The sequence below is a fragment of the Carya illinoinensis genome, chromosome 7, assembly GCF_018687715.1.
Source record: "Carya illinoinensis cultivar Pawnee chromosome 7, C.illinoinensisPawnee_v1, whole genome shotgun sequence".
Taxonomy (NCBI): Eukaryota; Viridiplantae; Streptophyta; class Magnoliopsida; order Fagales; family Juglandaceae; genus Carya; species Carya illinoinensis.
Genome location: NC_056758.1, coordinates 27,344,626 through 27,401,468, shown reverse-complemented (window position 1 = coordinate 27,401,468; position 56,843 = coordinate 27,344,626). Strand labels below are relative to the sequence as shown.

General features: G+C 38.3%; 6 protein-coding genes and 2 long non-coding RNA genes across 12 annotated transcripts in view; 5 read left to right on the top strand and 3 right to left on the bottom strand.

Annotated features, from left to right (window-relative positions):
* Positions 1-4,163: 4,163 nt before the first annotated feature.
* Positions 4,164-6,670, top strand: LOC122316281 (protein FAR1-RELATED SEQUENCE 5-like). The gene is made up of 6 exons (XM_043132813.1): positions 4,164-4,722; positions 4,833-5,250; positions 5,416-6,151; positions 6,247-6,360; positions 6,436-6,516; positions 6,602-6,670. The coding sequence occupies exons 1-6, from the start codon at positions 4,164-4,166 to the stop codon at positions 6,668-6,670; spliced, it is 1,977 nt and encodes a 658-aa protein (XP_042988747.1).
* Positions 6,671-7,551: 881 nt separating this feature from the next.
* Positions 7,552-10,171, bottom strand: LOC122317237. The gene is made up of 3 exons (XR_006244402.1): positions 9,522-10,171; positions 8,173-8,345; positions 7,552-8,066 (listed from the first exon to the last, which is right to left on the bottom strand). It is a non-coding gene; the product is annotated as an uncharacterized LOC122317237 (long non-coding RNA).
* A 1,244-nt stretch (positions 10,172-11,415) lies between these two features.
* LOC122317000 (probable LRR receptor-like serine/threonine-protein kinase RKF3) lies at positions 11,416-13,711 on the top strand. The gene has a single exon (XM_043133880.1). It carries the CDS (start codon positions 11,636-11,638, stop codon positions 13,529-13,531), a length of 1,896 nt encoding a protein of 631 aa, XP_042989814.1. The 5' UTR covers positions 11,416-11,635; the 3' UTR covers positions 13,532-13,711.
* Positions 13,712-14,832: 1,121 nt separating this feature from the next.
* LOC122316779 (probable indole-3-acetic acid-amido synthetase GH3.6) lies at positions 14,833-17,605 on the bottom strand. Of its 5 annotated transcripts, none has more exons than XM_043133561.1 (4): positions 17,462-17,605; positions 16,946-17,336; positions 16,565-16,672; positions 14,833-16,455 (listed from the first exon to the last, which is right to left on the bottom strand). In XM_043133561.1, exons 2-4 carry the CDS (start codon positions 17,233-17,235, stop codon positions 15,117-15,119), a joined length of 1,737 nt encoding a protein of 578 aa, XP_042989495.1. In that variant the 5' UTR covers positions 17,236-17,336; positions 17,462-17,605; the 3' UTR covers positions 14,833-15,116. The 5 variants fall into 5 exon arrangements, with proteins under 5 accessions (XP_042989495.1, XP_042989494.1, XP_042989496.1 ...); XM_043133560.1 differs by having other exon boundaries at positions 16,946-17,345; positions 17,462-17,603; XM_043133562.1 differs by having other exon boundaries at positions 16,946-17,364; positions 17,457-17,601.
* Positions 17,456-18,256, top strand: LOC122316780. Its single transcript, XM_043133564.1, has one exon. The coding sequence runs from the start codon at positions 17,696-17,698 to the stop codon at positions 18,254-18,256; it is 561 nt and encodes a 186-aa protein (XP_042989498.1). The 5' UTR covers positions 17,456-17,695.
* Positions 18,257-29,601: 11,345 nt separating this feature from the next.
* On the bottom strand, positions 29,602-34,212 carry LOC122315132. Its single transcript, XM_043130903.1, has 4 exons — positions 32,687-34,212; positions 30,643-30,850; positions 30,227-30,356; positions 29,602-30,090 (listed from the first exon to the last, which is right to left on the bottom strand). The coding sequence occupies exons 1-4, from the start codon at positions 33,577-33,579 to the stop codon at positions 29,792-29,794; spliced, it is 1,530 nt and encodes a 509-aa protein (XP_042986837.1). The 5' UTR covers positions 33,580-34,212; the 3' UTR covers positions 29,602-29,791.
* A 13,628-nt stretch (positions 34,213-47,840) lies between these two features.
* On the top strand, positions 47,841-51,788 carry LOC122316280. The gene is made up of 3 exons (XM_043132812.1): positions 47,841-50,297; positions 50,807-51,626; positions 51,763-51,788. The coding sequence occupies exons 1-3, from the start codon at positions 47,841-47,843 to the stop codon at positions 51,786-51,788; spliced, it is 3,303 nt and encodes a 1,100-aa protein (XP_042988746.1).
* Positions 51,789-56,619: 4,831 nt separating this feature from the next.
* Positions 56,620-56,843, top strand: part of LOC122317183 — a 1,959-nt gene continuing 1,735 nt past the window's right edge. Inside the window, exons 1-2 of the long non-coding RNA XR_006244387.1 lie at positions 56,620-56,729; positions 56,833-56,843. The exon at positions 56,833-56,843 is cut by the window's right edge and continues 604 nt beyond it. This is a non-coding gene — a long non-coding RNA (uncharacterized LOC122317183). The remainder of the gene's footprint in view (positions 56,730-56,832) is intronic.

The following is a 56,843-nucleotide window of genomic DNA, read 5'->3' as shown; positions in this document are numbered from 1 at the left end:
TTCGGAAAGTTTCTCTCTCTTAAGCGTTGGTTGCTAGAATTTTCAATTGAAAGTTTCAGATTGTGATGATTTCCTATTCTCTCATCTAGTTATTTCCTTTTCGTTGAGGGAAGATTGTTGTTTAATAAACTCAAGTTTTAAGAAAACTTGCTTCTGAAACAGTTTCCTCGAAAGAATATGCCAATAATATTGGGCAACTGATTGATTGTTTCTAAAGTATATTACTACCATATGAGTTGTATTTAAAAATAAATAAATAAACCTAATGTCAGGACAACCCATTATTCTATCTATGCACTAATTTACTCTTTTTTTGGGTAATTCAAGTGTTACTAACTACATTTGGAGATTGCATAAGCAAATCTTTAAGTTTTGCCAAATTATTTATCATAAGGACGAGACTATTGAAAGGGTATTCGACTTAGAATTAAAAGAGTGGATGATTGATAAGATTTTGACCATCGCTGTTGGCAATAAAGACATTTGAGAAAAAAGTTATCTCAAGGTTGAGATAGAGAGTATTGTGATATATGTTGTATACTGTAGGTTGCAAAATGTAGGTTAAAATTGCAAGCCTATAATTACGTGACAGAGTAAATCATAGATATTATTTGAGCTGTCAAATTTTCCTTTAATTCCTAAGATCATGTTGTTCCTTGATTTGTTCTTCCTTGATTTCTCAGGATAAATCATAGATAGACCGTACAAAAGAACTAATTCTACAAGACTCTATTACAGATGACATGAATGAGTCAACACAGCCTACACAGGGGCAAGGTATTCCTCTACTCACACCCAATGTAAGTATTAAACCCATTGTTAGTGGACCACTTAGTGGTAGAGTTAGGTCAATAGAAACCCTCCAAGCATTGGTAATTAATGCTTACACTTTCTAAGTTTAAACATTGAAAATGGGAACTTCTAATTAGATAAAGTACAAATAAATAAAATAAAATAATGCATTTAGAAAAGTTAAAAGATGTATATTGGAGAAATCAAAAGACATTATTAAAACTATGGGAACTTCAAAACTCGTTGTAGTTTGCTAGCCCAACACCATGTACAAGAAAAATTAATTACCTTAAGTGCTATTTCTAGTACTTGGGAATTTTAACTTTAATATTTAATGCAGTGATATCTATATGTTTAGGTTAGAAAATGTTCAGAAATCCTTATCCATGCCAATGATGAGTTGACTTGGTGTAAGTTATTACATTGGTCGTGAGTGGAATCCGCCCTTGGATCTTGGTTTTGATGACTTGCATATGCCAATATTGTTAATCTATCACACATTGGCAAGAATAGTAATTACAAGAGATATACTGATCTGTTTTTTGTTGAAGTAAATCGCCTTCTAAAGAGAAAATTCTCAAATAAAGGAACTTGTGCTCGAAATGGAAGCATCATGAAAGTTCCAATCCTCTCTTTTGCTACATCTGCGATCTTACAGACAGAAAATGTTTGTTTTTATTTAATTTTAATCCATGGTCATTTACAAGTTTTTCACATGTAAATGTCCTTTGGAATGTCATCCCAAGTGTTTAGCTTGTAAAGTCATTTTCTTTGTTATCATGATGCATAATTGAAGATTCCATTAATGACTTTTTGGAAAAGAGAAAAATGTTTTACTTGGGAAGTCATGAGCTGTTTTGCAATATGCAATGTATCATGTAGAAGAATGTCGCAGATCTTCTTGCACTCTTAAATTGAGAGATTCGGCCAAAGGGCCAGTAGTTGTTGCTCATTTGTAAAATAGAGGATTTATTTATACAACTAGACAGTTAAGAGAACTAACTCTCAACATACAAACCCTGGTGTTTTCTTCTATTTTATATATTTAGACTAACAAGCCTTTGCGTGATCTCTCTATATATATCTTCTTATCTTCTTTAACATTTTATTCAACTGAATTGTTCAATGCATAGAGATAAATAAGTCATGACACTCCATCTTTTGGAGAGTTATCAAATATAGGACTAGATCATGTGTGTAAGTTTACATACTAATGTCACAAAATTAAATTCATTAATTGATATGATTAGATCTAATATATTAAATTTATTTTAAAATAAAAATAATTTTAAAATTTAATGCATCACATTGAGTCATATCGGTTTATAATCTTTTTTAATTTTGTTTATTTTGAAAACTAAATATTTATAAAGGAAAATTATGTGTACTGTAAGGAAAATGATAAATTTATTTTTTATTAACAATTTGTGTACAACTGTATAATAGAATTATATTATTTTAAATTTTAATTTAATTTTATTGATAATTTGATGTATTTAAATATAATAAAAAAATATTATTATATTTAAAATTGTTTATAAATAGCAGATAAATTGATGGTGTATCATTATTGCAACAGTTCTGCTATATACCCCCGGGAAGTAACCCCGGCGCGGCAGTTGCCACGCCAGCCGGCATTAAAAAAAAAAAAAACTTACAGCGGGATTTTGGGGGGGGGGGGGGAAGCATTTCACGTGATTTGAACTATAGCCCCATTCCCGTCTTCCAGTCCTCCCACCTTGCCGACGAGCTGCATTTCACATTTTTACAGCTGATTTGAGCTGCCCTGAGCGTGGGAAAGAGAAGAAGTCGAGCGCCATTCCCGTCTTCCAGTCCTCCCACCTCGCCGACGAGCTGCATTTCACCATCTGCAGCTGATTTGAGCTGGCCTGAGCGTGGGAAAGAGAAGAACCCGAGCGCCATTCCCGTCTTCCAGTCCTCCGACCTCGCCGACGAGCTGCATGTCACATTTTTGCAGATGATTTGAGCTGCCCTGAGCGTGGGAAAGAGAAGAACCCGAGCGACGAAACGGAGGAAGCCGAGCGACGAAAGCTGCGCAAGAGCCCATCTCGGAACCAGAGACCAGAACCGACGAGCTTTAACTGGGTAGGCAACTTATTCTTTCATCTACATTTTCTTTCATTTGCATTTGTGGGTAAAGATTAGAACGGTTTTTCTCTGGGTTTTTGCTTTGCCGTTGTCGTTCTTTGTTCGTTTTGCAGACATTTTTTTTTTTTACAGAATTTTTTTTTCTATTGCTTTGTATTCATTTGACAAAACAAAGCATGAAATGTGTTTTTTTTTTTTGTTTTATAAGTACAGAAAGCGTGAAATGTACAGAATAAAAATATTTGATTGCTTTTTTTTTGAACAATTATTTGATTGTTTATTTCATTATTTCTTCATTAACAATAGTTGATTATAAATTATTTGCATGTTTATTAGCATGCACAATCTGTTGTTAATATATAAATGTGGCACCAGTTAATGAAGATACAATCTGGCACCAGTTGATGAATATAAATGTTAATATATTCATGTGTCAAGAGACTTGAGGTTGCAATTAATACTATGTGGTCATATGATTAAATGGAATTAGAAAGTATTTACGATTGTAGATTTATTGGTTTTACTTAATTGTTGACAGTTCTAGAATATTTACCCAGCATGGGAAACGAGAACGAACAACCAACTATGATGACATCTAGTAGCTCAAATCGCTCATCTAAGGTATGTATGTTATATAATTGGTAAAATATTTAACATTTGTACTGTTGATATTTTGTTTTGCAAAATACATTTTGAACTTTATCTAATAACATGTTAGGCCATACCATCAACTAGTCAAAACATGCCAAATTATATGTCTGGTTACTTTGGACCTGTGCCTACGTGGTCACCAACTTTTCTACCATATTCGGCTAGTAACCAATATCCAGGAAACATACAGGTAGTGATAACTTATCCTAATTTATTAGCCATAAGTTGGCTTTGTTGCAACTATTAAAAGAATCAGGTGGCTTAATTGCAATAAATTAATTGATGACCTTTTATAATTTATTGCAGAATGCTGGTTACTCATTTCAACATATCATGGAACCTCCGAGTCACCTCAGCAATACAAGGTCTGCCACGAGCAAAATAGTTGGTTCAGGGCTGGATAATACTACTGATGGTGAGGAATCTGAAGCGCCATGTGGATCTCCTATAGTTGATGACTCGAATAATGGCAGTGGCGAGAAATCCCAGAATGTCCAAATGGTTGATGGTGATACGATTGATGAGCCAAAGTCGGGAATGGAGTTTAATTCCCTTGAAGAGCTATTAAGTTATTATAAGGAATATGGAAAAAAAAATGCGGGTTTGGGGTGATGATAAAACGGACTGAGAGGGAAGAAGATGACTCTGTTAGATACGTCACTCTTTCTTGTGCCCGTGGTGGGAAGGCACGGAATAGGACGCTGAATGTCGCAAACCCACGTCCGACAGGAAAGACGGAATGTAAGGCAAAGATTAATGCCTTAAGGCAAGATGGAGTGCTTCGGTTGACAACAGTACATAATATCCATAACCATGGCCTAAGTCCAAAGAAATCTCGCTTCTTCCAATGTAATAGAGAAGTTAGTGATGCCGTAAAAAGGGTTCTAGATACAAATGACTTGGCTGGCATCCGAGCCAATAAGAGTTATGGATCTCTCGTTGTTGGTGCGGGTGGATTTGAGAATCTCCCATTCTTGAAAAAGGATTGTCGTAATTATATTGATAAGGCAAGACATCTGCGACTTGGCGCGGGTGGTGCTGGAGCGCTCCAACAGTATTTTTTACGGATGCAATACAAAAATCCTGGGTTTTTTTACATGATAGATATAGATGATGATGGGAGGTTAAAGAACGTCTTCTGGGCAACCCCCGCAGTAGACTGGCATACCAGTATTTTGGCGATGTGGTCACATTCGACACCACGTACCTAACGAATCAATATGGTATGCCATTTGCACCATTTGTTGGTGTAAACCACCATGGGCAGTCAATTCTGTTAGGAGCAGGCTTGATTTCTAGTGAGGATACAGAGACATTTGTCTGGTTATTCAAGACATGGTTGCAATGCATGGATGGTAATGCTCCAAAAGCTATTATCACTGATCAAGATAGAGCGATGAAAAATGCTATCGCAATTGTCTTCCCAAATACCCGGCATAGATTTTGTCTTTGGCATATACTGAAGAAAGTTCCTGAGAAGCTTGGCTCATATGGTTCGTACAAAACTGGGATGAAGAGTGCATTGATGAAATGTGTATATGACTCCCAATGTGTTGATGAGTTTGAGAAATGTTGGGATCAGTTGCTTACCACTTACAACTTGGGAGATAATGCGTGGTTGCAGAGCCTATACGTTGAGCTTGAGCATTGGGTACCGGCATTTTTGAAAAACTGTTTTTGGGCTGGAATGAGTACAACGTAACGAAGCGAGAGCATGAATGCATTCTTTGACGGTTATGTACATTCTAGGACAAACTTAAAAGAGTTTGTCGACCAATTTGATAATGCATTGAAGAAAAAGATTGAGAATGAAAATCTCGCTGACTTCCAATCATTTAATGTGACAATCCCCTGTATATCTAGATCTCCGATTGAGAAGAGGTTCCAAGAGTTGTACACGATAGCTAAGTTCAAAGAAGTTCAACATCAAGTCAACGGGATCATTGACTTGAATCCAAAGTTACATAATTCTGTTGGGTCAATAAAGACATATATGGTTGAGGATGAAATCTGTCTGGAAGAGTTCACTAAGTTCGTTAAACATTTTGTGGACTTTAGTGAGGAAGACGCAGTGGCAAAGTGCTCATGTGGATTATTTGAGATGAGGGGGATACTGTGTCGTCACATTTTGGCCGTATTCAGGTGTAATGATATTAAATTTTTGCCTGAAATGTATATTTTAGATCGATGGAGGAAGGATATTAGAAGGCGATACACATTAATCCACAGTAGCTTCGATGCAGGGGAACAGCACGCAGATTCGAATAGATATACCTGTCTCTTAAATATCTGTTATCAGATGATTACTTATGCATCAGACTCGAGAGAGAATACTGAGGATGCGAGAAATAAGTTAAATGCAATGATTGAGTTGTATCGTTCTAATCAAGAAGGCCCATCGATGACTCAAATTGGTTCTAATGTTGATTGTACGGCGAATGACACTATAGTCGGTGCTTCTGGGGAAGTACGTAGTCCACGTGTTGTACGAGGCAAAGGCAGACCTCCATCTTTAAAGAGAGCATCTAGGATGGAGATAGACATGCGGAAAGCTAAAGTAAAGACGAAGAAAGCACCAGCAAAGGGGAAGCGTAAAGAGGTGATTTCCGAGTAATAAGTTTCCGCACATTTATTTGCTTTAGATATTAATGATTGAGATATTTAATGTATATTTTTTGTGTATTTGATGGTTAGCGGGATGGAGGAGATACCCAGGTCGTGGATAAAGGAGATACACCTGTGACGGAAGTATACAGAAATTTATTTGGCCCTTCTGAGATGGTAGTCTCTAATGTTGGACACATGCAGGTATAGTAATAAGTTTAATTTTATTAAACTTTGTTTCAAAAAATGGCTGTATAACTTACCTTTCATTTCCAGTAGGCTATTCCCGAAAGAGAAAGCGTGGCGATACACATTACTGGACCCCAGTCTCGAGAAATTCCAATTCAGAGTCAAGAAAGCGTAAGTGGTCATCAAACTTTTTCTGCGAGTTTAATACAATTAATTTATGTGGCTATCAATTAATATTTTGGGTTAATATTTACAGATGGAAATTGGGTTGGAAAAATCACAATTGGTGCAATTTGGGTTGGATGGATTACAACCTTTGCAATGATGTGACGGAAGTGCTTTTGATGGTTGATTTTGTTACACCATATCGGGTCTGGATATGAATGTATTCCTAGGATGATATATTTTGTGTAATCTCTGATTTAGGGACTTTCTGCTGCACATGGATTATGGGAAGAATATTTTGTGTATTTGATGAAATGATGGAGTGCACTTTGTTGTGCACTTGGATAAGATGCTGGGAATTTTTTGTGTATTTGATGGATTTGGATGGATTTAGCACATTTTGGAGACAGTGGTTCTTAGCGGGGTTGTTGCACTTTGTTGTGTTTGATTTACTGATGGAGTGCACTTTGTTGAAGTTCCTGATAATTTGTCTGGTTTTTTTTTGTGTTTTTGAAGCACTTGGATGGATTTTGTGTATTTGAGGTATTTGTCAAAGGAGATACACTTGGATTCTGTACTTGGATAAACAAATTACTTATTATAGAATGTATTTGAGACTTGACAGGAATTTATAGCTTGATTTCCGTGACTTTCAACTACATGTGTTTGTGCACTTTGTGTAGATATTTATTGGACAACCAGCAGGATCATTGACTGGAATGGAGTGGGACAAAATTAATTATTGTGGTTTGAGAACCTGGGTCCCGTTGTGAGTGAATTACTAAATGCAGCCGGTTGTATCAATTTTGTTAAACGAATACTAGCCACTCGGCTTTTGATGGTTATATATGCGCCATGTGGAATTGAAGTGTTTTGGCAATTGGTTCAGTTAATGAGGCTGTCATTATTAGCCTAATCTGCATGTAAAAATACCAGAATACTGGTCATGATCAACAACTGCCGTAAAAATTCATACATATATTGTCTTCCCAAAAAATTCCAATCTCGAATTTGAACCTGGATAATAGCAGAATCTGTGTATTAATGATTAAAAAAGTTCCTTCAACCTATCTTTCACATCCATATCCACATATAAAACAGTACATAAAGTGCAAACAGTCACATATTTAACACATTGATCAACAACTTCCACAATTCCACTTTGTATAAACATCAAAATAATTCCCAAAATACCTAAACACATGACTACTAACAACAATCCCAAATTACTTATATAAAACTAGGTAAAAAGCATGTAAAAATACTGCACAACAATAAATCCAAAGCAGCGTGCTCCAACGCCTTCTTTTAGCTTCTTGTGCGTTAAGCACCAACTCCTTTTGCATAACCTCGTCGCTTTTATTGGACAGCACCATCTGCACCCTCTCGAGGCGTTCCACTATCTTACGGAGCTCGATCTCCCTCTTTCCGAGCAGCTCAAGTAGCTTCTCGACATCTCTCTCTTTCTTTAACAATTCATCAATCCTTTCTCTATATTGTAACTCAGTCACTTCATTACCATCTAACCACTTGAAAAACTTACAGTATGGTAAGCCCTGCTAATTTCATTTAATGCATATATTAGACAATGATTGGAGTGCACAGTATATTAATCATCAGAATCACCAAAAAATGTTTTAGGCAACAACCACATGTAGTTACCTGCGTATTATACTTTGAACACCCTAAGAAGGCCCGTCTAGGATTTTTTGTAGTAGTTGACCATTTTAATGTGGCTTCTAGCTCGCAGAAGCACAATTCTTTTCCCAAAGTACGTTTGGGAAAAGATGACGAAGATATTGATGAAGATGATTTTGACATTCTAAGATGAACCCCTATAAAAAAATTGAATAACAGTTGAATAATGATGCTGTTATTAATGAAGATAGCAACTTTTGACAAATGTCTATAGTTGGTACAATATTGTGGAACCTTGAGCTCTTAATCAACACATTTTATTTTATCAACCAATAGACAGAAATTTTTTAGAGGTGCTGGCCGGCCTCCAAGTTTAGCAGAATTAGCTAGCTACCAATTACGCCATCATGTGGCCCATACACCATGCATGCATGCTGCTTCTGATCGATCTAGCTTATAAGTACTATGCAACTACATTTAGAAGATGACATTTTGAACAACTGACAATTTGTGTAGTATATATTATAGCAGCTAACATTTTGAACATATATATATATATATATATGTCCAAGAGATTATGTAGCTAGATAAGTGGATATGGACCCAGGAAAAGAATGGCAAGTATATGGTTAAAAGTGCATATCGATTCTTTAGAGAGAGACAGATCATAAGCCCAAATAAAAGCACAAATACAAGCAGAATAACAGCTAATTGACATGCTTTATCGAAGCTAAGAATTCCACACCAAGTTTCTCAACAATTCAAAAACAAATCACCAGAATCAACAAAGGGCCTTTCATCCAAACAGTGAATCCTGTATTCAAAAGACAATTATTTTTACAAACTAGACTATTAAAATGTTACACATTTGTTTTATGCATGTACAAAGAATATTCGATAAATTTACACATTAAAATAGAAGAAGTTCTCTCAACTTATTTTGGAAGGAAATCTGCTAATTTATAAGGAGTATTTTTCAAATTAATAACGGGTTTAATCCAACTCTTGATCACAAAACGTGAATCTAGAATTTCATGCCATATATACACTTAAACAATTAAAGTCACACATCTTAATCCTTCAAAGAAATATAATACATACACGTCTTAATCCTAACTCAGAGAAGCTGAGACGATATGTTCAATAATGAGTGATGAATCCCCTCTAATTTGGTGTTATAATGGCAAATCATAATCATAATCACAACTTGCATTCATAAAGAAAAATTCAAAAATTCAAATATGGGAATAAACTGAATGGCCGATGATCCAAAATCAACTACTCAACTAATTAACACTTTAAAAATCATAATCAAAATCACAATTTTTTGTTTCATTCATAAAACTAAAATCAACAAAAAAAATAAATAAAACCTGGGTTCTCCGAGAAGATTCCTGCTTCTCGGGTTCGTGTCCCGTCGCGGCCTCAAGGGGGTGAAGACAATTGGATGGAGGTTTGGGGGAGGACACGGGAGAAGACTGAGTGGGTTCACGGCTCTCTGGGAGGACGAAGGGAGAGGGAGGCCGAGTGGCTTGGGTTAGGGTTCGTGTCGCCGTCAAATGGGTTCTCTGGGTTAGGGCTCCTCAAAGCTAGCGTCGGGTGACCTTTTATGATGAGAAAGGAGAGATGAGAGGGAGCCGACAGGGGTTAGGGTTAGGGTTCGTGGGGGATGTCTGGGGGGGGGGGGATACCCATCGAGCCAAAGTCATAATGTAAACGGCGTCATTTACATTATGACTGCCACGTAGGAGCCGAGGACGCACCGGAGATATACCCCGGTTGCAGAGTTTTTCTTATTGCAAAGGAATGTGAAAAGAGTAGAAACACTACTGTCACTGACAATTGGGTCTCCGATTGGGTCCTGAAGGGATGCATGCATTAATAATGCCGTTGCGCTGAAAAAATCCCCACCACATTTGGAGATGCTGAGTTTCTAGTGTCAGAAAAAGTTGCCCTCTTTTTTCTCAACTATTTTTATCTCTCTATATGTATGGGCCGCAGTAGCAGCAGTGGTGGGTCAATGTTACAGTATAGCAAAGATGCTGTAACATTTTGTTTTGTTTCACACGAACCTTAAAAGGCAGGCTACCTGAAACAGAGAAATGATTTCATGATTGATTGATGGATCTTTATAGATTCAGTCTCTATCATTTAGGCATTCTTATTCCAGTAAAAATATTCCTGATTCTTGTCTAATCACCCCCCTTTACCATACATACTGCGCTTATACGTACTTTTTATTCAGAAGAAAAATATGGTCTGCCTATTTTTTCTTTGACAAACAATTGTTTAATTTAAACGGACATTTGAGTTAGAAATCAAGCAAAGGAATGTCATCCTTGAATGTCGCAGCTAGCGCTGGAATTTGCCAGAAGGCTTTAATAAATATGTATAACTTGAACTTGGTACTTCAATTTCGGTGTGGCACTACGCATTAGGATTGAGAGATCCGCTATTTGCAGTGTTCTGATTTCAACTAACGTATAAAAATAATATTATTTTATAGAAATATTTTTATATTTTAAATCTTTTTTTATAAAAAACATATGATATATAAATAATAAATAGAACAACTCATTAATTTAATAAAAATAAAATAAAATAATAAAAAATAAAAAATAATACTAAAAAATAAAAAATATATGATATAGAATGACGAATTATTATAGAAAGTTAAAGAAAATTGTTAAAAAAAATAGACAAAACTTTTTGGCGTTTCTGTACGGATTTGCCAAATTGCCGGCCGTTGTAACTGGCCAAAACCATTTTATGCTATTTTAATAATATTATTTTGGCCATAATTGCGATTTAAATATTGTTCGCTTGGCTTTTCTTTTTAATGGGGCATTTATGTTTTAGGGAAATGGGGTATCTTTAATTATGAATACGAATTGTGAGTTTCAATTTTTTTTTTTTTTATCCGGAGGCCGGTAATTATGATAAAAAAGGGGGCGAATTATGATTGTAAGAAGAAAAATGACAAACATTCGTTATTTTTTAATTTTCACAATACTTTAGGTAATAATGTTCTAAAATTAATAATATTTTTGTAAACTATATTATAAAAGTAATATTATTTTATAAAAATATTTTTATTTTATAATATATGCTGTAAAATATTGTGAGATGTATGATTCGTGTATCATTACCCTCGTCAGAAATAACCCAATGTTGAAGTGAAATCTAACTAGAATATTTGTTTGGAAGAAAGGAAATCTGAAGAATTTTGACCGGTGGACGTGAATTATCTTTTCTAGTTTGCATTTTTGGTCTCTTGCGTCCCCAGTTGTGTTCCTGGAAACTGCTCTCTCTCCCCCCACCCCCTTTTTCTCCTTCTCTCCTCTTCATCTCATAATCACTTTCTTCTCAAAGTCTGAAGCAATCACTCGAGACTGTCAAGCTGGCTGGCTTGACCAAAGCATCACACTTCTACTCCAATCCCCTCGAAAGCAAAAACTCCATAGCCAATATCTAAGTCCAAAAACCCATGCTCCTCTTCCGTTTCTTCGTTGTGGCCATGGCTTTGGCTTTAGTCCTACCCTCCCCGATCCTTTCCCAACAAAACAACTCCGATCCGTGCCCTCTCGACTTCGGCGTCCTCCAACGGCTGATCCAAAACTCCAACCGCACTAAAGTGGACCTCACCACCAATTGCCAGTACATCCGCCAGGGCCTCCGACTCGTCCAGTCCCGTTACCTCCAGCGCACCAACTCGTTCCTCCCCCCACTCAACTCGTCCGAGTCATGTTGGTCCGCTTACCAAGCTCTCATCGACAATTACCTTCCCGGCTTCAACATCAGATCCTCCTGCGGCTTCCAGACCGACTGGATCTCCAGGGGCTGCATGAATATCACCACCAGGGCCCAGTTCGAGCATATTGTCTCCCCGCAAACCCTGGACGACGTCGTCACCAGCTGCAACCAGTCCCTCGAGAACAGCTCCCCCTGCGCCTCCTGCACCACCAGCCTCTCCACCCTTCAGGCCTCGTACCTGACCGGGCCCTCCGTCGGCAACGTCTCTGACTGCACGGCATACCCCTCGATTTACGCTGCTGCGTTCGCCAATCTGTACGGGCCTACAGATACAGGAACCGCCAAGTGCCTCTTCTCGCTCGATTTTACGTCCTCGAGCTCCAAAAGTAATCGGCGGAAGGTAATCTTGGTTGTCTTGATTGCTTGCGGTGTCGGGACTTTGCTCCTAATTGGTGGGGGTTGGTTTTTGTTGCGAATAAGAAGAAGAAGAAAAAATGAGGGATTAATCATGAGCATGAAGAACAGAGGACAGGTCGGTAAAATTGAGATGGGATTGGGTTCTGGGCTGGAGTCGATCCATGATAGTACTACTTTATTGAGGTTCACATTCGAAGACATCAAGCAAGCGACCAAAAATTTTTCTAGGGACAGTATAATTGGTAGAGGAGGTTATGGGAATGTGTACAAGGGCATGTTGTCAGATGGGTCCGAGGTTGCATTGAAGAGGTTCAAGAATTGTTCTGCTGCAGGGGATGCGACTTTCGCGCATGAGGTTGAGGTTATTGCGAGTGTTAGGCATGTCAACCTTGTTGCTTTGAGAGGGTACTGTACCGCCACAACTCCATTTGAGGGTCACCAGAGAATCATCGTGTGCGATCTGATGAAGAACGGGAGTCTTCATGACCATTTGTTTGGTCCTTTGGAGAAGAAGCTAAGTTGGCCGATGAGGCAGAAGATCGCCTTGGGGACAGCAAGGGGATTGGCTTATCTGCATTACGGGGCTCAACCGGGGATCATACATAGGGACATCAAAGCTAGTAACATACTTTTGGATGAGAGGTTTGAGGCCAAGGTGGCGGATTTTGGCCTTGCAAAGTTCACGCCGGATGGAATGACGCATATGAGCACAAGGGTGGCGGGGACAATGGGATATGTTGCTCCTGAGTATGCCTTGTATGGTCAGTTGACAGAGAGAAGTGATGTGTATAGTTTTGGGGTTGTGCTTCTGGAGCTTTTGAGTGGAAAGAAGGCTCTCGTTGGCAGCAATGAGGGCCAGCCCTCACTTGTGACAGATTGGGCATGGTCATTGGTGAGGAAAGGGAGAACTTTAGATGTAATTGAAAGTGGAATGCCGGAGCAAGGTGTGCCGGAGGTTCTAGAGAAGTATGTTCTGATTGCAGTGCTGTGCTCTCATCCACAGTTATATGCTAGGCCTACAATGGATCAGGTTGTGAAAATGTTGGAAACAGACCTTTCAGTTCCCTCAATCCCAGAACGACCGATTCCTCTAGTGGCTGAGCTTGACGATATTGAGAGATCTGCTAGCAGCAGCGGCTCAGGACACATGTCTAGCTCAACTGGCTATCACCCATTCACATTCGAAAGTGACCGGCCTAGGAGTCCTGAATAGACATTTTATGAGTTCCATTCTATCTAATTGGCAATATGGTCACCCTGATATGATTTGTTGGTTTATATTTTATGGTTCCTGAATTTGGAACGGCCTGACCTATTGTAAAGAAAAAATACATGTATATTTATAGTGGGTTCTTGTAAATTTTGTGGTTTATATTTATAGTGGTTTATATTTTATAGTGGGTTCTTGTAAATTTTGTGGAGTAGAGCATGGTTAGCTAAAAGAGCTGCCACAAATCATTTGTTACTTTTGAGATCTCACTGGGTTTGTACTTTTACCCAATGGAAGAGAGAGAGAGAGAGAGAGAGAGAGAGAGAGAGAGAGAGAGAGAGGGGGGGGGGGGGGGGGTGGGGGTGTCGGGGAACCGGCCTTCTCTTAATGAATGGCTGTATAACGGCAGTCTGTTTCTTAATCCTTATCCATGCCAATGATGAGTTAACTTTCATGTAGCTCTTGGTGTAACTTATTACATCGGTCGTGAGTGGAAACTTTAGTTTCCACTACTCCTGTATGCGTAGTCCGCCCTTGGATCTTGGTTTTGATGACTTGCATATGCCAATATTGCAAATGTATCACACTTCGGCAAGAGCAGTAATTACAAGAGATATACTAATCTGTTTCTTGTTGAAGTATGTTGCCTTCTAAAAAGAGTTCTCAAATAAAGCAAGTTGTGCTCGAAATGGAGGCATCATGGAAGTTCCAGTCCTCTCATTTGCTACATCTGCGACCGTACGGACAGAAAAGGTTTGTTTTTATGCAATTCTAATCCATGGTCATTTACAGGTTCTTGACATGAAAATGTCCTTCGGAATGTCATCCCTAGTGTTTAGCTTGTAAAGTCATTTTCGTTGTTATTATGATGCATAATTGAAGATTCCATTACTGACTTTTTGGACAAGAGAAAAATGTTTTACTTGGGAAGTCATGAACTCTTTTGCAATATGCAATGTATCATGTAGAAGAATATCGCAGATCTTCATGCACGCTTAAATTGAGAGATTGGGCCAAAGGTGGCAGATTTTAGCCTCTAATTAAGTTGGTGCCAGTAGTTGTTGCTCATTTTTAAAACAGAGGATTTATTTATACAACTAGACAGTTACGAGAACAAACTTCTCCAAGAAGGCAGTCAACAAGGATCGTTCCCAGAAACATATGGATTCGTTTACATAAACTTCATGATAGGAAAGTCCCAAGGAGATATATGTTCAGTAAATTTACAATTAGCTTATTCAAAAGCATATTTCCATCCATTAGGAGTCTTATGAATCATTCAGAAAGATAGAGAAACCAGGCCAAAACACAAACGCAGGAGAATCATTCTTATATATATATATATATATATATATGTTCTGTCACGTTAGCCCAAGGCTAAAGATCCAGCGTATGTCTTACATAAAATGTTTATGAAGTGGAACAATGAAATGGAACTACGACTTGTTTCCCCAACAGGCAAATTCTTCTGCTTTATATTGTATTATAAAATGACTGGGGGAAGCTCATACAGCATCTTTACATACCTCGATGAAAGTTGAACAATGCAGGGTCAAGAATTGGAATATTCCGATCCATTTTTTGGGTCTTAACCATCCAAAGATACAGTAACAAGAATACGTTTTTCAATGAAGTCAACAATTTGGTGATTTCTTATAATCTTGGGCGGTTTATATTGAGTAGCTGGTGCTCCATTTTCAATAGCTAACTGGGATAATGCATCAAAGCTACCGGGCTTTACTATGGATACTACCAAAGGGTCTATCTCACCTCTTTTCCTCTGCACATTGTATTTGTCTCCCAAGCTATCCCCAATAGAGGAACCACACTCTTTAAGAATAACAACTAGCTCCTCAATCTTTTCCTTTGGCAGAAACATGCATTCCTCTCTAACTTCTATGTAAACCTTCAGGAGCTTTGGGCTCAAAGTTAAGTCCAAGAAACTCGAGAATTCTGTGATCTCCACCGCCATTGCACTTCTTAACACACTTTGAAAATATTCGATTGCAAGTAACAAATCTTTCTCAGTTACTACCTCGGAAGGAGCTCTAGGAGCTCTCATCACAAACTCCACTAGCGGAGATGAATTATAGAAACCAACAACTCTCACAATATCACCTAGATGATATCGATAGAATCCTCTATAAGTGGTGACAACCACTTCATACATCTTCCCTGCCTCTACACCAGAAATGTCTACTGTTTCTTCACTAACCACATCAGTCACATCTGAAGCAAATGGAAGAAACTCGAAGTATGCTGCAGTTGGGAGCAAAATGAATCGAGTCCTCTCTGGAGGCTGCGTAATATCCATGTTAATACCCACACAACATTCTGAAGCAAAGTAGTCTCCACCTAACACAGGTACTTCTCCTGCATACTGCTTAAGCTTTGGATAATACTGAGCCAAGCTCCCTGTGGTAACGCACCTAATGAACCTTACATTAGGCCACAGTTTACTCACTATCCCACCCCAATTCTTGTCCTCACAAATTGCCCAAATTCTTCTTGACAGTTCTGGTTGAGGCCCCCCAAGAACTTCAATTACTGAATCTCTCATTGCAACATCAGAAATCTCCAAACTTGGAACCCCACATTCAAGATCATCACATAGCTGCTTCCACTTGGACTCTAAAAGACCAAACACCTTGATCAAGCCTATGGCATACGGGACTCTAATTCCATCAATAAAATCAGAGTTCCTAAGACCACAAAGAAGGTGGCAGTACATCTGGTGCTCCACATTCGACCCAAGAATGACTTCGCGGGGACTAGAACAAGATAGAAACTGAGACCAATTTGTGGCACCACTATGAATAGGATATGTAGAAGCGGCCATAACCTTAAAACCACCTTTGGTGGTTGCAATGTTATCGGCATAAATGAACCATAGGATCTTACTCACTGAGGTCCTAGGAGGAAACGACCTAAAAGAAAGTTCACATTCACTTGTTATATATAAAAACTAGATTGTAGGAGCATATTAACCAACAATAACAACCACACCAATGATATACAAGAGCGTAAATAAGTTACCTTCGAAGAATTGAGGCGCTGCCCTGGTGAGCCATGAAGGAAGCCGCTTTTGAGAGCTTAGAATCAAAGTAAGGGATCAATTTGGGCTTCATGGCACTTGTCCCTGAGCTGCAAAATCCAAACTAAGATTCTAAATTGCAATTATAATATTGCTGTATTTTCTGAATTTACTTGTTAATATTTCTGAAGAGACAATTTCATACACGAATTCTAACGATTCAAGACTGAAAAAACCATCGAAAAGCGCGACTTGCAGCTGGTAAATAGAATGCTTTGAGTCGCACCGTTATTGATCAAACCCGACCCAAATCTAATTATAAGAAAGAACAGTAAATAGAAAAAAAAAAAAAAAAAATCAGGAGTGTCTTAGGAGATGAGTACCTGTAGAAGAAACAGAGTAGAGTATCAACGGACAAGAGAGGCAGATCATGGTCAACGAGTCCGTCGGCCATCCGATCGATGTGGTCAACGTAGTCATCGTAGGAAGACAACGGCACGGCGCGACGGAAGGTGGCGGCGTCCACCGGTTGCTCATCGTGGCCTTGGAGGTGGGATCTGAGATAAAGTACTCCGGCCTGGCGTTCGAGGATCGACCGGAGGGTCTCGAGCTGGTGACGTGAGGCTTCCTTCGTGGTATCCTCGAGCATCCTCAAGATCTCCTCGTCTGTCATTTTTCCGGGTCGGCGGGTGACTTTAGCAACTTTCTTCTCCGTCTACTCTGACCCATGATCGGTATAAATACTAAATAGACACGCTAGTCCGCCCATGACCCCTGCCGTTCCTAGATTGCCACATCATCACTAACTCGCGCGAAAATTTCGAATATAAATATTCTATATAATTATTCTCTCCGAACAAATTAATATTAAAGAAAGTTAAGAAACAAAGAAACCTGACTTTCTTGTAGAGTCTTTCGATCCCACCACGGAGCCGTTTCACCAGCGTCGGGATAGTCCTTTCCTTTCCACAACTTTTGGCCTGCGCGCTGTCATCGGGGAGATTCGACACCGACAGGGAAACGTTCTCGAGTCATTCGCAGTTGGTGCTGGAAAAGCTCATTCTGACCAGACATTAACGCCCGGAGAGGGTGATCTTGGTTTTACAGGAGTCACCAGAGAGAGCAATGCAAACATGAAAGGATCACCCGGAGACGACGATCTTTGCTCAATCGGCGGCGCCCGAGAGAGATATGAAGGCTTGAAAGTAGCACTGGTAGACGACGCTAGGGTCCATAAGAGAGGGTACGGATTCTGGACAGAGAGTATTGATGGGAGATTGGACCACGGAGATCCAACTCTGGTGCAGCCTCTGTGGACGGTGAGATCGAGGACCGGACCGAGTTCAAGGAGGACTGTGAGTAAAGAAAACCTAAGAAGCGCGAAGGCGAGTTCGAAGGATTTCCCACCAATGTTGCCCTTGTTGGACGAGGACGGGAGGCCAATGTTCAACCTGGTGAAAGTGAGGAGTGCTGGAAGATTGTTGATCGTTGCGGAGAGGAACTTGCAGCCGAGGCTCGTACGGACTCATAGCCAAGACGGAAGACTTCGAATAGACATTGCGTTTCCTGAAGAAGCAGAAGACGAAGAGGGAGAAGAGGAGGAGGAGGAGGAGAATGTAGGGCCAAATAACGTAGGTACTGGTGTCCAGGACGTTGGTCCTAGAATAGACATCATGCTTCCTGAAGAAAAATAAAGAAGAGGAGGAGAAAAGGGGGAAAAAAGGTTGAAGGCCCGCTGGCCATTCACCCAGCAAACAAGAGGTAATCAGGTACAGAGAGGAATGTTAGGCTACGTAGATTTGATTTGATATATTTTCAAAATGAGTTTACATTTTTAATATACGTGGGATTTTTTTTATTACTTTTTTATAATCCATTTTCAGTCCGCTAATATAATTTTATTATTTTCATTAAAAATAAAATTTAATATTAGAAAATTACTCTTCATTTTAAATAAATAATAAATTTATAAACTGTATGGTTGTAAACTCATTATTTTTTCAAAAAGAAAAGAGTTTTGCTAATTGCATAGGGTCTGTTTGAACCGTGAAAACAAAAATCCTACAGTGAGAGATTTTTTTTAATGCTAAATTTAGGTTTCAAATATGTGTGATCTTATTGCATTAAATGGTTGCATTGGTTAATTCTATGTATGTAGAAAATACCCCAAAAAATATATCATTTCTATGTAGTTTTTCCTTCTTTGTTTATTTTTTAATTTTTTGGTATAATGAAGTGAATCCCTCCAAAATTAAGGCTCGTTTGGAAAGTGAAATGATATGAAAATTTTGTAAATAGCAGTAAAATTATTTGTGAATAGTAATGAGATAATTTGAATTGAGTATTTTTAAAATTTTGAGAAATGAGAGAGAAAAAGTTAAATAAAAATATTATAAAGTTAAAATCTTGTTAGAATATAATTTTATAATATTATTTTTATTTGAAAATTTGAAAAAGTTGAATTATTTTTTTAATGTTTTGTTTAAAAGTTTAGAAAAGTTGTAATAATTAGTTTAAAAATTTTGTATTTGAATTATGTTTAAGAAGTAGATGACATGAGATGAGATTAGATGAGAATTTTGGGATGACATCTATTTCCAATATTTTATCTCATCTCATCTCATCTCAACTCATCAAAAATCTCATCTCATCTCATCTCAACTCATTATTACAATTTTTTCAAATTCTCATATAAAATATAATAAACAATTTAACTTTTTCAAATCTCAATACAAAATTAATATTAAAAAATTATATTATAACAATATTTTATTCATTACTATTTAAAATATCTCATCTCATCTGTGTAACCAAATAGGAGCTTAGTATTTTTATTTTTCAATCACAATATTGACCCAAAGTGAAACAAACACTATACAAAGACATTTAAGGTTAGTGATATAAATGTGCGTGTGTATGTGTGAATTCATTCATAATTTTATTATGAAGATTTCAATAAACTAGAAAAAATATATATGAGATCGTAATTATAGCATTTTATGCTTAAACTTGGCATCAAAATATTCAATAACCGCACAAGACTCTTTTTTTAAGACAAAAAAGGGTAAGAATGGATAATTGTGGTGGCCTCCCATCCTAGGCATGACCTCATTTGTTTTCATAATCATTTTCATCTCATTTGATCTCATATCATCTAATTATTACATACAAAATTTTTAAATTCTCACACAAAATAAAATAAATAATTCAATATTTTCAAATTCAAAAACAAAAGTAATATTAAAAAAATATATTCTAACAATATTTTATTAAATTTTCAGCTTTTATCTAAATGCATCTCATCTCATTAAACCTGCATAAACTAGTTTACGTTAAGAACGGAGTCATGAGCTTTTAAAAGATCACTCGATAGTTTATGTTGATAAATAGTTGTTCTAATGTAAAAAAAATGACTTGTAACAAGATGGACATTCGATAGCCATGTCTCAAAAAAAAAAAAGAAAAAAAGTATATATACCCAAGTCATCAATGTTAGAGCATTGGTATTGGTCTAGCAAAATGTGCTAGACTTGAGCAAAATATGCCCCAATTTCCCTTAAAACTGCTGGCATTAGACTAGTTAAATTGAAAAAGTCAAATCATTGAGCTAAAAGAAATCCAAAGGAAAAGTCATCTTTGGCGTTACACTATTTATAGGGCAAATGATTATTTTATATAAAAAAAAAGACTCGTCTGTCCAACTGTTGCACTTTCCTTTCCTCATATTTTGCTCAAGCTAAACCCTTCCCTCATATTTTGCTGCACTTTTCTCTCTCTTTTCCCACTACACCAGGTCGACACTCCCTCTCTCCTCTTCTCTCCATTTTTTTTTTTTTAGTTTCCTTGCTTTTGAGGACAACCCAGGACTCATCGATTTCTCTACTATTGGCGTAGCTTAGGACCCATTTGGCAGGGACAATTGGAGGTGGGTGAGAATCGACATTGAGGAGGAGAATCAATATTCATGAATGTCATGTAGCAAGACCACTTTCTTAATATTTAGAGGAAAATTAATGAGGTATCGAAGAATAATTTCAGAGATACATCTATATTTCCATCTACACTTGATGGAGATTTGTAACTATTGGGCTTGATTATCTGTTAAGATTTTAGTAGTTACCTAGCCACTTGTTATGGAAAAACATGCGGTTGTGCAACAACTATGTTTTTTGATTTTTGGGTAAACATCGCTAGTATTTGCATGTGGTATGTATGGTAGCTAATATTTAATAGTTTTTTGATTTGATACTAGAATTGGACAGTTTTGTATTAGATGGAACAACTGAACAAATTTGATAGACTTTCTTTTGGTTAAATACTACAACTGGATAGATTTTGATTTTGCAATATGTTAACCAAAGTGACATGTTTTGTATTCTAATGTTAAGTTTGGAAATGGCATGTACAGTGGGTTGAATTTATGTTCTCTATTGTTTTATATTTGCACTAAGTTTGGAAATAGCATGTCTAAGTTTTGTATTTGCACCAAGCTTGGAAATGACATGTTTTGTATTCTAATATCAAGCTTTATATTTGCATTGAGTTTAAAAATAGCTATTATTTTATATTTGCACAGAATTTGGAAATGACATTGAGGAGGGGATTTACCCCCTTCCTTGGGCTGTATAAGAGTTTAGCCCCTCCCCTAAGGCCTAAGAGTTTGATAGGTAGCCTAACATTATACCATAAAAGATAAGGGGTGAGGCAAGGCTCGAGGAGGCCTATCAAGTGTGATGGTTGGACATACCACCCACCCAAGCAGCAACCCACGTCGTCAAATAGCAGGCACACCGCATTAAATGGTCAGAGGAGCCAACACGCAATAGAAGGATAGGCACCTATACACCTTTAGGACAAGGTAGTGCATGCACCCCCACTCTTTACCTGCCGCAAAGGACATACTAGTGAGCCATACACAATGTGGTAAGGCGACGGGGTACATGATAGGGGTGGAAGTTTGCCACTCGTGCAATCCCCTATACACCCATCCGAGACATGCCAAGCAAATGATGGGGACCACCAGGGTTGTATATATAAATGCAACTCGAGCACAAGTATCTCTCTTAGGAAAACCCATTTTCTCCATATATTCATGCACAGAGAGATAAATCTAACTTAGGCATCAGAGGTATCCCTCACCACCCTAAACCCTCATCTCATTCAGTCTTGTAGGTGATAGTATCGAGTTCATGGAGTTGTCCAGGCTTTGAAAACATGACATCAACAGTGGTGTTGTCTTTTGAATTAGTGTGTCATTCGTATGTCGGCAACAATACATTCACAAACCACACATGAGTAGGAGGAGATGTTGAAGAACATGGAAACAAGGTTGATTGAAATGGAGGAAATAATAAGAAAGCTAATTATGGAGGTGAGAAGCCTTCGATAATAAAACAAAGGGCGAATGATGAGTACAGGGAGGATATTGGGCCAAGCCAGAACAAGCATGCTGAGTCATGAAGCGCAACATAGATGGACGAGGAAGAAGAGGAAATGAAGCAAATGCACCATGAGCTGCAAGGGTTCATGGACAAATACATGAAAAATGGCCATTAGAATGGGTGCTTCCTCATCTGTGGACCAGCTACTTACTAGCACCGATCGACTGTATAGTGCAGAGGTCATGGCAGCCCTCTCCTGCCCAAGTTCAAAGTTCCTAACTTGAAAATATGTGACAGGTCTAAGGACTCTCTTGAGCACTTAGAAACATTTAAAGCCCATATGACCCTGCACGAGTTTCTAGGCGAGATCATGTGCTAGGTTTTTCTCTTGACATTGAAGGGTGCAACAAGAGGGAGGTTTGGGTCGTTGCTTCTGGGGTTTGTTGACGAATTTGGAGAGTTAGCCCACCTATTGCTGACATAGTTCATGGCAAGGAGGAAAAGAAGAAGGCCAGTGGCATATCTCTTAACCGTCAAGCAGCTCGACGATGAAAGTCTGAAGGTGTACCTATCTCGGTTCATTAGGGAGTGAATTAGGATAGAAGACCAAGATGAGAAATCACTTTGGCCGCCTTACTAGGAGGCATTTGCCCAAGAAACTTGTTCATGCAGAGTCGACACGAAACAACGCTGAGAGAGTTCATGGATCAGGCGGACGGTTTCATTAATGTGAAGGACACTTTACGGGCCTTGACATCTCCTAAGAAAATCAGCTGGAGCAAGTCGACAAAAAGGCTAGAGGGTTAATGAAAGGGAATGCCCTTGAAAAAGTGGGAAAAGACTTGCAAGATGGCTAATTAAAAGGCAATAAGTTAGTCCGAGCACATGGCGGGAAGCGCATGCACACAAGCCTAGCCATGCAAGAAGACCATGCATCTGCCTCGAGAGTAACTTCCCAACAAGGCTAGAAGGATTAGTGGAACTGGTCATACCACAAAACTAACAGGCACAGAATCGAGGACCGCTACACTTTGAAACAGAGGGTGGAAGAATTGTAGCATCTATTGATCCAGCACCCCATCGAGGATAGAGAACCCTTGTATTGAGAAAACAAGCGTGCAGAATAGCGAAGAAGCTAGAGCCCTAGGAGGTGTAAGACTAAGAGAGAGCCACCGCATAACCTCTCACATTGGGCCCCATCTCGCCCACAGAGTCCAATGGGCGTAATTCGCACGATGGCAAGGAGATATTCGGGTGGCGGCCTCAACTCATCAAGGTGGAAGGCCTATGCCCGTAGAGCCAGATACAAAGAGGTCTTTGCAACAAGGGAGACCCTGGCTAGTCAAAAGCGACACATAGGGGAGCTACCATAGTGTTCAATGAGAAGGATATTGAGGGCGTCATCCACCCTCACGACGACGCCTTGGTTGTAACTTTGCAGGTTGTAAACTTTGTAACTAGAAGGATCCTGATTGATTATGACAATTTTGCCAATATCCTGTTTTTGGATGCATTCATCAAAATAGGAATCAACCCTGACCATTTACACTCAACTCCGATGCCACTCAACGAGTTCTCCAGAGACGTAGTGCAGCCAATTAGGGTAATCACCTTGTCGGTGTTGGCCAGAAAGGCACCCACAACCTCTATGACCATGATAGACTTTTGTTATGGTAAAGACATCGTCCTTATACAATACAATATTGGGGTGACCAATGCTGAATAGCCTCAAGACAATTACGTCAACTTACCACCTCAAATGAAGTTCCCCATCCCGTTAGGAGTTGCCAAATTCAAGGGTAAGCAGGTACTTGCTCAAGAGTGCTACGCCCAAGAACTGAGATCTGGGGGCAGGAGGTGCTGACTCTCGACGAAGTAGCTAGCGCAATAGGCCCCCTACCACCACCTAGCCTAAATGACTCTGATGAAGAAATTTGAGTCGAACAGACCCTTCAGCGAGTAGAACTGAATGAACCCCTGGAATTAGTACCTGTAGATCTAGAAAAACAGGTGCAACACTTTCACTTGGACGCCAAAGATGAAAGGCTGAAAAATAGTTGGACTTTCTAGAAGAAAATAGGAGGGAGATGGCAAGAAACAAGAGGAAAGTTAAGCGATACTCCAAAAAATGAGTTAGACCCAGATCTTTCAAAGGCGGTGATTTACTGTTAAAAAAATTGGGATGTCGATGCAAGAAGAAGGAAAGTTGGGACCATGCTAGGAGGGACCTTATATAGTAACGAGTAGCAGCGGGCCAGGCTTGTACGACTTGAGAGATGAGAAAGGAAGTGAGGCCCAAACATCTAAAGAAGTTTTTCCCTTAAGATTGTAACTTGCCAATGCATATGTAAGCATTAAATTATGAAAATGAATGTGTTTTTCTCTAAAGATGCCTCCCTAAATTCAACAGAACACTATCGAGTCCTTTGACTAGTTGCGAAGTCAGGTCTGGCAGAACTCCACAAGACTTACCCTCATGGACTATCGAATACAAGTCCCTTGACTTACCGATCTTTATATAACAAGTCGAGTCCCATCACTCACCGCGAAGTCAAGCCGAGCAGAAGTCTTTAGGACTTGCTCTCACGGCCCGTCGAACACAAGTCCCTTGACTTGCTGACCTTTATGCAACAAGTCGAATCCCTTCACTAGTTGTGAAAGGCTAGGTAGACGTCCTTAGGACTTTCCCTCATGGGTAGTCGGACACAAGTCCCTTGGCTTTCTGACATTTGTGCAACAAGCCGAGCCCTTTAATTTGTTGCAAAATTAGGTCGGGTAGAAGTCCCTCGGACTTGCCCTTATGGTTTGTAAGACACAAGTCTCTTGACTTACCGACCATCTTGCACTAAGCTGAGTTCTTGACTGGCCACGTAATCAACCTAGGCAGAAGTCCCCAGGATTTGCCCTATAGTCCATTAAACACAAGTCTCTTGACTTTCCGACCTTCGTGCAAAAGCCGACTCCCTTGACTTTCTGCAAATTCAAGTTGGGTAGAAGTTCCCAAGACTCACCCTCATGTCCCGTTGGACAAAAGTCCCTTGACTTGCCGACCTTCATGCAATATGCTGAGTCCCTTGTTATCCACGAAGTAAGGTTGGGAAGAAGTCCCCTAGACTTGCCCTCATGGCCCATCGGATATAAGTCCATTGACTTGTCGATCTTCATGCAACAAGCCGAGTCCCTTGGCTTGATGCGAAGTTCAGCTAGGCAAAAGTCTTCAAGACTTGCCCTCATAGCCTGTTGAACAAAAATCACTCAACTTGGCAACCTTCATGCACAAGTCGAATCTCATGACTCATCGCAAAGTCAAGTTGGGCAGAAGTCCCCAAGACTTGCCCTCATGGCTCGTCGGACTTGTGACATAAGTCCCTTGACTTGCCAACCTTCATGAACCAAGCCTAGTTCTTTGACTCGCCATGAAGTCAAGCCGGGTAGAAGTTCCTGGACTAGCCCTCATGGCCTATCAAATATAAATACATTGACTTGTTGACCTTCGTGCACTAAGCTGAGTCCCTTGACTCGCCACAAAATCAAGCTAGGAAGAAGTCCCTAGCACTTGCCCTCATGGCTCATCGAATACAAATCTCTTGACTTGCCAACCTTTGTGTAACAAGCCAAGTCCCTTGTCTTGCCACCAAGTTAGGCAAGGCCAAAGTCTCTAGGACTTACCCTCATGGCTCGTCAAACACAAGTCTATTGATTTGCCGACTTTCGTGCACCAAGCCAAGTCTCTTGGCCAGTTGCAAAGCTAGATCGGGTAGAAGTCCCTGCGACTTGCCATCACGGCTCGTTGAACACAAGTCCCTTGACTTGCCATGAAATCAGAACTAGTATAAGTCATAATGACAGCGAAAGAATTGCAAGTGTCATTTATAGCAAGAATTACATAAAGGAAATCTCTATTTTATTTAGTATTGGTGTCATTTATAGAGGGAACCACATGTGTTTACAAATTGAAAAATATAAAAATTACAAGGAGTTCCTAAAGTTCGGGAGGTAGAGGAGGAGGAGCTTCAGGGAAGGCAGCAGGCACCAGGTTCCTGCTCAGAGTCCTAGTGAAGTGAAACGTTTGTGAGTCGGGCTCGAGAGAGGCCAAGTTAAGAACCCTCAAGTTAGCCCCTAGGTTCTAAATAAGGTGGTCCCACAACCTCTTGAGACCCTTTTTATAGCCGTAACTCTATAGGCCAGGTCCCAAACGTCCTAATCCTTCTTCAACTAAGAAGCGATGTCCTTTCAACGAGATTCCTAGGCTTGGATTTGGAGGTTGCTGGACTACACCGCATCCTATGCTAAAGATAGCTCAGTCACTAGGTCTTTGATCTTAAAGTCACACCTCCTCATGGCTTCCTTCTTGCATTGTATTGCCTTGGTCAGTTCGGTGAACTTGCCCGACATCCATGGCTGTTGGGCATCAGTGTTATGTTGCTTGGTCAATTGCACTTTATCCTCACGAAGGACATTAAGAAAACCCTTGAACTCCCTTAGTTTTACCTTGCATTCATCCAGTTTGGCCAGGAACCAATCCCTCTTGTCTTTCTGGAGTCAGGCTTCCAGGCAAAGGAGTCGTCTTGCCTCCTCTTGTGCCTTGGACAAGTTGCCCCTATGGAATGTCAGCTCCTAACAAGCTTTCTCTAGCTTGCGCTTGCTTCATGCACAACTAACCTCCAGCTTGGTCACACTTTCCACCATGGCATCTTTTTCATGAGATGCCTTCTCTGCTTTCTATTTCGCCTTACGAAACTCCAAGTAAGCAAGGCGAACGAGTTACTGGAATGCCCGAGCCTTCTCCTCAAGCTCCGCCCTCTCTTTCACGATCATGGTAGCTAGTTGGTCGGTTCCTTGGGAAAAAGGAGGTTGAAAACAAAGGTAGAAGGAAAAACCAGGTAGAACCAGATAGAGAGGCTAGAATAAGTCTTATGGATACCTACAAGAATAGTTTGCTTAACTTCTTGGCCTTGGCCTTGGCCTTGACTGCCTCAATCGAATCCTTATCCCATCCTCTCGGATGGCTTCCATCATCGGACACGGACGGGCCAACTTCACCTAATTGCTATAAAGGTCGAGAGGCCTGTGAAGGGCCAACACCACCGGAACCTCCTACTGTTGCTTCTTTGTTTCCTGAGACAAGCCTAGGCTCCACGGTCTCCTCAGACACATTCAGGGGGACATCCCCAACAACTTACCCTTTCGAATCCTTGACCTCGAGGATCCTTGTTTCCCCCAAAGGAAGCCCCCATTGCTCGAGCTCAGCCCCTTCATCCTTAGGGCGCACTGGTGACTCTTGTGGGCCAGGAAGCTCTCGTACCATCTCCTCTTTGGGCATAACTTATTCTCCTCCTCCTAGGTTGGACTCCCCCTCCCATTGGTTAAGAGGCGCCTCAAAGGCAAAGAACGAGGGAACTTCAAGTTAGGAGGTTTGGCTAAAAGGGGGCAGGGATATGGAAACCTTGTCGTTGCTGAGTTTAATGACAAAGGGATATCTTGGGCTGCATCATCTCAGTTGGGACTTGTACTTGACGCGACATCTTCAATAGCCGTTTCGGCCAAGAACTCATTGGGAACACCTTATGGCTCCTCAAGGGTGTCCTCGAAGGGTGCCACCATCACGGGAACTCCTCTTGGAGCGAGCTTAACCCCCCCCCCCTCCCCCCTCCATAGCACCTTGGTTGACTCTTCTCCCTAGGATGGGCAAATGACGAGTTGGAAGGCCTCTTTTGTCTTAGGTCAGCACGGGCAAAGGACGAGTTGGGAGGCCCCATAAAAAAGTGCTGACCTAGGATGTAGGAACAATCTGTGGTAGTAAGGTGGCGCTAAATGTTGTAGTTGGTTAGCACAATATCCGAATTTGAGTCGTCAAGGTGAGCTTTAGCCCAAGACAGGATGACCTCTAACTTGGCCTCCTCTCGATCAGACAAAGAAATAAAGATTGACTTGTCATTCGGAACAACTCCATAAACAACTCAAACTGGGAACTCTTGGTGGATGGCCTCCCCCTTGGGTTATTCCCAGCCTAAGTTAGAAATAAAGAATATGCGCTTGGTCGAGTCCTTGATGTGAGAAAAGTGCTTCTTCAGGCCAGAGATTCGCCTCCGATAACAAGCCTTGAAGTTGCAAAGGTTACTAGTAAGATGCAACACCTTGTACACAGAAAGGAATTTCCTCGCAATCATATTGGGATACTCCTCGAACTTAGGATTCAGCATGAGGCAAAAGATCATGCAGCTTGTGATCAAGCCCTTTTAGAAAAACTCATTTTCTCCGGATATTCATGCATAGAGAGACAAATCTAACTTAAGCATTGAAGGTGTCCCTCACCATCCCAAGCTCTCATCTCTTTGAGTCTTGCAGGTGATAGTGGCAAGACTGTGGAGTTGACCAAGTTGCGAAACACGATATCAACATATATGTTTTGTATTCTAATGTTCAGTTTTATATCTACACTAAGCTTGGAAATAGCGTGTATGAATTGGACTGAGTTTGGTGTATGAATTGGATTGGAATAACTGCACAGTTTGTATTAGCTTAGCATGCCCATCATGGTTATTGAAACTCTTGACATTTTTGTTGTGTGAAGAGGTAAAGAACAATTTTTAGATTTTTTCAGTTTCTATTGCTAAAACACATGATGACAGTTTTTGTTGCTAAAACTCTTGGCATGCATGAATTGGACAGTTTTTAATTTTTACAATGTTCAATGGAATTGTCTTCAAATTTTTCCAAGAAATCCAATATGGAAACCACAGTTGGACAATTTAGATGTAATCTTATATAAAAACTCCATTGAACAATTTTGTGCATGTATTGGACAGGATTATGAAGACAATTCCAAAATTTTCAATAGTAGTTTTAGATAAGATAAATTAATGTCCATTTTACAAAATATGGACATTAATTAACATTGGAGTGTATTTGCAACATATCGAAAAAAACAATTAAAACGCATGATATTATATTATTATTTGGACTTTAGAATAGATAGTCCAATGTGGACATATATCTTGAATGGCTTTGAATTTAGCCAAAAGCTTAAGTTTTAGCCAAATTTTGACTTTGGCAATGGCTAGACCATTGCCAATGCTCTTAGAGGAGAAAACCCAATATACTCTCCCTTTGGATATCTTCATTCTAAAGATGACAATAATTGGGTTTTATTCCATGAGTACTATATATGAAGGAGATGCTAAGTTGTGTTTTTGGAGTCTTTTTTACATGTCTATTGCCAACTAGAAAATTCGCACATTCAAAATGAAAGTTATTTTTAGCAAAATGATTCTATAAAAATACTATATAAAGTAGTTGGCTTCCCAACATATATAGAATTTCCTCCATCCATCGTTCGGTCTCATGAATTTAATTTTGCAATGCATTTGGGTTGGCTGATAAATTCATTTCAAAGCCATATATCTATATCCGTGGCACATATAAATTTCGAATCTATAACACAATTTTTGAAGCGGAAGCTAGCGTTTGTGCTGCATGTTATACATTCTTTGGTTAAATGCCTAGAATTTGATCATTTAAGTTTTAAGGTAATTTTAAGAGTTTGAGACATGCATTTCAACCTTTCTTTTCAGCTTATATACCTGATCTTTGTCATATTTCCTCTATATTTATAAATTTCTTATAATTATTAATCGATAAAATTGTGTTTAGATTACTTACACCAAATGTTGTTTATATCCTTGTATCTTCCTACACGTACAAGTAATGACTGTTAAATTATTTACAAATCATATATAGGAGAAGAAAAACAGGTCCAAATTAACCCTTCAGCCCCCTTCGTCCCACACACAGATCAAACCACATTAGAACTGAGAAAAGACCAAAAAATATTATAAAAAAAAAAAGTCAATATCTTTCTGATCTTAATGTCTGTGTTTTCCACATACCAAGTGATGGAGAAGACTTCGCTGCTATTTTTACAACTTTCTGCTTTGGTTGTCGACGCTGCTTTCTGGTGGCATTTTGATCTTCAGCAGTAGTAGCACTGGTAATTTCTTTCACTAAATCGACTTTGACTATGTGATGATCAGAAGTTCCTTTGGAAGAGAAGACTGAATATGATCCTGGAACAAACTTGTAGGGTGAATTTGGGGATGCCAATACGTAATCTACTCGAGTTCCATACTTGCATGTTCCCTGCACACCTGCATGCACGCATGTATATAGATCATTAGCTCCAGCTAGCTAGTCGTTAATGATCATGAATACTAGGGTAAAAGAAATCCATTTTCTAGACTTTAATTTGGCCAAAAGAATATCAGATGACAGATCATTTCGTACTTTGGCCTTTGGCAATCATGACCACTGACTCGCATTCCCCTGCAAATTCCTTGGAATCTGAATACTGTTTACTCTTCAAAAACTTCATCACTTCCACCTTTGGTGTTGGCTTTCCAATCTCCTCATGATACTGCACCACATGAATTCATAGATGAACATAAATATAGTTTATCAGTTGGGTTACTGTGGATACCATACACTATAGTTTTCTAATTCTTGTTATATACCACACTCGTAACACCGTACTTTTATCCCACTATGCATGTTTATGTGGAATTTTCGATCAACCATTTATTTATTTATTTGGAAAAACACGCATCAATTTAAAGTTTATGGGTGGTGACAAAATAATAGGATAAAAGTGAGATGAAAGTGTAGTATATAACCTATGATAAAGGTGGTCATGTTACATTTACCTTCACAATGTCAGTCCATCTTTCTGGGGAGTAATCTGTTTCATCGAGTGAATTGATACCTCCAGCTAAAATGTGAGGCTCATCACTAGAATGGATTATGGCATTTACCTGCTTCATCCGCCAATTCTCATCAAGATTATCAAGAAGGGTGCAGTTGAAGTTGACTTCTCCCATGTTTGGTACAATAATCGTGGCCTTAAGAACATTCCTGTCATGTCCGGAAAACACAAAGGGAGTTGAGTTCCATAATCAACTTTCTGTTTTCATTATTTTTCTGTTCTATTGTCAACAACCAAGGAAAGCTACTCGTATAAGTCGTTTTCTTTTCTTTTTCTTCTTCATCAATAATTGTGTCACAGCCAACAGAAAGAAGATTCAAGGGCCTTCTATCTATTATTTTGTCTTTGGAAAAAGTTAAGACTAAGAATAGTAAAATTGAAACCTTCAGGGAATGCTGCATTTTAAAGAAATAGGTGGATTGGCATCCCTCGTATTTCTCAATCATGTTAATAATTTAATAGTAGAGCCTATCGACATTGCAGTCATACCAATGTGCAACTTACCTAACATCCATATTTTAATTTTCTTGCTGCGGATACTTCATTTTCTGTTTAAATAAATCAGATTCTAAAGCCAGAAAGTAGCCGAGAAATATGGCATCTGGGGTCTCTCAGTCATGTTTACAAAAGGTAAAGATGGGGGGGGGGGTGTATTTGTCATTATACTTTTTCCACAAATAAAGAGGTATGATTATATGTTAAAGCTTAGGAATTTGGTTTATTGATGCAATATCCTTTCAATTCCAGTTATGGAATTGGATGGGATTCCCCAGCCAATGGAAGAAATGCTCAGACAATCTCAAACATGATAAATATTTTTTAATTTAGCACTATATGGCATTCCTTACAATTTCAATTCAGAATCAACCTAGAAAAACATCAGAACTGATTTGGAAAAGTCCAAGGGATTTTTCAGATTAGTAATGCATTTCTCAAAAAAAAAAAAAAAAAAAAGAAAGAAAAAAGAAAGTAATACTAGATAGTCTTAAATGCAAGTCCCGCATACTTCTTTTAAAAAAAAGTTAAGCCACTATTAAAAATTAATTTTTCATGTGGCTCACATATTTATCTAATTTTTTTTAAAGAAAATGTGTGGGACTGTACGTTTAGACTGCAAATATCATTTAAAAAATAAATAAATAAATAAAGATACACAAACTAGAGAGTTTAAAGTAGGATTGAAGTGCAACTTTATTACTAGCCATTTGTATTTAGATTTTTTCTGGATTTTGCCAAATAGGTTCGGCTTCTCATCCTTTACTTATATATATATATATATATATATATATATATAAAGCTTCCCATCCTTTACTAATCCAGAGTTGGTCACCTTGAATAATTAGCTATGAGTTTTGGAAACAACTGAGATTATCATCTAGAAAGCGGCCCGTCTAGAAAAGATAACTGAAGAGAATTTAGAAAAACTGAGGAATAGTCTCCAGTTTTGGGCCTTGGCATCCTTGCATACTACAGCTGTAGCTGGGATTCTGACAGGACCGCTAATGTGTCAGAGCTGTTCGTACATAAAATAAAACAAGTTGTTGGAGTTTCAGGCTTATATGTACATTAAAAATTAATTATCTAAAAACTACTGCTTCAATAATTCTTCTTCTCCTTAAGTTCTTTTCACCGTTATAATCCTATAATTCTGAAAAATACATACCTTTGGGGAAATGAAGTTTTGATACTGAAAATTCGCATAATTCTATAAGAAAAGGTTTGGAAAAATGGGTAACTTTTATATGGAAAATAGTAATCCTGTCATCTTTGTTATGGAATCAACACAGATGTGCCTTTAAATGCACCGCTTTTGTTTGTCAAGAATTGAACGCAGCATATAATTCTGAGATTCTCCAAGTATACAGATGTGCATTTAAATCTGGGTAATCAGTACTAAAACAGAGAAATTCTGAAAAAATAAAAACGGGAGTGACTAAAATTCCAAAATGGGTTGAATGAAGATGGGGAAAGAAAATAATACTGACCTGAAATCAGAATCATCGAAGATCTTCTGTACTTTCCATCGGCTAATCGGCCACCTAGACAAGATGGCATTGCCGTACTCCGGCGCCCAGCTCTCTGCAAACACATAATTCATTCCCAAAGCACCAGCCAAATCTGACAGAGGTTTCATGGCCTTTTCTTCCTCTGCCTTCACATCTTGCAGAGCCAGTATATCGGCATCCAATTCTCTCAGCACTTCGAGCACACTTCTACTGCTTCTATAGCCCTCGACATCTATACCATTTACCATACTCGTAGAGAAGCTCGCAGTAGATCTTAATGGAGTTTTCGCTCTCAGAATTCTACTTATTGTGCTACTCGAAGCAGCGGTAGCAGAAGAAGAACCTTCCCTCTCATCGAAGCTCATTTGTCTATTCCGCAATAAAGAAATCTCGTTATCGGGCAGATTTATCGACACACGCAACTTGGATTTTCTAAAGTTTTGCTGGGTTGAATGAGTGTCTGTGCCATTCATGGAATTTGGATGCAGTGGAGATTGCTTTAGAATACTTTTGGGACGATCATTCGCTGACTTTGCTCGAAAATTCACGTCCAAAGACCGTCTGACCTTCATTATATCTCCGTTTTCATTGCCAAAACTTGCGGTCTTCTCGGTCTCAGGAACTGCAGGTGCCATGGAGAACAGGGCAGCATTAAAAGTGGCTATCCGTATCGATTTTAGACCACCCAGTTCTCCATTAGGATGAACCGCTGCCGACCCATTAACGCTCGATTCTTGGTTTGCATCGTGTTGAGATTTGGAATTCGTTTTCCCGAACTTTTTTACCTGAATCTTGGGCTTGGTCCGGCGGCGAACGGGCCAGCGGAGGCGACAGAAGAGGCGGCGGAACTTGCCATTGAGGAGTTTAAGCATTGGAGACAAATGGGAGTATAACAAAAAAAAAAAATAGGGCTCTAGGCTTGGTGCGAGAGAGCACGAAAAATGGAGAGAGGAAAAAATGCTAAAAAGTTGCAGTCTTTGGCAGAGTTTGTGCTCAACAACTCTGTCTATGGTTTGTATTTGTTCAGAGTTTACCTTTTGTAGGTAAATAAATAGGCCAGGCACCAAAGATGGGTTGGTTGATCAGAGGCTAGCTTTCTTGGTTTCTTAGGAGGTCAGGAAGAGTAAGAAGTCAGTCCTCTTGGAATGGGTTGGTGACACTTGGCAGTCAACTAGGGGGTTGAATATGAGGTAGAATTTGTGTGTGATAGGTGGACACCAGGAGGGTGCTAGTGTGCTACAATGGCATTGCCAACTGCTCCAAATACATAAATGGGGTATTCTGGGTGGGCGTTGATTGCACGGAATTTGGTTTTGGATTTAGATAATAAACCATTGAAAGAAACTGGAGAATATTAAATGCATATATGTATTAAAATAATCAAGAAGACCCAAAAACTCTTTGAAGTCAGTCATTCATGCAGGTAGGATCCTTGTTTGGAAAGCCGCGACGCTGGAAACACGGCGTATCCAACTCCCATGCACCACTGGTGGAAGTGGAACCCCCCCTTTCTTTTCCTTTCCTCCTCACCCTCACTGACCAGCTTGTCAAGAAAAAAGATAGAAGGATCTTGCTGGCCTCATGAAATCCAGGGGGTGAGTTGGTGTGGGCTCCTCAATTCTCACCTTTTGAATGGGCCCCATCAGCTTGGTCAACAATGGGTGTACATTACCTGTGTTAGTCATTCTGAAAAGTTGCATAATAATTCCTTAATAATGACCACCCCACATACACCGCACATCATTTTTCCATATCCTTGTGCTGTTGAAAATGCAGTTATTATGGAGAAAGAGAAAAATTTATTTTTTACTTGATAAAAAAAGTCGTAAGTATATCATTTTACTTGATAAAAAGTAGGGTTTATTGTAAAAAAATAAAATTTTCAAGTAGATCTCATAATTATATAAAGAGAGTGCAGAAGACTTATACACCTTAAAATTATAAATATTATTTCTATTTTGAATTAGACTTAAAATCCTAAATTCAGAACTAGAAAGTTCGTAAAAATTCAGTAGATATTATATTTGGATAGAAAGTGATACACTTTCTACCTTATTGACCAATAAAGGTTAGAATGTCCTTGTTGAATTGACATGTGAGGGAGATATAACTTTACTGGTTTAGGTTTATTTGTATGCCAACCTAAACTTTAGTACTCAAAATCATCATGCTTCTTGCAATATAACCTTGAATAATATATAAGCATGTTAAGCATGACAGGCTCGAGATATGATTACGACTTTTAAGATTAATTTTACGAATATTAGTCATCTTCAATCACATTGATTGACATGACTTTATACCAATTATTTACGGGAAAAAATCACTTCAAATCATGTACCTGAGGTGACTGTACGTAACCCTCAAATGGGATAGTTTGGTACTTCCACTAATTGCCCCCTCCAAAACTGCTGGTATCCTGCATGAAAGCTAACCAGACGTTAGAGAAAAAAAAATGACAAAAATGGTATCCACTAAAAACTTTTGGCTTTAATAATACATATTAGGTAAAAATATTTGTCATTTCTGGTTGATTTAATATGTGGGTCAAGCTGGATTTGATATATGAATTAGGAAGATGCCAAATGAATGGGTTTGGTCTTAGGAGCACTTATTGTCATAGCAATTGCTTTGTGAGCTGTGGTTTCTGTCCAGACTGAATCATGGGACTCCTCATCCCTTCACATGATGAGCTTACTTGTAACAATGTCTATGTCACCCTCCTCCTCAATGATGTTGGCAAGGACCATAGGTCCATAATTGAGCTGGAGAGTGTGGAAAAGTATCAAGGAACATGCAACATTAAAAGTTTCTTCTTTTTGAAAGTATTAATGATGGAAATAAAGGTCCTTTTCTTCTGCATGGACGACATGCATGCTTGATGTAGGTCAACTGGCAGGGTGGGTTTAACGTTTAATTAAGCTTGTTATTAAATGGTCTACTTTGGTTGTGGGGAATCTCAATTATATGACATGAAGGGAAGGTGTGAGTCATTTGAGCTAGCTATGGTAAAGTTGCATCATTCATCAAGGCTGTTTCATATATAGTTGTGATCTTTCTTTTTTATTCTAAGATGAGGCTATGACTAGCTATAAGCTCTAATTGCATATTAGCGATTTCAGAGTTTGGAAATTTTTTAAAATTTTCTACTTCAAATATTTTTTACAATTTTAAGAGAGATACATACAACATACAAATTTAAAACAGAGTTACAACATCTCTTTACAAATTAATTTAATAATCAATTCGTAGAATTCCTTTTATTGTAAGCTGGTAAATTCGATTTACTGTAAGCCAGTAGATTCAAGCATCTAAATGCTCGAAAAATTAAGGTTGTTCCCTATAACTTGATTGAATGAGATCCCTTCTCTAATAATAGGTATTGTACTCTCGAATCATAGAGGGTGTATGTGGGATTTTCTCCATCGATGTCCACATCTTGCCCTAGGTGGTAGTTGAACTTCATAAGATAAGCTAGCATTTATTAGCATAACCTATATCTTACCCAAATCGTGGACATACTAGCTTTTATGTTGCAACTTGCAAGGCAAGGCGGGTTGGTCAATCAATTTTTAGTAAACAATATGGTCATTAACGCATAAATATCATACTTCATGCCAACAAGGGCCAGAAAAACATTAACATCTGTGTAAGAATTTGAAGGCCTCAACTCACAGAAAAATAGACGAATGAAGTTGATCTTACAGAATTTATTTACAATATTCTTGTAGAATTTTCAAAAATGCTAAATAAATGTTGGAGAATCTCATATGATCATGATTTTCCTGTAACAGGCCTAGTATTGCGTAATGATCATGATCTGGACCATAATCAATATGTGTATTTTTTAAATGTGTGTCCTCTAGATTGTACGCACAGTAACGTTCTTGAAGTCACAAATTTTCTTATAATAACCCCATATGGTGTTGAGCCTTGATCAGCTTCTCACAAAACAACAATAGGATTTATCAATAGCTAGCATCGTCTGGCACCTCATCGCTAGCAATATTCTCTCTAATCAATTGGCTTTTATTACCTGACATACCTTCAAGTGGATGAATGATATGGGGTACATCAATTCCAAGAGATCTTTCTTCCCCATAAACTACAAATTATATAACCAAGTATAAGTACTATATGCCCTATTTAAGTGTTTCTTTATGCTTGTTGTTGAGGAGACAGTTTTATCGCTTCAAACGTACAAATCAGAACAACAATATCCATCTAACGATACGGTGATCTATGAAGTAGTAGATATCTCAGCCGGCCAAAACTTGAAGGTATCAAGCCGGAGTGAGACAATATAGGAAGTACCTCGTGGACGTTTATTGAGTATTTAAGGCTGCTTGAAAAGTTCACAGGATAACAATAAATATTGTAGGGTTTGTTTCATGTGCATATCTCTTTCTCACTGACAGTACTTTCAAGTTCGGATAAAAACTTGAGATTATCTTGATCTATATAATCCATCAATTATGACTCTTGATGACCAAGGTTACTTGGACAAACTATATAAAGAGTTTTATGTTTCGTTTGGATAGTAAGATGAAATGAGATTATTTATGAATAGTAATAAAATAGTTTGTGAATAATAGTGAAATATTTGAGTTAATATATTTTATGAGATTTTGGAAAAACAGAGAGAAAAAATTGAATAAAAATATTACAAAGTTCAAATATTATTATAATATAATTTTTTAATATTATTTTGTTTGGAGATTTAAAAAAATTGAATTATTTTATATATATATATCTTTTTTGAAGTTTAGAAAAGTTGTGATAATTAGATAAAAATGTAAAAATTAAAAATTGAAAAGGGTTTGTATTTATGATATTTGGATAAGAAAATTCCTCCCATCATCTGGTTTAAAATTCCTACACTGCACATGTGACGTGGCAAACTCGGTCTGGGCGCCACATCATGATTCCGAGCTCCCGAGCCAGATTTCATTTCCTCTTTCCGAAACATGCGAGAAGCTCCGTTGAATCTCGATGATTTCCTCCATTGAACCCAGTTGATTTCATCCTTCATCCATAGAAACATCCTCTCTTCATGCCCAACCGATTTCATCCACAGAAACCCTCTCTCTCTCTCTCTCTCTCTCTCTCTCTCTCTCTCTCTCTCTCTCTCTCTCTCTCTCTCTCTCTCTCTCTCTCTCGTGTTTCTCGGCATCGAATAGAGACGGAAGAGAAAGTTGTCCTCCTTTGACTCTAGCTTGCAAAAACTTAGCAGCTTTGTGCAAAAAACCTCTTCTCAAACCAATACCCATATATATAAAAAAAAAAACAATACCCAAGAATCCTGAACCCATATTCTTGGTCCCGTGGCATTCTTCATGACCCCAGAATGTTTGAAATGGATGACAAGGGTGATTGTTTGGATTTGATCGACTCAGTGCTGTGTTTTGGCAACCTTTGAATTTCTTTTAAATTAAAATAAATGAATAAGATTCGAAATGTTTGAAAATTTGAATTCTTTTCCTTTCCTCGGTGACCAATTTATTTTCTTGTGAGTTCTTTTTGGTCCAAATAGAATTTTGACATCTTTTTCTTCTTAAAAATTTGTATCTGGTAAAAAAATAGATACCCAGATAAAAGAATATGAAAGCAAGCGTTCCTAATCTTCAGTTTCTTATCCTTCTTTTTCGATCAAGTTTGTTAACGAAAGCAGGGAGAGTTCATACTTTGCACCAAACGGTGGAAGTCTGAAGGATAGTGACAAACTGTGTGAGAAAGAAAAGAATTTGAAGAAAAGGACAAAATCCACATAGAGTGTGGAGGTGAAAACCAGCTGAGCAAAGTGTGCTGTGTGAGCTGTGAATAGGGGCGGTTGTGTAGCAAATCTCGTTTAGATATTGAGATGAGATGAGATAACTTGTGAGGACTTTACTATCCAAACAAGGCCTTAGTCTTTCGATCAATGTTTTAATTAAGGTAAAAGGATAAAGGATCAAAGAGCTAACATTGACACTGTTTTTAGGTTTTATTTATTGTGTAATAGGTCAAGCTATGCTAAATTCTTTATGTAGAATATTTCTCAAAAAAAAAAAAAACTTAATAATATAGAGTACTCCCCATTTAATAAAATTAGCTACTTGTGTACATCGTGCAAGCCTACGATTATTTACTATAAAAAAGAACTAAAATTTTAAACTAAAATCTAGAGAAAATAATATGCCCACCCAACTAGAGCAATCCCTTCCTTTTTAGAGAGGTTGGGGTTTTCTCTCTCTTTATTGCTCAAGGACAAAAGAGTGTGGTCTCTAAAACTGTAGTATGTAGAGTTCTGAGAATAGAGAATGAATTCTCTAAACTTAGTGAGGGTCTCAAACTTAATGATGAAGAGAAACAAGAAATAGTGATTCTAGATGAACTTTTCCTAGATTTAGAAGAAAAATGGAAGAGATGTCTCATTGCTTTGCTTTTGTAGAAAATGAGGTGAACAAGGAAGCTTTTCAGTCTATAGTGATGAAAATATGACAAGTAAAAGGTCGGATTATGTTCAAAGAAGTGGGTTGGAATTAGTTTTTAATTGAGTTTCAAAAGGAAAAGTAAAAATAAAAAGATAGTCATGCAAGGGTGTCCATGGACTTTTGACAAGTTCCTTGTGAGTTTGAAGGAGTTTGATGGTGCTACAGTGCCAAAAGACATTAATTTTTCCCTAGAACCATTCTGGATCTAGTTATGTAATATGCCTTTTGATGGAATGACTAAAGGCATTGGGGAAAAGTTAGGCATTGCAATTGGTCAAGTGCTCTTTGTTGATACTAATGAAAGTGGAATGGGCTGGGAGAAATTCTTAAGAGTCAAGGTTTTGGTTGATATTACAAAGCCTCTTGGGAGAGGTAGGCTTCTAAATGTAGGTGACAAACGTTTCTAGATCACTTTCAAAGGCGAGCACCCGCCCAATTATGACTTCCATTGTGGAATCATCAAACACAACAATAGAGGCTAACTGTTAAAAAATGATGGCCGGAAGGAGACTAGCAAAAAACATGCAAGATCAATATGGTCCTTGGCTAAAGGTGGGCCCTTCCACCAATCAAGCAGAAGGTCAAAGAAAATAGGAAGGTGTTCCGAGGAAGGAAAACACAAATGATAAATGGCAAGGTAGCTTTGACAAACTACAAACTAAAACAGACAACAAAGAAAAGGAAATACAAAAGGATACTGTTACAAAAAAAGTTTCAGAAGATTCCTTCACAAAATCAGGAAGAGATCAAGTTTTAGATGTCGAGTATGGAAACTTTTCAAATGGATGAAACCAAGGGAATATTAACCAAAATTAGTTGGACAAAACTTTAGAAGGGAATGATTTAAGTGACAAACCATTCAAGCGGGAAAAAAAGAAAAGCTCTTCAAAGAAATCAATGAGTATATTAGCATCAAACACTCCTAAAAAGGAGCCCCATGATATTGATTCCATGCAAAACAATAGCCATGTATGTATCCCTGCCACCTCCCCAAATAGCATCATTGTTAATATGGGACAACAAATAAATATATCTAGTTAGAAGATGAGAGTTACACAAGGAAGAATGAATGGCAATTTTGGGATGGAGTCCCCCATGAAATTGGATAAAACTATTATTAAAAAGAATGAGTTTTTCTAGGGAAGAGGAAGATTTTAAAAAGTTAAAAAATGACATTTTTGCAAGGGCTAATTAGCATGTTGGATTAGCAAAGACTGCTCAGCAATCCTATCAGCATAACTGAATTTGCCATGTTAGAACTATTGAGGGTTGGACGCCCTTGGACACTTCATGAACTTCACCACCTAGTGAAGGAAAAGCACCCAACTTTGGCCTTCCTTGTAGAAACCAAGTGTAATAGAGAAAGAGCAGAAAAAATACGAATTTTGATGGGTTTGAATTTAGTTATGTGGTTGATAGTATAGGTAGAAGTGGAGGCATTGCTTTCATGCAAAAAAAGAAGTTAAAAGTTTAGCTCAATTATTTTACTTAGAGGCATATAACTTCGCAGATTAACAATCCTATTAATGATAAGAGTTTACTCTTAATTGGATTCTATGGACAACCTGTGGTAGCAAAGAGAGAAGAAAGTTGGCAGTTGCTTAGATTTCTCAAACCAAGAAATAATATGACGTGGATGTACATGGGGGATTTTAATGAGATTATATCACAAGAAGAGAAATTTGGGGCTCCTAAAAGACCATGCAGACAAATGAAGATGTTTAGAGAAGCCAAAGAAGATAGTTGATTAAGTGATTTGAGTTTCAGATAATCAAAATTTAGATGGTGCAATAATAGAGAAGAAAGAGACTTAACTAAGGAAAGATTGGATAGAGATTTGGGAAATAGTGAATGGCACACATTATTCTTTCTAGTAGATGTTAATATACTTGCAACTCGAAGTTCTGACCACAGTCCATTACTTATTACCTGTCACAACCAGGAAGAGGAAATCATGCCACAAAGGAAGCTATTTAGATATGAAGCTAGTTGGGCAAAAAGGGAAGAATTCCATGATGTTATCAAGCAAGCACGGGGAATATCTTTCCCTTACACTAGCAAGATTGAGGTTACAATAGAATGGATAAAGAGATGTAGGAACACTTGGTGTTTTGGAGCAAATCAGCCCATGGAAACCAAAAGAGAACCATTAATAAAAAAAATAAAAAAAATGGAATGGGCTAGAGAGAAGGAGATCTAATTTTCATCCACGCGATACAAGCTATAAAAGAATGCAATATAAATTAGGGCCTATTATTATATTTATATGATTGAAGGCTTTTGACTTGTTTATATCATTAAAAGAGTTTATTTTATTAATTATAGGAATTAGTCTAGAGTAATTGGACTTGAGGATGCTTGGTCCACATATATTTTATTTTGCTGAATTAGGTTTCAAAAGGTAAAGTTACTGTAGTGATATTGTAGTCGTGCACTGTAGCTACAATACTATTCATTCAAGGGTATTTTTGGAAGATGAGGCTTTATTTCACCTAAGGTTTTGTGAGGTTTTAGTTTAAATACTTTTGTTTTCTCATTTTAAACAATATATGAAAGTTTCTGACATTTAATGAATTTTATTTATTGTGAGTTGAGTTTATCTCCTCTTATTTTTTATTAAACTTTTGAACTTATTAAAGGTAAATCACAACTTTTGTGGCATTCCTTTTTTATAATATGAATTCTTGAAACAGGTTCTTCAATGAGTCTTGATTTTAATATATTTTAGGTTCTTGAAACAGTTCTTCAATGGGTTTAGATTCTTCCATTAATTGACTTAATTTTGACTTTCTTAGGTGAATTTTTAAATTGATTACGGATTCAAGGTATTTCAATTCCATGGGTTCACATCATTTGGTATCCAAAGTAAGGTTTCCAATCAAGTTTGATTCTATCTTTTAATTTTTATATTACTTATAAAAAAAAAAATGAAGGGCTGCTGAAATTCTTAAGGTTTTTGTGTGGTTGCCAAAATTCCATATTTTTTCTTTTAGGCCTGGCTGAATTACTCCTAATCCTAGGGTTTTTTTTTTTTTTTTTTTTTTTTTTTTTTTTTGTATTGGCCAAATTTTCATCTTGTTAGGGCTGCAAAAAATTTCATCATCCAGGATTTCATTGATTGTCTTCTATTTTCTTGTCAATTTTTATGTATTTAAATTCAATTGTTTAATTGTTACAATTGAATATTGTTGTTTATGATTAAATTAGTGAGAAAAGAAAAGAAAAGAAATGAAAAGAAAAAAAAATTAAAAAAAAAGAGTATAGAGGAAAAAAAAAAATTGAATTCAGCCTTATCATCAAAGAGAATACATATTATTATAATTGGTATCTTATCTTCAGATTACTCTTTTCCTTGTATATTTGTTATTCTCGTATTATTTTATTCATTCCTTTGTTTCTTGTTCTTGTTTCTTGAACCTAATTACTAATTGAAATAAAATAAGATTGTATTGTCTTGATTAAGTTTAATTAGTTTTTAAAGAACTTAAGTGTGGGAAAACTCTTGAGATAAAAAATAAGAGAGTGTGAGATCATTATCGAAAAAACGTCAATAAAAAGTAAAATACGAGTGAAGTGCTATTATTCGAGCTTAAACACGGAAATGGCCATTGGCACACATGCATTCAACTCGTAAGGAAGAGGTTGTAGCCCCAGGCATCAATGGATGGTTAGATTAACATTCTTTTTGCTTTTAATATTAAGCCATAGACACACTACAACAAAATATGGTTTTTGCCACCATTTTTTTTCCCACAGATGAAAAGTGGCCGCTTATACATATGATTTCTCACAAAATTCTTGTCTCCAAAAATATCCATAGAAATTGTCAGTAAAAATGTGTTGTTTCGGCAAAAAATAGTCCCCGAATTTGATTTTGTCACAATAGGTCATAATCTGCACGTTTTCTGGTTGTCCTAACGACATACAGTCGTAACTGAAGTGTTTTGTCTTGCATTAATCACTGAATTCTATTGTGACAAGCAAAAGTCGTCATTATATTGTGATTCTATAAATAGCCTACTTAGCGCGCGGGGGATCTTTTCCCTCTCTTCTCTTCGCGTCAGTCGACCCCGCCCCTACCATCCATACCATATTAACCCTGAAACCCACAGCCCTACCTCCGAAAATTCTTCCCAGAAATGTTTTTCAAAGATTGTAAATCCCAAGTGCTGCCGTAATCCATCAGTGATGCAGATGGAACAAGCAACCAGTGAATCATCCTCGACAGCCCACATACAATCGACGATGATCTTCTGATTTTGCATGCTTCGATTTGCAATTTAGTTGGTCGATTTTCTGGGCCCTAGCTGTCTCTGCTTGGGCATCCCCTTCTTTTCACTGAGCCCTACCAAAACACTATGGTCGGCTCCCTTTACTGTGAGCAATCGAAGAGAAACTAAACTGCGAAGCTACGGTCAGGTTTTCAATTTATCAGTTTTTTGGATTTCGCCGTTCCTGTTATTCTATACTTGAACATTGGGGCATTTTATATACTTGAGAAATTGAAAGATTACCTTTAGTCATCAGGACCATGGCAGAAGCAAATACGGTTTTATTACTCTTTTTTTTTCTCGGTCAATTTGTTTGTTGTTGTCATTTATCTTTGATTATTGATTGAAATGGTTAGGTTGATACATTTCACAGCTATTATGTTGGATGGATATTGTATGGCTCTGTTTTCCTCTCCTTCTTTACCGGCATGCCAACTCTTTTAATTTCTTCTATTTTTTCTATTGGGTTCAGAATATTGATTCCTGCAATTTACTTGGTGGAAAGCTGTAAAACTGGAAAACCCTCTGTATATTCTATTCTTTTTGATGCCTTGACTGAGATCTGTACTTATCTTTATGTTTTACTCAGTATTTTCTGTGGGTTTTTCCATTTTTGGCATCCTAAATCACAGTTCTTGTTTGGGAGAGTAAAAGTGGATGAATAGGTAAATTTTGCTTGGTTTTTTGGCTAACCGTTCTCCAAACAAAACGTATGTTCAGGATATATATATTGAACTGTCCTTGTCAGTTATAACGAATTCTTTTTCAATTTTCAATGATTTAGACTCATGAGTTTCCGGTTTGAATCAGTCTAATGTTAATGCAACTTTCACTTGTTGCTGTTGAGTCTTGATTGTTTTCATTAATTTGCAAAAAAATGGCTTCCATCATGATATAGTTTTATATATTACGCTAATGCATTTGGGGAGCCTAACCTATTCTTAAAGTAACCCATATGCAGAGGAAGAGAGACACTACAGTTTAGATTATTTTTGCTACTTTAAGTGTATGCTATTTAATATCCTTTACCTACTCTTTTCATTTCTGTTTCTGTTTGCTGTTTTTTTTTTTTTTTTGGTTCATTTATTAGACTTCCCATCTTGCATAATGTGGCTACCTACCCACTGAAATAATGAGTTAAAGAAAATGTTGTTTATATTCGTTGAGCAACAATGTTAATCATTTTTGGTATAGCCCTTCAGTTCTCAGCAGGTACCTACTAATTTGTCATAACTAATTTATTAACTAAAGGAGAGCAGTCTATTTGTAACAGATTAGTTAAAGTGTTGCAATAATATAGCTAAGAAGTTGTGTTCATTTTATTATTATTTAGACTTTAAGATAGGTAGTCAAATGTTCACAATTCTATCTAGAAGTCCATGTTCTATATAGATTTTTTGTAAATCCTCTTTCTAATTGATCTGTTTATCATCATCTACCAATTTGGGAGGATAGACTTTCACTTCACCTGTGGTGTATCGGAAATATGCGCATTGACAGCTTGAGTCTAATCTAATTGTTTGTTCACTTTAGACTAGTTTTATCATCTCTCCCATAAAAAACATAATGAAGACTGGTACGAATGTTTTGCTTCCAGTATACAATAGTTTGCCTATCAACTCTGGTTTTCCATACAGCTTCTGGATCCATGGATGTAGAAGATGAATATTTATTATGTAAAATTTACTTGGCTTTTGCCATGTTCTGTCTGGGATTTGAGCCACATTAAATTATTGCCTTGTCCCTTTGTATTTTTTTCCAGGCTTCCACGGCTGGCTGAGGCAATCCTCCAAATTGACCTCATCATGTATTCATGACAGACTGTGTGTAAGTTGTCATCTGTTCGTACTTTACATAGGATGGAACAGATTCTGCTTGATATGTAATACTTAAAGTTCCTACTACTATATATCCCAAAAAGGGGTCTTGTGATGAACCAAATCGGTAGATAGTTTGGTCATTGTATGAATATTTTGGGACCTATGAATGGGTTATCAACATGGGTTTGCATGGTAGTAGATTCAGGATTGCACTTAGAGTCTATTTGTAATCGAACTTGTTGAGGGAAAAATGAGCGTGTTGGCATATTCTTGTGAAAACCTGTGTAAAATAGTGTTGTAACAAGTGTTGTTGCGGAAGGATTGAAGTGGGGTTGAAGTGTGCTCATTATTGGTCAAAAGAAGCGACTTCGCTCGACCCTCGCTCGACAGAGCGCTCGAGCGAACTCAGGCAGATTCAACCGCTCGACCCTCGCTCGACATACGGCTCGAGCGAACTCAGGCAGATTCAACCGCTCGACCCTCGCTCGACACTGAGCTCAAGCGAACCCAGGCAGAGTGTGTCGCTCGACCCTCGCTCGACACTGAGCTCGAGCGAACTCAGGCAGAGTCGACCGCTCGATACTCGCTCGACATGGCGCTCGAGCGAACTCAGGCAGATTTCGGCGCTCGACCTTCGCTCGACACTTCGCTCGAGCCAATGTTCCAGATCACTTACAATGTAGGGTTTTGAACGCCTCATTTGATGGGAACTATAAATAGAACATGTTAGCTTCTGTTCTACGTGTGGAGAATCAGAGCAAAAACCCTAAGGGCCTCCAAGAACTTCTTAGAGCAACCTCTCCCCCATTTGGTTGATTCTCTCTTGGAAAAATATTACTCCATCATAACACATTCAAAATCAACTCTTATTTGAGTCCATTGAAGTGGACATTGCTGTTGGCCGGAAGAGTCCGGAGCTGCCGTTGATGCAGAGATCGAGAGGTTCTCGTGGGAAGCTATAGGAAGGTCGGAGTTCCGACACTACATGCGTGTAGAGATCGAGTGGGTCACTCGTGGTGTTGCAAGCCAAGTTTAGCTACTACAAAGGTTTTGTGAGTGTTCTAAATTGGTTGTAACAAACTAAAGTTTCTATAGTGGATTTGAGGTGGTGTCTTACACCCGGAGTGGTTTTAGATTTTGAAGAGGTTCTTCAAATGAGTTTCCACTCCGTGAACAAAATCATGTGTTGATTATTTGTGTTATTTGTTTCATTTATTATCTGCTTGTTTGATTAATTTTCAAAAGGCCATAAAAATTAGATTACACCTATTCACCCCCCCTCTAGGTGTAGTGTTGTGTAGAACCACTGCTTTTTCAGAACTCATCAATCTAGCATCGTTAAACTGCCTTTTTAACTACTTCTATTGTACTAATAGAGCTTGGAATCTTGGGCTGATGGGTAATTTTCATGTTGGTATAGCTGCTGCAATTTTATATAGGCACCCAGTGGGTGTATGCCCCTTCCCGAAACATTTCAAACGTTTAAATGGACTGGATTTGTGGTTTTCTGTGATTTTTCCAAGCCGTTGTATGTTACGCTGTGATAACTGACACAGCAGTACTTATGATACTATGTTTTCCATGAATCTTTTCCACATATCTCCCTACAAAGGTTCGGCTGTAAACCACATGTTATGAGCTACTCCTACCATAATGGATTAGACCATAAATGGGTTACACGAGTCTTGTAGTGACGATTATAAAATGCATTGTTTGTTATGATTCCCCTCTGTATCATCTGTGATTTCTGATTTTACCCCTGTCAATTCGTGATAATATGGGCAGCTTCTATTGGCAGCCTATAAGCTCACACCTACCCTCTGTACGCTATTTATGTAGTTATGTACCCATATATATTTATAACTATATATATATATATTTCTGAAAGTTTCCATTCCATTCAACTGGAATTGCTCTTGATACCGTTGGGCCAATCCCACTTGAATTTTTCCTACCTTTAACCCTTTGGCCTTTAATATTTCCAGATATAATATTAGTCTAACTTCACACTAACTACAAATATTTTCACATGCCATTATTCAATAAAAACTAGCACTCATCCCTAAAGCAGATCTGAATATTTCACTCTAGTGTGCTGCATTAGAGTGTACGGGGGAAAAATATAGCCCGCAAACTTCCCGTGTGTCGCTATATATCAGAATCATGTTGCCCACTCATATGTTTTATGTTATTCTTAAAGTCCCCCTGCTCCTGATAAGTTTGCACCTTATACCTTCCCATAGAATTCTGATATGGACAACCATTCTATCATTTGGCATGGAAATTAACCCCCTCAATGTTGCATTACAAATTGTCCATTATTGGGTGCATAAGGTGCAAAGGGCTATATTCTTCTGTCCCTCACATCTCTGTGATAGCTTAATAAGCACCTTCCCTCTCCTCTCCAACTTTTATTGGAAATCTCAAACTAAATGGCTGAAAGTGACTTCACAAATTTATTGTCATTTGTCAGGGACCTAATGGGAGCCGGTCGTGATGATTCAACTTGATAATCTGTTTGTTGAAGAAAATTTTGCATGTAGGCCTTTTTTTGGTATACAACAGTTAAATGGATAAATCTTGGATGCATATTGGAGATAGATTGCGGTCCCATGAATATGCCGAAGGAGTTAATCATTTCTTATCCATGGCTCAATCCAATGCTCCTGCCAGTGATGCCATTCGATGTCCTTGCCGGATATGTCGTAATAATTTTTTCCAACCATTTGATGTTGTGAGGGATCATTTGTTCTTGCGAGGGATTGATATAAGTTATACTCAATGGATATTTCATGGAGAAGATGATCCTTTTCATGCCAATCGGTCAGATGATGAGGACGATGGAGATGATTTTGGTGAGTACGTTGATGATGTTGATGAGATGTTAGATGACATCCGGGTGGGATCCTTCGTTAATAGTGCTCACGGTTTAAATGCTGGTGGTGGTGACGATGATGCACCAGAACCCAATGTTGGGACTTCAAGACACCATACATTTGAACAGTATGTAGAGGATGCTCGACGTCCACTCTACCCATCGTGTGCAAACTACTCAAAGCTATCATTTATGGTGAAGTTGCTTCACATCAAGAGTATTGGTGGTTGGAACGTGAAGTCTTTTAACATGGTGCTAAAGCTATTGAAATCTGCCTTCCCGACTGCTCTTTTGCCTGAAGACTATAACGATGCACGTCAGCTAGAACGTGGGTTGGGATTTAGTTACACCAAAATTCATGTATGTCCAAATGACTGTATCTTGTTCTGGAAAGAATACGAAGACAAAGATCAGTGCCCTAAATGCAAGTCATCTAGATGGGTCTCACTGACAAGTAAACACCGGGTACCTCAGAAAGTGATGCGTTATTTTCCATTGATGCCTAGGTTGCAACGCCTTTATATGTCAAAGAAGACAGCACAAGCGATGCGATGGCATAAAGAGCAGCGTATTGATGACTCGAGTTGTATGAGGCATCCAGCTGATTCCAAAGTTTGGAAAGATTTTGATAGGAAACATGATTGGTTTGCGAAAGATGCTCGTAATGTTCGTCTTGGACTTGCGAGTGACGGTTTCAACCCATTCAATAACATGAGCAAGCCTTATAGTATATGGCCAGTCATACTTCTGCCTTACAACTTGCCACCTTGGTCTTGTATGAAAGATCCATACTTTCTCTTGACATGTTTGATACCTGGTCCTAAATCACCAGGTAATGATATCGATATCTTCCTTCGTCCTTTAGTTGATGAATTGAAATCATTATGGGAGGTTGGTATTGAGACATATGATGCATTCAGTTCCGATGTTTTCCAATTACATGCATCTCTACTCTGGACTATAAATGACTTTCCTGCATACGCCAATCTTTCGGGGTGGAGCACGAAGGGGAAATTGGCATGTCCTGTGTGCAATGTAGATACAGACTCAATGTGGTTGGCCTATGGGCGTAAACATTGTTATATGGGCCACCGTCGCTGGTTGGCCCCGGACCACCGTTGGAGAAAGAATAAACGTGCTTTCAACGGTGCGCTCGAGGTGAGGCCTCACCCACCAAGACTTACGGCCCAAGAAATACTTGAATCATTACGCATGGTCTCCAACGTGCAATTTGGAAAAAGTGAACGGAAGAGGAAACGGGCACCACACGAACAAAACTGGACAAAGAAAAGCATCTTCTTCGATCTCCCATACTGGCAAGACGTGGGATTGAGGCATAACCTAGACGTAATGCATATCGAGAAAAACATCTGTGATAGCGTCTTGGGCACCTTGCTGAGTATTGATGGAAAGAGTAAGGACACTGCAAATGCACGAAGGGATTTGGAACGTCTCGGACTGAGGAAGGAATTACACTTACGTCCGGAGGGTGATCGTTGCCGGATGAGTCTGGCATGTTACACACTAAACCATAATGAGAGAATTTCCTTTTGTGAGTGGGTGTCACAAGTTAGTTTTCCAGATGGCTTCGCCTCTAATATTGCTCGGTGTGTGAATATTCGGGAAGGCAAAATTACAGGAATGAAAAGTCATGACTGCCACATTTTTCTCCAACGGTTGCTTCCGGTTGTAATTGGCAGTTATTTGCGTCCTGACATCCGGCTAGCTTTGACCGAGCTAAGTACATTTTTCAAGGAATTGTGTGCTCGAACATTGACGTATGAATCATTGCATCGCCTTCAGGCAGATATTTCTATCATCCTATGTAAACTTGAGATGATCTTCCCACCTGCATTTTTTGATATTATGGTCCACCTCGCAATTCATTTACCAGACGAGGCATTACTTGCTGGACCAGTGCAATACAGGTGGATGTATCCGTTTGAGAGGTACCTGGGGAAGTTCAAGCGCTATGTCCGGAACAAAGCCCGCCCTGAGGGTTCAATTGCAGAAGCATATGTTCATGTTGAGTGTTTAACATTTTGCTCAATGTATCTCAACGACATTGAGACCAGATATAAACGGGTTGAAAGAAACGCGGACATTCCAGATCAGCTTAATGATGAATTTTTTTCTGTATTCTCACAAAAGGTTCGTCCGCTCGGGGCGGCCAACATTCACATGCTAGCCGAGAAATGGTTTTCAAGAGCCCACTGGTATGTTCTCAATAATTGTGGCGAGATCGAGCATTACCTTGAGTAAGTGGTCCACATTTTTGTGTAAAGCAAAGATTGTTTAACGGTTACATAGTTACACCGTGAACTTATACCACTCTGTTTTGCAGTGACCATTACAACATGATTACAAGGGAAAGCACAACCAACTCTGCGCACAGGCACCAAGCTCAATTCCCAGCTTGGTTCAAGAAACACGTACGTATTTCTCTTTAATATTAAACCGTCTCGATACCTTGGGGGTTGACGGTTTATCATTCCATTTCAACTCGACATGTTTTACTGCTATAACAAAATGCATAAAATAGCATTTTTCCAAACCAGCTAAAAAAACTAATATGCCTCATTTTTAACTAACCAAAATAACTACTAAATCTTCTAGCTATTTTATTATTACGTTGGTTTTGTCTTTTGATTGGAATATAGATTCGAGAGAAGCGTGCGATGAACCCAGCCAGTGTACGAGATGAAATATATGCACTTGCATGTGGTCCCGACAAGTGGGTTGCGTCGTACGCCGGTTGCATTATGAATGGAATTAGATTTCAGACGAAGGATCGAGAGAGGCACCGACGAACTCAAAATAGCGGTTTGGTTGTTCGTGGTGAACATCAGTCAAATCCCGTTGACTTCTACGGGGTTTTGAAAGATATTATAGAATTAAGATATATGGGTTGGCGTAAGGTCTATTTGTTTCAATGTGATTGGTGGGATGTTGGTGATAAGCGAAAAGGGATTCGCGTTGGCGACCATCTAACGAGCCTGAACACTTCTCGAACATGGTATAAAGATGAACCTTTTGCTCTTGCATGCCAAGCCCAGCAGGTGTTTTACTTAAAAGATATGAGTGTGGTGGGTAGTTGGTATGTGGTCCATAAGATAACGAATAGGAATGTATACAACATTCCTTTAGTTTCGTCGGTCCAGGATGCGGATGATCCTGCAGAGTTAGTTCACGATGATGCTTTCGAGGAAGATGAAAACATTCCGACAAACGTGCCGCATGCCCAATCTAGTGATCCAGACTTGATGACTCCATTGAACAGGCTAGATGAAGAACCAATACTGATAGACCCTTCGACCATATTAGAACATCAACCATCTGATTTAGTTGACCACAATGCATTCCTCGAGGATGATGGCGTTGATGATGATCAGGGAATCGACGAAGCCGATGCTAATAGCGACAGAAGCGATGATGACAGTATTGCATTTGCCAATGATGCAAGCTCAGATTCAGAAGATGGTATGCCCTTACTTATAGTGTCATTATTTCAATTTCTCACAATGCATGGTTTGATAATTTACCTAAGTTAGGAATATACTAATGTGTCATTGCTACCAATAACAGTCAATGTTAACTCTGTCCTTTATAATGTTAGATTATCTAGCTGGAAATGACAAGTAATGAACACAGTTTACGGTCAACGTAATTTCTAACATGTCGTTTGGGCCATGCTTGCCAATACGACAATGCAGTATTTTATCTAAACTGTGTTGCTATTGATTGATTATTCCACTAACTTACACTCTATGATATCCAGAAACAATGAATGTTATGTGAAATCCGGCCAGATTTCACATAACACCATGGAATGCAGGGAGCTGATGCACCTTCCTTTGGTGTAGCTGAGGCAGATGTTGTAATAAGATTAAGGTGATAAACTACTGTATTTTTTTAAGGAGTGGTATTTCAACAATTCAAAATTGTCATGTTTTTGTGTGTAAGTTCCATGAAGTATAAGCTATCAATATTAGAGTAATTTTTTCCAAAACTTACAGTCAATGTTATATGATACTGAAGGGTGGGAAAAAACATGCTTGAGGCCTAGTTTTTTATCAAACACTATACTTGATAGAAATTATTGGAATGTTGATTATTCCCATAGATTTTGTATAGAATTAATGTAGATTAAATACATTATTCACACTTGCTTAGTAATTGTCAAGACACAGATCTGATTATTGAGTTGTGTTGTGTCATGTTGGCAGGGGCCAAAGCTGTGATCTGCAGCCGCATATTTATAATCTGTTACATTTGATGTGCTGCAAACTTGTTAGTTGTTTGATGTGATTCTAATCAGTTGAAGATGGAATGACAGGTATCAAGAAATTGATCTAAAACCAATAGGCCATTTATACACAATCAGGTTGCTTCATTTCCAGCTCCCTGGCATGTGAGGTGGTCTTATATAACATACAGCATATGAGGTATACATGAAGTCCAACGAACATCCATACCAATCAACCAAAAAGTATGGTGTAATGCACTGCCATTAGGTATTTCTTATCAATCCAATAACCTCAATACAAGTAAATTGGATAAATGAAAGTGTGGACCAATTAAATTGGAAAAAGTAATATATGGCTCAAATAGGTTAGACCATAGTTGAGAATAGCATAATTATCCAACTGGGCAGCATAATTGGTTTTGATATCTTTGTCTTACATGAAGCCTACAAATTAGCAAGTACATGGATCTAAGCTAGTCGGCTGCCTTACAAAACAAGTTGCATAGTCTATATCACTTATTGGCAAATCTGTAAAGAATATCTACGAATGTCATCAAATATCAAACATTCCAATTAGCTTGACAATATCTTCTCATAATTTGTCCAATGAATGAGCGTTTTACTCAATTGAAATGTGTTATTTATATGCCTTACGAGGGGGGGTATGAAGCTGGACAACTCAATGCAAGAATGGCAGAGCATTATAGACTACCAGTAAATATTGATTATTAATGTATGGTGGAGCAAGCTTAGAAAAATCCTGGATCCCGAACAAATTAAACTGCCAATTGTATAATTAAGGTTTGCAACGATAACCAGTTCAGAACTCCAAAGGGTCTTGCAATGCTGGTTATATAACTGCAAATTAAAAGCTAACACCTGTACTAAAAGATTAGACATCTGTCAATATAAGCTGACACCTATATTGATTATTAATCTGCCACTTGTATATAAGCTGAGCCTGTAATGTGACCATTACAAATATTAACCTGCCACTTGTCCATAAGCTGACACCTGTATTGTCTCATTTCACCCCTATATGCCACTTTGCTGGTTATATAGGGAGTTATTTGCTGTACTTCTATAAAAAATTAACTGCTTGTATTGGAAACCTATACAAGTTAACGTGGTTGTGCAGAAAAATTAGCTAAGTAAACCAGAAGTAAATGGTTCAAAACTTATTATTAATAAGTTTTTATGCACTCAATGAGGGACAAGAAAGTTGTGGAATGTTATATAGTTTAAATCCACGTAACAGAGAAGAATTTACTCTTATATGACAAAAAACTGGGCGGGAACTGACCAAAAATTTAGGCGGGGTGCTCTGAGTTGGGTTGTCAACTCATAGGCCGTATCTCCTGGTTTCTCCTGCCAACACCTAGGTCGCAGTACCCAATTGCTTAAAAAAGATTGTTTTAGCTGGACAACATGTTTCAAATTGCTCTTTCAACAGAGAAGGAACCCAGTTGACACATCTGAGCGAGGAGCAAGAAAGCAGCCAATTGTGATCTGAAGTTTAGATTCTCCCAACTTCAGAAACCATCGGTTTGGAGAACACATTTGATCATCCAAGCAGAGAGAGGAGCCGAGTCTTTTACCTTCATCCACGAAGACAAGTGGGTTAACTCTCTCTCATCTCCTCTCATTTACATGTTGGATCTTCCCACCTGGGCATAATTCTCTCAAAGCTCATGTTCTGGGCATGTAAACCTTACTGACGACCATTTTCTCTATGTGCTGTTGTTTTCTTTAAAGAAATGGCTGAGGCCAATGCATGCAACTGTAAGAAGGGTACTTACAGGTTAATATAATGTCTTTAGATGTGTCATGAAGAACCATTCCAGTATAGACCCTAAACCATACTGATTTGTTTCAACTGTTGTGAGCTTTAGAAATACTTACTGTTGGACCTCAATATGGTAGTTGGTAGTCAGCCATATGGACAGCAAATGCTTGCTTCTTACTCTATGTGTAAATGATTCAACATATTAAACACATTTATAGAGACCAAATTATGCACATTAGATTCATGGAGAGGGTTCGATATGTTCTAACCACGTATCTTTAAGGAAATAACTGTTTGTATGGCATTTTCCTGTGCTTATATCTAGACTGGAAAATGGTCTTACCCTAGGGTTGAAAAGTGTAGTGCATATTTTGAACATCATTGAAAAATTAGGCACAAAGTAGAAAGCAGATACTGATTTTCTGAGCCAGTTAGGTTATATCTAGGAAAGTAAGTTTAACAGAGCTTGTGTGTGTGTGCATTAGACGGATTGCCATTTAAAAAAGTAAGACCATGGTGAGATGGGTAAGAGGAAGGCTCCCTGGACGATATGGACGTGGGGGCCATACTACACGACTTCATCATGGGCCACCACTGCTGCGTGATACGGAAGCAGATGTAGTAATTGGTGATTCCACTCAACCTCCAAATGTGGGTGTAGCGGAGCCTAGTTTTGATGAAGCAAATATAGCTTCCAGGATTGTTTCAACTAATGCACGTAAGTTGAAACAGCATTATCGAAAACACTTTCTTTATCATGTTTTAGTTAAAAGGCAAAATGCATTCAGCTTGAACTGATTTTTCTGTTATTGGTGGATAGAAGGAACTGATGCACCTTCCCGAAAACGTGGTCGAGGACCAGCAAAAGACACATTGTTTGACAGAGTCAGAAAATTTGGTCAGATACCCCTGAATATTAAGGATGGACAAAGAGGACCATCGTGCGAAAATTACAACCTATTTTCTGGACGGGTGACCACGATCGTGAGACTTCATGCTAACATGATGCATGCAAGCTGGAAAGCTGTGCCCAAAGAGGAGAAAGAAGAGCTCATCGACCGTGTTAAGGTAAGAGCAAGCAAGAGTGTAGGGTTTGCATCTACCAAGCATATTGTTATGTAAATATGAATATACATCCTACTTCTGTATTTTTTGTAACAAGACAAATAGTTGAACTTGAAATGGACTGACTTCTTGACGTTATCGTAGGCTGATTTTAAACTGGACTGGACACAAAGTTCGCATCGTGAGTGTGTGACAAATGCAGTGGCAAGGAAATATAATGGATTTCACTATTTATTGCGAAAGCAGTACATAAGGTATGGGTCGAAAGAAGCAGCCCTTTCTGGCGGGACATCGTGGGTAGAGAAGCCCGTATGGGAACATCTATGTAGGATGTGGTCAACTGAAGAATTCGAGGTATATGAATCATCTCTATACTAGTTACAACTCCTTCAATGTGATTAACTAAAAAATGGAAAACTGCCTTGTATATTTTGCAATTTCTGGAGTGGCACAAAATGCAAATGACTTGGTTCTTGGGTGGTAGTTAGTTTAGAAATACTTAAAAAGTGATAAAGCCGTCTCTTTAATTTTGGTGCATGCTTGCAAGGGGTGGTTGGGTTAAATTCATGGAAATGGTTGTAATTTGTAAACACTAAGGCATGTTCAAGCGATGTGTCAATAGGGGATGTTAGTAAATCTAGAGAGATAATCTTAGACAAGTTTACACAATCTACACCAGCTAATGTGTTACAACTTGCATAACCTCTTATATCAACCTAGAATGTATGAGGCAAGTGTGCTGTACTCCCAATCAGATTACATGTACTCAGTTTTCGGACAGAAGGGTTTTGCTCTCACATTTTGCTGGTATGTGTATTGGGTTATGTTGATTGTTTATGACAAGTGGTGTTGCATGGGTTATCCATATAGGCCATTTAAACCAGTATTTTATGCTTAACAGAGAAAAGTGTTGTCAATTTTCAGCATTTTGGCATGAAGACCATCATGTACAACTACAATATTCAATAACATAATTAAAATATTGTAGTTGACATTAGTGTGCATGGTTAAGATAGACACTCTAGGGTGTTTCCAATTACCCCCATCCGTGCCTATAAGTTGGAGGTTAAAGCCCATATTTAATTGAAATACTTTAAACTATTATTTATAAGAGGGAAAACTATATCAGAAATTTTCAGGCTACTAAAGAAACTGAATAATAGTTTAATGCAATAGATCATTATCTCTTGACTGTCAATGCCCCACAGAAAATGTCAAAGAGAAACCAGAAAAATAGGCAGAAACAAAATGTCAACCATACAGGAGGGAGAAAGCCATTCGTACGAATATTGGAGGAAATGGTACGTCTACTTGAATTTCTGATTCAAGTAACAAGACATAATCGATTTTATCCACACTAACTAACTAACTAATGTGTTGATGGTTGCAGAATGAAGAAGACCCAAACTTGATACAGTTTTACAGAGAAGTTCATTGGTCAAGAAAGAAGGGATGCTTTATAACTGGCCAAGCAGAACAGAACTACGTAAGTGTTTATCTAGTTGCTGTTGAGTCAATTTTTTAAAGGTTAGGCTTAAAGTAAGTGTTGCCTGGCATTAATGGTGTTACCCTTGGGCACATGGATGTAGAAACTAATGCT

Coding starts and splice junctions, on each gene's coding strand:
- LOC122316779 (XM_043133561.1), bottom strand. CDS start 17,235: ATGACAGACGAGGAGATCTTGAGGATGCTCGAGGATACCACGAAGGAA. Junction 16,673..16,945: donor CTACTCTGTTTCTTCTACAG/GTACTCATCTCC, acceptor TGGATTTTGCAG/CTCAGGGACAAGTGCCATGA. Junction 16,456..16,564: donor AGCGCCTCAATTCTTCGAAG/GTAACTTATTTA, acceptor ACTTTCTTTTAG/GTCGTTTCCTCCTAGGACCT.
- LOC122316780 (XM_043133564.1), top strand. CDS start 17,696: ATGAAAGGATCACCCGGAGACGACGATCTTTGCTCAATCGGCGGCGCC.
- LOC122316281 (XM_043132813.1), top strand. CDS start 4,164: ATGATAAAACGGACTGAGAGGGAAGAAGATGACTCTGTTAGATACGTC. Junction 6,152..6,246: donor CAAAGGGGAAGCGTAAAGAG/GTGATTTCCGAG, acceptor TTTGATGGTTAG/CGGGATGGAGGAGATACCCA. Junction 6,517..6,601: donor CAATTCAGAGTCAAGAAAGC/GTAAGTGGTCAT, acceptor TAATATTTACAG/ATGGAAATTGGGTTGGAAAA.
- LOC122317000 (XM_043133880.1), top strand. CDS start 11,636: ATGCTCCTCTTCCGTTTCTTCGTTGTGGCCATGGCTTTGGCTTTAGTC.
- LOC122315132 (XM_043130903.1), bottom strand. CDS start 33,579: ATGCTTAAACTCCTCAATGGCAAGTTCCGCCGCCTCTTCTGTCGCCTC. Junction 30,851..32,686: donor TTCGATGATTCTGATTTCAG/GTCAGTATTATT, acceptor CGGACATGACAG/GAATGTTCTTAAGGCCACGA. Junction 30,091..30,226: donor CATGATTGCCAAAGGCCAAA/GTACGAAATGAT, acceptor GCGTGCATGCAG/GTGTGCAGGGAACATGCAAG.
- LOC122316280 (XM_043132812.1), top strand. CDS start 47,841: ATGGATAAATCTTGGATGCATATTGGAGATAGATTGCGGTCCCATGAA. Junction 50,298..50,806: donor TTTCTGTATTCTCACAAAAG/GTTCGTCCGCTC, acceptor ATTGGAATATAG/ATTCGAGAGAAGCGTGCGAT. Junction 51,627..51,762: donor AAGCTCAGATTCAGAAGATG/GTATGCCCTTAC, acceptor TTATAATGTTAG/ATTATCTAGCTGGAAATGAC.